The sequence below is a fragment of the Lynx canadensis genome, chromosome A1, assembly GCF_007474595.2.
Source record: "Lynx canadensis isolate LIC74 chromosome A1, mLynCan4.pri.v2, whole genome shotgun sequence".
Classification (NCBI taxonomy): Eukaryota; Metazoa; Chordata; class Mammalia; order Carnivora; family Felidae; genus Lynx; species Lynx canadensis.
Window position 1 is genome coordinate 24,479,608 of NC_044303.2, and position 70,954 is coordinate 24,550,561.

At 46.9% G+C, this 70,954-nt stretch overlaps 1 protein-coding gene across 7 annotated transcripts; it reads left to right on the top strand.

The window, feature by feature from the left end:
- The first annotated feature begins 6,690 nt into the window (after nt 1-6,690).
- Nucleotides 6,691-46,477, top strand: RUBCNL (rubicon like autophagy enhancer). Of its 7 annotated transcripts, XM_030310844.1 has the most exons (15): nt 17,280-17,593; nt 19,248-19,853; nt 22,688-22,770; nt 23,502-23,712; nt 28,209-28,310; nt 28,797-28,857; nt 29,446-29,578; nt 31,270-31,415; nt 33,138-33,202; nt 39,762-40,000; nt 41,006-41,067; nt 43,440-43,593; nt 44,231-44,321; nt 44,808-44,873; nt 45,550-46,477. In XM_030310844.1, the coding sequence occupies exons 2-15, from the start codon at nt 19,340-19,342 to the stop codon at nt 45,660-45,662; spliced, it is 2,040 nt and encodes a 679-aa protein (XP_030166704.1). In that variant the 5' UTR covers nt 17,280-17,593; nt 19,248-19,339; the 3' UTR covers nt 45,663-46,477. The 7 variants fall into 7 exon arrangements, with proteins under 7 accessions (XP_030166685.1, XP_030166674.1, XP_030166695.1 ...); XM_030310825.1 differs by lacking the exons at nt 17,280-17,593; nt 45,550-46,477 and adding an exon at nt 6,691-6,751 and having other exon boundaries at nt 44,808-45,495; XM_030310814.1 differs by lacking the exons at nt 17,280-17,593; nt 45,550-46,477 and adding an exon at nt 7,016-7,561 and having other exon boundaries at nt 44,808-45,495.
- The last annotated feature ends 24,477 nt before the right edge of the window (nt 46,478-70,954 follow it).

Below are 70,954 nucleotides of genomic sequence, written 5' to 3' on the forward strand. Positions count from 1 at the left end.
CAGATCTTTGTCACATTGCATCACTCTGACTCTCCCACCTCCCTCTTTTACTTCGGAGGACCCTTGTGATTACATTGGGACATGTGAATGGTATAGGATAATCTTCTCCTGTCAGAGTCAGTTGCTTGGCAACCTTAATTCTATCTGCAATCTACATTCTCCTTTGCCGTGTAACCTGACATAATTACAGGTTCTGGGGATTAGGATGTGGGCGTCTTTGGGGGACGATTCCTCTCCCTATTACAGGATCTGATTTAATTTGACCAAACTCACTGGAGATTAATAGGCAGGAAGGAATGATAATTTATGACTATTTACTACAAAAAATATAACTTCAGGGTAGTGGAGTCGGTGAGAACGCCCATGGTGGCTGGTCAGCACCTTCTTTCCCTGTAGGCAAATTGACACACAAATCTACTTTTAATTTTTTTTTTTTCAACGTTTATTTATTTTTGGGACAGAGAGAGACAGAGCATGAACGGGGGAGGGGCAAAGAGAGAGGGAGACACAGAATCGGAAGCAGGCTCCAGGCTCTGGGCCATCATCAGCCCAGAGCCCGACGCGGGGCTCGAACTCACGGACCGCGAGATCGTGACCTGGCTGAAGTCGGACGCTTAACCGACTGCGCCACCCAGGCGCCCCCACAAATCTACTTTTAAATAGAAGTTCGTAAGGACAGCACGAAATTAGAGCATCAAGTCAAGCTGAATGACTTAATGGCTAGTGAGATGAATCAAAAAAGAGAGAGAGAAGGGGCCCCTGGGTGGTTCAGTGGGTTAAGCCTCTGACTTGGGCTCAGGTCACGATCTCACAGTGTGTGGGCCGGAGCCCCACATCGTCCGGCTCTGTGCTGACAGCCTGCTTCACATTCGTGTCTCCCTCTCTCTCTGCCCCTCCCCTGATCACGCTCTGTCTCTGTCTCAAAAATAAATAAACATTAAAAATTTTTTTTAAAAAGAGGGAGAGAGAGAGAGAGCGGTGTTGGTTGGATCCATCTCTGCTACAGAGAGCTAGTCTCCCACGGTATTCATTTTACTGGCATATTAAAAGATTGTAACTTAATGTGGCAAAATAATTTATTGAGAAAAGTATTTGTATTTTATTGTTCATGATAACTTATTAAGAAATGCACTTGTTGTATTCTTAGTGCTTTGCAGAAAAATCCAAAGGAATTGAGACCACTTTTCTGTTAATCTCCCTGCCCCTAAGAGGATCAGTAGGGCTTGGAGTACCCCAGGGTGGAGTTAAGGCATTGTGTATTTAACTTAGTTGGATTGTGTGCTATGGTAAGCAGAAAGGCAGGAGTTGCCTGAGTGGAAAGTGGCTTCTTCAAAGAGAAGAGGATTTTTTTTTTTTAGTTTATTTATTTTGAGAGAGAGAGAAAGAGAGAAAGAACGTGAGAGCACGTGCGTGCGTGCCTGTGTGTATATGTCTGTGTTCCTATGCGCATGCGCATGAGGGAGGGCTAGAGAGAGGGGGAGAGAATCCCACAGCGGGAGCCCGTCAGCGCAGAGTCCTATGCAGGGCTCCATCTCGCAATCTGTGAGAACATGACCTGAGCTGAAATCAAGGGTCCGATGCTTAACCAACTGAGCCACCCAGGCACCCCTGCCTTTTTGTTTTTTAATGGGAAGGGCAGAAAGGGTCTGTGAAAGAGGGATAGATTCTCTGAAGGGGCAGCGTTTGAATGCTGAGTGACTGAGTCCCTAAGAGCCTGGTGAAGGACCCTTGTACCCACACTTGGTATAGAGTGATGGCACTGCTCAAATTAGTAAATTTCAAAAATGAGGATCTCTCTAGTGACCATGATGGAAGAGACCAGAAATGTTACGGAGGCACTTGAGCTCTTGAGAAACTTTAGGGAGGAAGCAAGGCTCGCTAACACATGGCACCTTTTTCCTGCTACCTTTTCAAGTGGGGATACCAAGTCAACTTAATTTGATGTAGAAACAATTTTAGAAAAATAAGGTTTTTCTTTTCTCTTTTTTCTTTCTTTCCTTCCTTCTTTCTTTCTTGCTTTCTTTCTTTTCTTTTCTCTTTCTTTTTTCTTTTCTTTTCTTTTCTCTTTCTTTCTTTCATATCCAAGTTCCAGAGAAAGATTCCTACCAGCCACACAGGATTGAATCTAGGCATTTTAGCCTTTCCTTATCAAACAGCCCATGTGGAAATGACATAAGGAATTATCTATACTGGGCCAGAAGGCCACCAGAAAGACTAACAAAATGTCAGGCAAGAAACACTGAGGTACCAGGTCGTCCCTGGGAAGCCGACGTGAAAAATGTAAAATGTGGTTGATGGCTTGAGGCACAAAGGTAGGAAACAGTGAAGTATGTCCTCAGGGCAATTGGTGGGCCATTGAGAGCCTTAGCATAATTGAGACACAAGTGAGAGAAGAGACTGGAAATTGGGCTGAGATCATAGTAAAGAACACTTTAAATGTTGACTAAGAAACTAAGTGTTGGACACTTCAAGTGTTTCCAAACATGGGATAATCTTAGCCTCGTGTCTTTCCCTTTCACGGGATGGCATTCAAATCACACCCCGCAAGCCACGTGAACAGTTAGCAAATACATGGAACACCAGAAACATGTGAAGTACAGGGCCAGGTTTGGGGGGAGGGAGTTGTGGGGGAAGTAACTCAGAACTGAGTAAGGTCCCCCGGGTCAACAATCCAGAGGGCAAGACAGAATACAAACAGCTTACTGTTTCAGTTCTAACAGCAGATTACTGGGTACCCTTGCACTCATGTGGGACCCCACATTTTTACGTATACCACATTTCTTGTGAAAAGAGACCCCAGAACAGGTGCAGCTTCTGGTTCTACTAGTCCCGCTAACTAAGGGCATCTTCAAAGAGGATGGGGAGAGGAGGAGGGGGGCTAAGGACAAGGTTTACTGGTTTTCCGTCAGACCCAGGGCACGTGTCCTTCCTCTTGCCATTTCCACCAAAACAGGCTGACCCTAGGGATCAAGGTTTGCTCGTGACAAAATACTTTTGCTCGTGACGAAAGGGAAAACAGGCTCGAAATGGAGTCATTTGCCCCCACAAGAGTAAACCAAGAGTTCCTTACAGTTTCAGCTACGCCTGTGAACGCGCCCTCCAATCAGTCTGGAATGAACTGATGGCACTAGTGAGGTTAGACTGGGTGAGAAGCCCCGCCCCCTGCCTGTCCCTCAGAGGAAAGTGACCTGGCTGGAAATCATCCTTTCTTTTGTTTATGGCTTCCTTGTCCCACCCCCTTTCTGCCTTTAAAAACCTTCCCTTTTTGTACAGAGCTCCCTTCTGTGAGCCTGATTCATGAATCATTGAATCAAGTCAATTAGATCTTTAAATTTACTCAGTTAAATGTTGTGTTTTTTAAAACATATTTTAGCTTCCTCTGTCTCTGAAAGGTAGAACCTCTTTCAGGGTATGGCATTTCTGAACATGCCCTCACAGACCCCCAGCTACCTGTCACTGGCAGAAGCAAGTAGTAAAGTGGCAGGATTACTCTTCCTTTTGAATGAGGAGCATGACAAACCCAAAGCTAGGCTCTGGCACCCTAAAGGAAAGCAAAATAGGGCAAGACTTAATGAAAATTCAAAGAGTTTCCGGGGCCAGAAGGCATCTCTTATCTTAGCATGTTGCTTTCCCTTGGGCTTTTACTCCAAAGAAGTATTACATCCTGATGATACATCTTAAATATATTTATATATGTTTATAATATTACATATATATAATGTATATAATATATCATATATAACATATATACTATGCATTTTCAATATATATTTATATACATGTATATACATACATACACATATACCTTATTATGGTAAAATATACAGAACATAAAATTTACTACTTTAACCATTTGTATGTATCCAATTCAGTGCCTTTAAGTACATTTGCAATAATGTGCAACCATCACCACTATCCATCTCCAGAACTTTCTTATCATCCCAAGCAGAAACTGTACCCACAAAATGATAATTTCCCATTTCCACTCCTCCCGTCTCTGGTAGCCTCTATTCTCTTTTCTGTCTCAATGAGTTTGCCTATTCTAGGTTCCTCACGTAAGTAGCAGCATCATACAAATTTGTCCTCTGTGGATAATGGAGGTTTCAGACACACAGGAAGGAGGAAAAGAAACTGAGACAAGCCTAATGCAGCCTGGTTCTTTTACCCCTTGTCACATGCTGACTTCCCTCACATGTAGGATCATCCCTTCTTCCCTGAAAGTCATGATGTCAGCAGACTCCTTTTCGTAGCTTACGAGGCAGTTCATCTCATTTCGTTCCTGTTTTGCACGGAGACTGATTTCTCCTTTGCTGACTTCGTTAGCTGAGCTCAACAACAGGGTCGCGTCCCTGCTCATGGCACAAATCACGTCTTGCGAAGTCTGGCTGGGTTTGGAAGGGCAGCTGCCAGGCTTCTGCTCCTCTATGAGGCTGGTCCTGGCCACAATGGAGACTTGTGTGTGACCAATGGGTGCTGGGCAGGAGCCCAGTTAGATGAAGCCATGAGTTGTTCCTGATATGCTCACTGCCCTGGGGCCCCAGGGCATGGAGGGCACTGTGACCTGGAAGATGACCTTCCCCATGAAAAAGAAAACCAACCTCTGCTTTTCCTGAGTGGTTTTTGGCTTGTAATTATCAGTGACTTTCTCAGCATTGAACAATTGATTGGGCAGTCTTGGAAAGCCCACACTCAGCATTTAGGACTTAGGAAATTCTACCTCCAGAACTCTAATCTCAGAGGGGACAGTCGATTTCCAGTATTCCTTATTTGAAACACCTGTCCTTGAGCTTTCTCTCTTAGTTGTAGAGATAAGCTTGCAGAATGTGGCCTCCTTTACTTGTGATTAGATGTTGAATGCGGATGTTCAAGTTTATAGGATGCCCACATAACAGGGCATAGGCCAGCCTATTTACTTTTGATAAAGATGATTCCAAAGTGACTTCAAAGGGGACTGACCAAATCTTACCATCTTGGTCTAAAATCTCCTAGTGTCCCTACAAGAATGCTTTCTTTGCCTTGGATTTGTCCAGTCTACCACCTAGTACAGTTTGGTTTCTGTTGGTTGTTTTTTTTTTTTTTTCCTTTGAATGGTAGACTTACTGGTTTACTTTGCATGACATTTTTTCTGTCCACTTCCTCCTGATTCCTTTCCTCTTTTAATTATTGCTTGAAAATTCTCATGCTTCGCCCCTCGATTTCATTATTTTTCTGTGAGCATGGTGAAAACTGGACATAAGTTTTGGTTGTTAGAGACATCGGTCTTCAGAGCCTAACTGTGCTTTACTAACTGTGTGACCTTGGGCAAGTAACTTAACCTCTTTAATTCACAGAGGAAGAATCTGTGGAAACAAATAATATTCCGGAATATTGATAGGATGGCTCAAAAATAATTTGTAAAAGTACCCGAGCCTACATATACATTTTTTTTTTTAAGTTTAATGTAAGCCCTTCCCAGTCTGTCTTCAGCCGATCCGAATTCCTGAGACAGAACCCCAAAAGTTCAGAGTCCTTTCCGGTCTAAGCGGTTCTAGGCTCCAAACAGGCTGTGCTCAGTGTTAAGTCGGGTGATGGACAGCTAGTGTTACCAGACTCTGACATAGGATCAGAGACTACCTGACGCCGCCCCTTATCCACTCCAGTCTAGGCTGTGCCAGGAAAAGCGTGTTCCAAAGAGACATCCAGCAAATAAAGCCCAACATACCCGTGAGCTGGTTCCACACCTGGAGGTGACCCAGGACAAAGCCAAAGAACCAAGGCGGGGGGGGGGGGTGCGATGCGGTTGGCTTACCCTGCAGAAGGGAGTCTTTTAAGTAATCCTAGATCGGCTCACCCGCTGCCTGTTGCTACCGGGGCAGGTAACTCCGAGATTCTTCCCCCAAGAGAGGTTAGGGCGCTGGCAGAGCGTGTTCAGCCTCCCTAGGGGCGAAGGGACACCGTGCACTCAGCCCTACCAACGGTCAGGGCTTCGGTGTCTGAGCGTGACAACATTCTGTTTTGGTTGGCAGCTTCTCGCCAGCGTCCAGCTAGATCTGGACGCAACCCGCGGCACCCCTCGCTTCCAGAGGACTAGGTGATGAGTAGGTAGGACGGAGGCTGCCAGGGAAGTCGCCGTCGTGGGGCTCCGCGCGGAGCAGCCCGCTGAGGTCACGCTCGGGGGAAGCTTTAGGTCTCGGTCGGGCGCGTAGATCTCTGTGCGGACGAATCCCGAATACTCGGCAGGATCACGCGTTCTCTCAGGCAATTGCACTGAACGCCAAATACCGCTGTCCGGGGGAGGGGGTGGGGTGCTGGGAATTCGCGTCCGCCAGGTCTGCGGGCATCTCGGTATTTCAACCCCAGAAAGCGCGTTTGCAGCTCAGCCCCCCCCCCCTCCGCTCCCTCCAGCGAGGGAACGGCGTGATTTCGGGAGGGAACGCTGGGGGAGGGGAGCACGGCGGCCCCCGGCTGTCCCAGCCCGCGTCACCCGGCTCGGGGGTGGGCGGCCGAGGACACGGCCGCGGCGGTGGGGGCAGCGCGGGGGCCGCAGTTCTTCCGGCTCGCGTCCTCCGCGTCTCCTCGCCGGCTGCAGGCCCGGCCGCGGCGCTTCGCTTCCTCGGGGACCTTCTCGGATTGCTGCGGTGGCCCGGGATTTCGATGGGGGTGGGGTGGCGGCGGCGTGGCAGCGTCAGGGCGCCGCTTCCCCCTCCTCGCTCCCTCTTTCCGCCGCGCCCGGAGCCCAGCGAGCCGGGAGCCGACGCGATGCGCGCACCTGGTGAGCGGGGATGAGCGGGCGTGAGCGGGCCGGGGGCGCGAGGGGCGCCGGAGGTGGGTAACGCCGGCGCGGTGAGGCTGCTGCAGCGGTGAGGGGGGGAGGGGCGAGGGGCTCCGGAGAGGCGTGCGCGAGCTCGGGGGCACGCCGGGGCAGGGGCCGGGCAGTGCCGAGGCCCCTGGGCGAATGGAGGAGGGGTTGCTCTGCAGGGGTGGCGGGTTTTTATGGAATCGACCTGGCAAAAGGGGGCGACCCCGTGCTCGGCTTGGATCCGGAAGGCTCAGGAACGGAACCTCGAAGACACTTCAGCGCCGGGCGACGGTCAGCGAGCCCAAAGCCTGCGCCCTGCGTGGCCCCAGGCACCGCGCTCCGGGCGCGCAGGCTTTTCTCGGTTCCCCAAAAGCGCGCGCACAGATGGCGAAGGCCCGCGGAGGACCCCCTCCGCACACACCCAGCCCTATGTATGGATGGCTGGTGGCCCAAACCCATAAACTTTCTGTTACTTAACCGAGCTGGGTTAGTGAGCGCACGGCCGGTTATGTGGTCCCCAGCGCCCACCGAGAAGTCCACCTGCTGACACTGCGGCGGGGAAAGCGGCGCTGCACCCCCACCCCGCTCCAGCCTGCCGGTGGCCGCGGTGAGGTTCGCCACCCTCCTGCCACATTGATACCGTCAGCCTGGAGAATGTGGAGAACCGCCGGAAGAGGGGTTATGTAGCCCGAATGGGAATCAAGACGATAAGGAAGGGGTATATTCCGGAACCGTGCTTACTGTGTTACTGCAATGGCACTTGGAAGGATCTCTGAACTGACGGTATGTTGGGAAAGCGCAAAGGACTGAGGGTCTGCAGCCTTGGGTTCCGGGGACTCTGTCCTGAAAGGCTGAGTACCAGCAGTGAGGTCTGGGCAAGTCAAGAAACCTTGTTTGTGTGAGAAGCAGCAGGGTGATCCCTGCCCTACCTCACTGGACGGTAACTGGAGGAAGAGTAGGGTTTTGAAAAGCAGAAGTGTGGTTTCTATAAATTAAGGTATCACCACATTGCTGCGCACACCTCCCTCCTGGCCGCCAGCAGAACCTCGTTTGGAGCAGAGGTAAGGCAGCACCTTCAGGGTAGTGCGGGCACTTTCCCGCTTACCTGTCCACGATGTCCGGGTGTGGCTGTTCCTCAGTGTTTCGTTCAGGGCCCTCTTGCGAGCAGTACTGCCTGACGCTGCGCTTCAGTGTGACCTCAGGGTTCAGGAACTGTGCCTTCCTCATCTTCTTTAGGGCCGGAGGGAGATGCTAGGCAAGTTGATGAAAACCGGTCGTGGCCTCTGGGGGTTAGATTTGATTTGAGATGCTCTTCATGACTCTGAAAACATCCTTAGCCTTCTGAAGTTGGAGGTCGTGTTTTCTGATGCAGGGAAGACTGCCAGCACCAAGGATAAACGTGCAAGAATAAGCGTTTTAACTGGAATGGTCTTTAGAGGAGGATAAGCAAAGAGGTCAAGAAAGACTGCGTTGCTCACGAACACATTCTCCCCACCTGTCTGAGGGCACACAAAGAATAGCTTTGCCAAATTTGAATAGTTTCCCTTGTTACTAAATTTAGATTCGTATTTCTCATATGGAAAGGAAAGAGTCACATGGTTGGTTGCATTACTGTTAAAATTGAAGCAGTTCTTTTTAAATAAGCTTGTCAGGGCGCCTGGGTGGCTCAGTCGGTTAAACGTCCTACTTCGGCTCAGGTCACGGACCTCGCGGTCTGTGAGTTCGAGCCCCGCGACGGGCTCTGTGCTGACAGCTCAGAGCCTGGAGCCTGTTTCAGATTCTGTGTCTCCCTCTCTCTCTCTGACCCTCCCCCGTTCATGCTCTGTCTCTCTCTGTCTCAAAAATAAATAAACGTTAAACAAACAAAAAAAATTTAAATAAGCTTGTCAAGCCTTCCAGAGATTATAAACATGAGCAATAGTAATGCCTGTGTGTCATATTGTATCCTTTCTAAAGAGATAAGTACGGTGTGCAAGTCAATATTACCAAGACCTCTGATTGTTTTTGCATTGTCATTTTTTTTTTACCATTTACTTATTTTTGAGAGACAGAGCTGTAGCAGGGAAGGGGCAGAGAGAGAAGGAGACACCGAATCTGAAGCAGGCTCCAGGCTGTGAGCTGTCAGCACAGAGCCCGACGTGGGGCTCGAACCCATGAACTGTGAAATCGTGACGTGAGCCAAAGTCGGAGGCTTAACTGACTGAGCCACCCAGGCGTCCCGAGTTTTCATTTTAATTAAAAAGACTTGAAAGATGACTCATTTGCAAAGTTGGGAACTAAAACTAGGTCTCCTTAATTGTGCTGTCATACATTGAAGTCTAAGTCTGTAAAATTGCACTTATGGTGATGATAAAGCCAACTTTTATGGAATAGTGTCTGTCGGACTGAGATACGCATGTGTTACAATTCGTTAAGTTCTCACAACAATCTGTAAAAAAAAAAAACTGAAGCACAGAGAGGTTAAGTGCCTTGCCCAAGGTCACACAGCTGGTAAGTGAGGAATTTCTCAGATTGGCATAAAAATTATATTTGATTGGGACTCTTTTTCTCCCCCCTTAATTTTTGTGCTGTTGTATCTTACACATACAGAAGCATGAGGGTGAGATTGGGGGGCTCTGGAGCAAGGTTCCAGGCTCCCAGTGCTGAGCTTGCTGCTCAGTTGCTGTGTGTGGTCTTCACTTCCTTTTCCTAGGCCTCAGTGTTCTCATCCACAAGATAGTAATAATAATCCTATATTGAATGATGCTTTATTTCTCACGTGTGAACTGTGAAAGGGAAATACTGCCGCAGGTAAAAGGAAGTCTCAGAGGCAGGTGTTTTTGTCGTCGTTAACAGTAGGCTGGAAAATGACAAAGGAGAAGCAGCTGAAATGATCTACACACTTAAATGTGATCTGCTCAACAACTAATGTTTGAAAATTCCTTAAAAAAATATTTCGGTTCAGGGGCGTCTCGGTGGCTCAGCCGGTCAAGCGTCCAACTTCAGCTCAGGTCATGATCTCATGTCTCATAGGTTCAAGCCCCACATCTGGCTCTGTGTTGACAGCTCAGAGCCTGGAGACTGCTTCAAATTCTGTGTCTCCCTCTCTCTGCCCCTCCCCAACTCAGTTCCTCTCTCCCTCCCTCCCTCCCTCTCTCTCTCTCTCTCTGTCTCTCTCAAAAATAAATAAACACTAAAAGAAAAATTAAAAAAATATTTTAGTTCTGTTCTTGGATCCTTAGTTTTACATTTACTGAAAGAGATAAATGTAAATTGGACCTCAAAGTTTTGGGGGCAGGTGACCTTGAAAAGCACCCATGGCCAACAGGTGCTCTGCTCTAGTTGATTTCAGGTGATGAAGACTGAACGGCGGTGCGGGATTCTTTTTAATCCTTAGGCTCCTCTACATTCTCTTATTTCAACAATCTATAGTGGGTCAGGAAACAAGTGTCCTGGGAACATATGTAAAGTACCTCCCTATTCTTTCTTTGGAAGCTGTTTTTAGAAGACAGCTTTTGGGACGGCTATTTTACATACAGTAGGTCGGGAGACTTGAGCTTTTATTTATGCACATTTTAAGAGTGTTTTAAACCGTCAAATCACTTGAACTGTCCTATGACATCCATAAAACCTGTTCTTTGTTTTGTGTTGTTTTTCCTGCTGGCTCACTCTTCGTTTAAACTCGGTCTCTGTGGAGATTTGGGCCAAGGTCACTGACATTGCCAGCAGCTACTTCGTGCTTGATAAACTTGGATATTCTCCAGAAACGTTTGAATCTCTGAGATTTAAAGGTCTTTCCTTCATCCCTGTGCTGTTGCGGGTAAGAATGTGAACTTGGGAGCAAGACTGCTTGGGTGTGCAACGCTCCCATTTATTGGCTGTGCCTTGGGTCTGCATCTGTAAAATGAAAACAGTGTTATTGTATCTACCTCATAGGTTGTTAGAGGGATCAAGTGCGTGCGTGTGTGTGTGTGTGTGTGTGTGTGTATAGAAAATCTAGAACAGTGCCAGGCACCTACTAAACTGCATGCAAGTGTTAGTTATGAGCCGATGACGATGGCTAAGATAATAGGTGAGTACTCTGGAGGAAAAAAAAATAGAGCAGTAAATGAGGATAGTGTGCACCTTAGGGATGCAGTTTTAAAAAGGGTGATGAGGAAAGTCTCATTCCAAAGGTACTTTTGAATAAAGATGGCGGTGCCGAAGACTATAGAGGAGTGTAGGGGAGGGGTGCAGAACGGTATAGAGGTGTAGGGATGTAGAGGTAATAGATAAGGAGGTCAGAGAGGTAACTCAGGGACACACAGATACTGCAAGTGTTGAAGGGTTTATTTTTGTTTGTTTGTTTGTTTGTTTGTTGGGACCAGCAGAACCTCCCTCATGGTGCTGGTTTAAAGAGAAGGGTGGGTGTCTGACCTCTGGGTGTAGGGTCTGGGAACCGGTGCCCAGTTACTGGTTGCCATCACATTGATGATGTTGTCTTTACCAGTCCTTGGTTTCATTTTTTTTTTTTCTCTTTTCTTTTTCTAGATAGTTCTGCTGTGGCATTTTCACTTCTTCCTCTCTCTTCTCTATACCTACTTTAGGCACACATATTCAGTATGCCTCTTATTTGCTCTCTGTTTCCCCTTTCAGCTTTCAGTACCTTAGTTTGCAGCCTGACTTAGAGCCTGCGCTCCTTCCATCCCTCTGCCCATGCACACCAGCATTCTCCCGGCTTCCTAGACCTTGTTTGAAGAGAGATGGGTACTTCCTCCCATCTCATTTTTTTTTTTTTTTGGACAGCATTATTGAGATTGAGATAGAATTCACATAACCTGCAATTCACCCATTTACAGTGTACAAGTTAGTGGCTTTAATATATTCACAGATATGTGTCCTCACTGTCACGGTTGATTTGAGAACATTTAGAACCTCAAAAAGATACCCTGTACCCGTTAGCTCTCACTGTTTATGTTCTCATTCCCTCCTCCCCACCCCCCCCAAAAAAAAACCCCACTCATCTATGTTTTGTCTGTATGGATTCGCCTATTCTGGACATTTCATAAAAATGCATCTGTAAATATGAAATATCTTTTGTGCCTGGTGATTTCACTTAGTATAATGTTTTCAGGGCTCACCCATGTCGCGGTGTTAGTACCTCGTATTGTGGCTAGATAATACCGCATCGCATGCAGCCCCACACTTGGTTTACCCGTTCATCAGTTGATGGACATTTGGGTTGTTTGCCCCTTTTGGCTTCCGTGACTATTTCTGCCGTTGACATTTGTGTGCAGGGTTCTTGCGTGAGCACATGCTTTCGTTCTCTTCGCTATATCCTCAGGAGTGGAATTGCTAGGCCAAATGGTAACTGTATGCTTGACCATTTGAGGAACTGCCGGACGGTTTTCCAGTACGGCTCCCCATTTTATTTGGCCCAAATGTGGGAACTTTGCCATTGTTCCAATGCAGGTCCCTACGCTTACTTCGGGTAAAGTTTTGAATTAATGTTTTTTGTAAGTCTTATTCAGTTATGTGACGTTCGTGTGTAAGTAATTTTTTGTTTGTTATTGTTTTTTTAAATATTTTTTAATGGTTTGTTTATTTTTGAGACAGAGGGAGAGACAGAGTATGAGCAGGGAAGGGGCAGAGAGAGAGGGAGACACAGAGAGGGAGACACAGAGAGGGAGAAGCAGGCTCCAGGCTCTGAGCTGTCAGCACAGAGCCTGACGCGGGGCTCAAACCCACGACCCTTGGGATCATGACCTGAGCTGAAGTCAGATGTTTAGCCGACTGAGCCACCCAGGTGCCCCTGTTTGTTACTGTTTTTTTATATAAAAGGTTTTAAGTAAAACATTACTTGAGTGGTGGTATGTACCTTTAGGTTACAAGATGATTTATTAGAAAGCAAGAACAAAATGTTATGTTCATGAATTTTTACATTACATATTAGTATACCTGTGCCTCTGTAAGGTTTATAAATAAATATTGGAGCTGTTTGTACAATGACTTTTGTTTTTTACGCAAATAGGTGTAATCATAACGTTCTGGGCACAACTGTTCTAAAGACATGGAATCAAATATAGTGGTGTGGTTCTTAATCCTTGGTTTTGTGACAGATTTAATAGGAACGTTCTTAAATTTACATTGCTAACGAAATTGAAAATATCCCAACTTCAGCCCCAATGATGTACATAAATAGGAGTGGAAGGAGCCTTGGATCAGGTGTCAGACTTTTGTTTTTTTGTTCTCCTGGTAAATTACTGATGGTGAGGCCTTGGGCAAGCCCCCTAACGTTCTTTACGTCCGTTCCCAAATTGGCATAATACCACCTGAAACACTCCGCGACAGTGGTCACTGTGATCTACGCGGTGACCACAGGAAGTTAGTCATTTGTGTGTCTTAGGCAACCTTGCAGTTTTCTCAGGCACATAGCTCGTGTTCCTTGGTCTTTGCCTTCGTGGGGTCTTCCCCGGCGAGCCTTACCCCGCGCATTTGTCATAATTGCTTTCTGTCCTTCCTCCGTGTTCTCCTGACGGCGGACCTTCCAAGTTAAGGGTCACTGCCAAAGTTCAGGCGGGCAGGAAGGAGTCCATGTGATGCCACCAGCCTCATTGCTATATGCCATTGCAATAGAGCACTGCTTCCTTCCTGGTGCTGTTAGTGTTCGAACACAGAGTTCAGCATGTGCCGTGGTGAGGGCGCAGCTGTGTGAAAACGGCAGTTGACTCTGATGGCGGACCGCGTTGTGGAAGCTATGGAGTCGCGTTACTGGGCCTCGAAAACAGTTGCTCTTCTGTTTGATAAGTGATGGTTTGAGTTTCTCAACATCCTTGGGGGTGGGGGTTTGTCCAAACGCAGAGCCTGAAGGGAAGTAGATACGGAAAGATGGGGAGAGGACCGGGGAGCTTTGTGAACGAGACACCGTCCGTGCTCTTTGCTCACCTGCATTTCGTTACTACTGAGCATGCTCAGTAAGCCGCCTTAAAGTGGGCATAAACGAATTTTACCCTTTACCCCAACTCTCGTTTGTGATTTCTGTTCTCTAGCTTCCTTTATCCTAAGGAAACAGTTGAACAGAAATTTTAGGTCGTGATCTCCAGCTTCTTCTAAAGGTTGACATCTATTCTCGATTTTCTTTCCTAGGCGACAGAAATAACCAGCAGAACCATTCTTAGGTACTGTTGGTTTGTTCATTCGTTCATTGTATTCACACTCAATGCGTGTTTGGTTGAACACCTATTATGTGCCCCTGTTCTAGATTCTGGGAACAAAGCAGTGTCCAGAGTACAATTTTTTTTTAAAACTGTTACCCTCAGAGATTTTCCGTTCTAGTGGGTGTTCGTGTTTGAGGCTAAATACAATGGGGATTAATGCCAAGGAGTAAGGAGAAAACCAGAGGTGGGAAGCGGGGCGGGGGGTGGGGGGAGAGGAATTACTGACTGGGGCAGTTGCCGTGACATAGGGTGACCATGGAGGCCTCACTGAGGAGGTAACCTTTAAGATCAGTCTTCAGTGCTCCTAATCATGTATACAGTTGGTAGTTAGTGCTGGGGCAGAGAAAATCCTAAATCTGAAATCTGACATGCTTGTGTCTATTCATGGAGTCACTCTAAGATTGTTAGGGGTATTGGGAGCGAAAACTGCTCATCTGCATCAAAATTCTGGCTGCTTATGGTCTGAAAGATGTTAATGAGGTCACTGTAGAGGTCACGGTGGCTCATGCCCAACCGAGTCGTCCACCCCTTTGGCAAAAGCTGCATCTCTGCAGTCAGTATTGTGGCTCTGAGCTTGTCCTCATTATGCAGTCGTTCGTGATGGAACCACTGACTTTGATGGGCAGAGACCCATCTAGAATGACTTGCCAGGGGGAGTCCAGGAATCTCTCTCTTGTCTAGGACCTTTGCTGCCGTATATATGTTAACTAGTGGTAATCTGGCCTGTGCTCACCCTCAACAGGAAAATCACAGTAGAAATGATGGTAAGCGTCGTAATCTTCCTTTACAACGTTTTGGGAAGGGGGCCTGGGTGGCTCAGTCGGCTAAGCGTCTGACTTCGGCTCAGGTCATGATCTCTCAGTTCGTGAGTTCGAGCCCCATGTCGGGCTCTATGCTGATGGCTCGGAGCCTGGAGCCTGCTTTGGACCCTGTGTGTGTGTCTCTCTCTGTACCTTCCCTGCTCTCATTCTGCCTCTCTCTCTCTCTCTTAAAAAAAATAAACATTAAAAAAATTTTTTAAGTGTTTTTGGAAATAGATTTTAGCTTTGTACCTAAGCCTTGCTAATTCAAAGGACGTCATTTATCACAATGGGACGCATTTTGGGAAGATGTCAACCACTGCTTACACCCATACTACCTGCCGGCCGTCGGCACTGAAATGTATGAATGCATAGGTTCAGTCACTGTCTTCCCTCTGCCGGAATGTAAGCTATTGGAAGAAGAACGGACTTCTTTTGCTCCAGCGCCTCCAAAACAAAAACAGTGCCAGTCATGTAGTAGTTGCTCAATAAATATTTAATTGATTACCAGACGACAAGCAAGGTGACAGCGAGCCAAAACACCCTATGATGGTATTTCATGAATTATCTGTTGCCCCAAAGATCAGGCAATGGCGATGTGGACCCCCGGGGCTAGGGCCAGTGCTTTGTTTCTAACCATGGCTCTCTCCTGTGTCAGTCTCCCTCTCAGAGAGGCTCATGCTCCCGAGTGACTGTCCAACCTGGCTTGCCATCCTCTCTCTGCCGTGTCTTTAGACATGGCTTTGAATCTCTATGGGCCTATCCCAGCTCTAAAATGTGCTCGTTTTATAACCTGGAAAAGCCAACAGCTGCTGGTTGTTTGTGTGAAACAAGAACACCTTTCTAGAAGGAAGTGGAGCAAGCACCGCTTCTGTAAATCACTTTTGAAAAGGAAGTCTGTTTTTGCTCAGTGCCGCTAAGGCAATTCCGTATCTGGGAGGCTCATAAATAACATCATTCTTTGTGAACCGTTGTCTTTAATCTGTTTGTAAAAAACACAGGGATCCCTGCCACTTGTCACTGGTTTGAGCCTGTACATTTTTTTTTATGTGATTTCACGTCTGTAATCATCTTCCCCCCACAAGAACAGCTATGACATGTAAAGAATTGATCATAGAATATGACTCATACAGCTTCATTCTCTCGGAAACAATGACGTTATCATGAGCTATGGACTCAGAACTAAAAGTTTAGCGAAAGAAAACTAATAAAAAGCAACATGAACAAAATTGCTCATCGCTGTATATTTTATAACTGCGAAAAACTAAAAATACGTTCCCGTCCATAGTCTGGCGAAGTAAATTATGATCCTTTTATACTATAGAAAGTGGTAAGATAGTTGAGTGATATACACCCTCAAGAACTTGTTGAGAGAAAAAGAAGTTTCATTATAGATGTTGTCCAGTGTGAGCTCATGTGTATGTATAAAAGAGAAAACAAGGGGCGCCTGGGTGGCGCAGTCGGTTAAGTGTCCGACTTCAGCCAGGTCACGATCTCGCGGTCCGTGAGTTCGAGCCCCGCGTCAGGCTCTGGGCTGATGGCTCAGAGCCTGGAGTCTGTTTCCGATTCTGTGTCTCCCTCTCTCTCTGCCCCTGCCCTGTTCATGCTCTGTCTCTCTCTGTCCCAAAAAAAATAAATAAACATTGAAAAAAAAAATTTAAAAGAGAAAACAGAACACATCTTCTGATCTGCCGTGTGTATGTTAATTCATAGGGAAAAGTCTGGAAGGGATGAAGTGGTTCCCGATGTCATTTCTGGGACTGAGGTAGGATTGGCAGGTTTGGCACAATGTGAGTGCTTCATCCACTCTAGGCTTCTGTGTTTTTGCCGTTTCATAAAAACACAGTCATGGTTCCCATTTGTAATTGTGATACTCGGAATTATTGGAGGGGAAAAGACGTGTGGCAAAGAGAAATTGGGGCACCAGGTGAGATTTGAGGTCTGGAGAAGGAAGACGAAGCACTTCAGATGAATTCTGACAATTGCCACCACATCCCATGGTATTTTGTGAGCAGTGATTTGGAGCTCACGCAGTATCGTGCAGTATTATATGTATACCATATACACACACGCACACATACGTATATATATGCATGTATATATACATCATTTCAAAAGGTTTGACCTAGGATGGAGGGCCCCCACCTCAAGAAAACCCAAAGAATTTAGTACAGTTTTCACATGTACCTTCTTTTGGTCTATTTGTAGATGTTGAGAAAAATGTCATATCTTCAGGAAACATGGATTCACTTCTATCCTTGTACAAACAATTCTGTCACAGTAACAGAGCAGTTGTATCTACCACGGAAGTCTTCTCTCTAGCTCACGATGTTATTTCCACTGTTGAATTTGCTCTTTCAGTCCATAAGTTTATTGAGGTCCCGCGTGCAGCCATCGGACCTGGCAGAGAACAGACAAGGCCCCATGTTCTTGTGGAGCTTATCGGCGGGGGGGGGGGGGGGGGGGGGGGGGGGGGGGGGAGGGGAGTGACAGTGAGGAGTGGGAAAAAAATGAGGAAGTGAGACTACTAGGGTGAAAATTAAGCAAGGTGACGTGATAGAGAGTAACTGGGGAACTACTTTAAGAGAGGTGGTTAAGAAAGACTTCTTTGAGGAAGTAATTGATAAACCAAAGCATATGCAACAGGACAGGAAGGAGCCAGATGTATGATCAGTTGGGGGAAGAACGTTCCAGGCAGGGGGGACTAGAACAGCAGCAGTAGTGTGGGCGAGAGCTTGTAGCACGTAAGAGTTTAGTGAGTGGTTGGGACTTAGGGAGGGTGGACAGAGATAAGTGAGAGAGGTCTGCAGGATGGGATCATGTCATGCCTTAAGGACAAGGTAAGGATTTTGGATTTTATTTCCAGAGTTGATGGGAAGCTGGTGGGGGGGGGTGGATGGTGATTAGGGGAATGACATCTGATTTACGCCTATTTTTTAAAATATTTTATTTTTGGGAGCGCACAAGCCAGGGAGGGGCGGAGAGAGGGGGACAGAGGATCCAAAGCAACCTCGGCTCTGACAGGCTTACAGCAGCGAGCACCGTGTGGGGCTCGAACTCATAAACTGCGAGATCATAACCTGAGCTGAAGCTACCGACCGAGCCACCCAGGTGCCCGGTGACTTACACTTAAAAAGATCTCTCTCTGCGTACCTCTTGATTGTAAGTTGGCCAGAGATGAAGCAGCAAAACCCACTGGAAAGATGGGAGGAGGCCCGGGTGGGAGAAGATGGTGACTTAGATTAGGGCAGTAGCTATAGAGCTGAACTTGCTAATGGATTAAAGATGGAGAGCTAAGGAAAGGTATGATCAGAGAGGACTTCCAGAGTTCGGGCTTTAGCACCTGGGAGGTGTGGTTCCTGAGATGGGAAAACTAGGGAGGAGCAGACTTGGGCGAAATCAGGGTCTGTTTTGGATGTGTCAGGTTGTGGTGCCCCCTGGATGAATGTCAAATAGGCAGTAAAATATCGTAGCCCATAGTTTGGTGGGGCGGGGGGGGGGGGGGGGGCGTCAGGAGTAGGGATCCAGGAGCAAGCCATCTGGATACATAACGGTGGTATTTAAAGCCCTGGAACTGGGGTGCCGGGGTGGCTCAGTCAGTTAAGCATCTGATTTTGGCCAGGTCATGATCTCATGGTTTGTGAGTTCAAGTCCTGCATCTGGTGAGCATGAGCCCTGCTTCTCTCTCTCTCCCTCTCTCTCGGGCCCGCTCTCACTTATACCCTGTCTCTCTGTCTCTCTCTCTCTCTCAATAAATAATAAATAACTAAAGCAAGCCAGCCTTGGAACTGACTCCCAAGCCTCAGCTCACCACCTTGTAGCCCTGTTCTCCACTCTCCCCTTACGCTAAGCTCACCGAAGCAGACCACTTTCACTTCTTCCTCTTGCTGACCTTGCTTGTGCTTCCAGGGCTGCTTGGAGCCTCCCAGGGTGAAGGACAGTGGGAGCAGTAGAAAGTCGCGGGCTGGGCCAGTGACTACGGGGGCCAGGGTGCTTCTCTCTTATCATAAACTAAGTCCCATAAAGCAAAGTTTTTAGTGCTGCGAATTGCCCTCAGTTTCACATGCCGCTTGTCTGCTTTGTTGAAATACAAGCACAGACTAAACAAAAATAAGGAACTGTGAAAATGTGTCTTTACTTCCGAATGGTATTCCCATTTCGGGTTTGACATTGAATTTCGTTGGAAGAATGCACGGCTGTCTTTCACTTTTATCTGTCGTATCAGCAGTTTGCTTATATGACTGTGTCCTTGTATAAAAGCAGTCCTCGTTTATGCCCTGAAAACCCTTTCCTGTCCTGATGTCACGCCTCGTGTGTTTGCGGCCAGTTTTATTGCTGATTTGTTTGTTTATTTCTTGTCAATCCAAGTGGAATTTACTGTATGGTACAGAGCGAAGTACAAACTTATTTTTTGTTTCTTCTCCTCAAAAGATTTTGGAGTTTACAACTAGGACTGAGTTCTTATTTACCTCGAATGATTTTTGCTCGTTGCAGGTAAGCTCTCTGGACCCCAGCTGGCCTCATGGTGAGTTCAAGGCCCTAATCCAGTAGTCCAACGGAGTTCACGCCACCCTGAGCCTGGAAAGATGGTGTCACAGTCTATGGGCCGGCAGGATTCTCCTGTGCACCCTTGGGAAGGGGTCAGCAGTGACCCTGGTGACGTTGAGGATTCGCCCAATCTCCTGGACACTGACCAGCCTCCTTGCAAATCAGACGTCAGGTTCATGAGGCACAGAGCTGCCTGGATTAACCCCCAGTGTGCGCAGCAGCAGCTACAGGATTTGCCCCCTCAGGTGCCGACAGCGGGGAACGGTGGGAACCACTTTGGAAGGGATACCGCCTGTTCCCTGGACCCTTCACCGTCGTCCCTTGGGGACTCCATGGTGGAGACATCACTGTCCAAGGATACTGCAGACTCTGCCTGGGGCTCTGGTGACAAGAGCAGCGACTTCTCTTTTACCTCCAAGGGAGGGCAGGCAGTACTCCCAGGAAAGTCTCCTCAGATGTCTGTGTTCACAAGCTCCAAGGCTGCCTCCTCATGTCCGGAAGCTGACAGCGCTTTTTTGAAGCCTTCCCATCTGACAGCTTCTGCTGATGAAGGTAACTTCAGTCGGGACTTGCCGCATTCTTGTCTGTTCACACACAGGCTTTGCCTTGGCCTAAAGCCTGTCTTACCGTCTTTCTCATGAGGACAAAAGTCCTGGCTTTCCACTCTGATTGGAGGCCAGTGCATTAGCTCATTTAATATTCTTCAGCCCAGCTACCTGGATGCCTGGATGGTCACAAAGGGTAAAAACAAATACTTCCACTCTCCTTCCATAGCAAGATGTCATCTTTGCTCAGCTCAAGTGGTAATCCATGCCAGCTGCCATCTTTGAATGGTGTGTGCCTTTGGTCCAGCTCATGAAGTTGCTGGCAAGGGAGAGTATTAGAAGTGCTCTCAATCCAGTGTGGTGGGAGAATGTGTTTCCAGACAGACTGGGCTCCATTTCACACTAGTGCTTTCGTAGGAGATGAACTCACCTCACCTACATTGACCTGGACAGGGTGTGACTAGAAACTAGGCAGATTTAAAAACACTAATCACAATTTCCCCAAAGACTATACAAAACCTTTTTTTTTTTTTTTTAACTAAAATAAGGGCTTGCATTGGTATGAAGTAATGCACATATTCCTAAATAAGATAATGCATGCAAATGCCACTCAAGAGTCAGTAACTTCTCTTATTGCTGTTACAATTTGTGGCATTCTGGTTTTTTAATGTTTATTTTTGAGAGAGAGAGAGAGAGAGAGAGAGAGAGAGAGAGAGAGAATGAGCGGGGGAGGGGCAGAGAGAGAGACACACAGAATCTGAAGCAGGCTCCAGGCTCTGACCTGTCAGCACAGAGACCGACGTGGGCCTCGAACTCATGGACTTTGAGATCATAACCTGAGTCAAAGTCGGATGCTTAACCGACTGAGCCACCCAGGCCCCCCATTGGCAATCTAAATTTTTAAAAATATATTCGTCATGTTGTGTTTGTGTTAATTTATATTCTTGTTAGAGCCCTAGTTCAAAGAGTCAATGAAATTTCTTTCTTTCCTAGCAGTCTGAACACTGCTGGCCTGCCTGTGTGTGTGTCTGTATGTAGCCATTTATTTATTTCTTACTAGCAAGAACCACCCCTCCACCTTTCCTAAAATATGGGGTTTCTTTGTTGTACTGGAAACACTTTTGAAAAGCTGAAGATGATGACAGTCTTTTAACATATTATACATCGCTTAAGAACAGCAGATTTTGGACGGTCTTAAAATGGGGTCATTTTGAAAGAAGAACCAGATTTGAGCAAAATGACACGTTCTACCGGAATTGGTTCCGCAATTTAAAGTTATCCTGGAGTTTGTCTTTCTCCCATAAAGAAAACAGGTACCCTGGCCCCTTTGTCCACAGACAATAGCCCCCAGCAATTTCTCTAAGTACCTTTAAAAACCATCTTCACCTTGGTAGGGGGATTCATCCCATGGGAGTTAAAAAAAAAAAAAAGGAAGTCCTGAGTGATCTGGTCTTTCTTTGCTGTGGGACAGCATTGCAGAAAACAGGCATTTACTACTAAGACACAAGAGTTTTCCTATGACTGCTGCATCACAAATGATAGCAGCACACTTTTCCTTTTCTAGATAATGTGGTAGAGAAAGGCCCTCCCCCACCCCAGCCTATAAGAATTTCTTGAGGCTGGAAGAAACAATCCCACAGTTCCTTTTTTCCTTGCGTAGGATTTACACATTTGTAGAGCACATTCACATGCCTTATCTGCTTTAATCTCCTAAGAGGTAATTATCCAGTTTAAGGCATGAGGACATTTCAAGGCAGAGGCACAGCCAGCTGGTAGAGAGAGAACTGGAACTAGAATCCTCACTGTTTGATTCTTCTCTGTCCTTTTTCTTCTATACTCGGGGTCCTAACACTATGACCCGCAGGCCAGATCCAGCTGGCCTCCTGGTTTTACAAATAAAGTTTTGTTGATGTTGCTGATGGCTGCTTCCTCACTCCGGTAGCAGAACGACATAGTGCAACAGGTGGCCCTCAGATCCTGCAATATTCACTCCCTGGTCCTTTGCAGACAATGCTCACCCACCCCAGATGGATCCTGAAGCTAAGAGATTCAGCGTCCTTCATGGACCAGTCCCTTTCTTGGAGAAGAGACAGGGGATTGGGTGATTGCGGGCATCTCTGTCTGTCCCCCCGAGAGCTGTCTGATCATCAAGACATCTATAACATTTTGTTCTAATTTAGCAGGTTGGGATAACCGAGCTCTTGAGGCTCTCACAGAAAGACTTTGCCTTAAATGCTCCAGGAAGAAATCACATGACAGGAATCATTTTGTTCTGATGGTGTTCCTGCCGGTAATGGAGTGGCTTCAGGGTGCAGAATGGATGAATCAGCGGAATATACCCTCTGTGGTTTCTTCTTGTTATTGGTCTGGAGGAAGACCATTTTAGAGAAGCAATGCTGGCCTTTCCAAACAGATTATCTCTCTAAACAAGAAGTTTGGGGTCAGTTGCAGTGCATGGGAGAAGTGATCCTATAATTCTTAGGACCCTGCTTCTAGACTGTTCCTTCTGGCCCTTCTCCATCTCTTTTAGGTAGTTTCCATGATCCCCTCCTCTTTCTACCCTCTCCTCCTCACTGGTCTCCTCCATTCCAGTGGTTCTCCCATCCCTCCTCTGAGGATCCCTCCCAGTTTGCTCCAATGGGCTCCTGTAGAAACGATCACCATAAAGGCAATATCTGCAAAGCCTACCACCGGGAGGATCTGTCTTCTTCTGGCACCCTAGTGTATTCTAGAATTCCATTAATTTTTAAAAAAACAGGTTTTAAAGGCCACTGCCTAGAATTGTTTTTGTTTTCCTTGAACGTCTTTTTCTCCATTTTTAATAAGTTGCTGCCTTGGCAGGTGCTGTTCCAGTCGGTAGAAGAACCACTTCTTTGAATTCCTTCTCCCCAGAAGCATTCTTGCTCCCTGTCGATGTAGAAAAGGTGAACACATTTTTTTTTCTTTAAAACACACACACACACACACACACACACACACACACAGAGTGTAAATCCCTTAGATAGTGTTGTTCTGATTTAAATCTGGAAACTTCACTTGATGAAGGATGGCAAATAGGTTTCGTTTCAGCCTTTGGCTAGCACAGGCCACCAGGAGCTAAGGAGGGCTCTGAGGCAGCCCCTGTGCCCAGATGGGAAGTTTTCCATGATTGATGCATGGGTCTACCATTGGGCCATGCACCGTGTGGGGTGTATATCACAGTAAATTCAACTTAGCTTGATTTGGGTCTCAGTGGGCTAAATTTGATGTGTCTGGAAGATATGGGCTGTACCTCATGTGATAACTCAGTTAAATGAACATTTAAATTTTTTTTTAATGTTTATTCATTTTTAAGAGAGAGAGAGAGAGAGAGAGACAGGGTGTGAGCTGGGGAGGGGCAAAGAGAGAGAGACACAGACTCCAAAGCAGGCTCCAGGCTCTGAGCTGTCAGCACAGAGCCCGACACGGGGCCTGAACTGAAGGACCGTGAGATCATGACCTGAGCCGAAGTCGGACGCTCAACCGATTGAGCCACCCAGGTGCCCCTTAAATGAACATTTATATTCCTATACGTTAACTCTGCTTAAATACGGCGTCTTGATTTTCAATTTAATACACCTTCAATAAAGAACAGTTGGTTATGCTTGCAATTTAACTGATAGTTACTTTTCTGCAGGAAAATGCCCACTTTTACGTAGCGGATATGATGATAGCAGCCATGGAGGAAATAAAGTGTACCATCCTCGGTCAACAGCACACACAGAACTGGAGCGTAGAAGAAGCCAGTGCGTCGCTCGGGAATGATCAGGCGGACCCCGAAATGGCCTTTTATACGAGCATAAAGCAGGAATCTGGGTCTTCTGATTCTTCTGACAGTGGCTACGAAGGCAAGTGGGGCAAATCAGAGAGACTTTGCGCTGTGTTCTTGACGTACATCTCTTTTCCTGTCACACCCCGAAGTATGTCTTCAAGTCTTTTGTCTAAAACGTGCTGAATAACCATCATCCTCACCATCTCTGCCGTTTGGGCTCGGCATCCATTATCCTGCTCCCCTCTGTCATTACATCGATGCGTTACTCTGATTTGGACTCCATCCTACTTTGTGTTTGGCAGTGGCTGCTGGCTTCCCTCTTTCCCTGGTTTCTGCCACGTGGCCTTCCGCCAGCTCTTCTCACCCGTTGCTTCTTTTTCCAAGTAGACCTCTTTTCATTCATTCCACAAACCAGGACTCTGAGGTCCTGGACGCTGGGAATCAACAGGCAACAAGATACATTATTACATCCCTCAAGAAACATCCGTGCGGGAGCTGGATAGACACCGAGGACTGTTGTGTGGGGTCAGCCTGGTAGCGGAGGCACGGGCCCCATGCAGCGGGCCCCAGAGCAGGAGGAGCGGGCCTTGCTGTGGCAACCAGGGAATCCTTCCTGGAGAGGAGGGTACCTCAGCTGAGAACTGAAGTTAGGGCGTGTCATTTTCCTACCACTTCCTAAATGGGAGTCCTGCTTCAGTCCTAGATTCTTTCTCTATATTCACGTCCTGGGAGATGTTGTCTACTGCGGTATCTTTCCATGATTCTCCCCTGATATCTCCCAAATCTGGGTTTCCCCTCCCGTCCCTCTCGGACAAGTGTTTGTTCCAATCTGTGGGGACCTGTTTAGCTGGTTGGCAGGTAACTAAACTAACTTAACGTGTCTACACTAGTTATCTATTCCTCACAACCCCCTTCCTTTCAAAAAAAAAAAAAAAAAAGATGCCTTTCATCTTGATTTCCTTGACTTGAGCGTCTTAATCAGGAGCCTTACCGTAATGAGGGGAGAACTCACTCCAGGCAATACCGTGTAGCACAATGCCTGGCACAAAATCTATGTACCATCAACGGCTGTTGAATGCAGTACCTGGCTCAAATTGAGGATACAGAGCATCCTCAGTGAACCCAGTGGTGGGAACCACAGAATGACCAGTGCGGAGGATCTGGCCTTTCTGGGGCCCCGTGGTCTCTTATCACGTTGTGCAATTACTTTGTTCTCCTTTCCTGCAGCCTGACTTCTCCTCCTCGTGCAGTATCTGGTTTCTGCTCTGCAGCTCTGTGGTCTTCCTGACTGCCGGCCGGGACCTCACAGCTCAACCCGGTCTTGCAAGGACCCCAGGTCCACGTTCGCAGGGAAGGGCGCGTGCGGGGGCGGGCTCTGATTGGGCGCCCCCAACTGGCCGGCCGGCCGTGGCCAGGGGAGCGAGGGAATGTGATTTGGACCATCATCCCCACTGAGGCCACTCCTGGGGAGAAAAGAAACGATTCCTGTGTCAGTAACTCTCGTACTTTATCTTTGACTCTTTCTTCTTCTTTGTGCCTGTGTCCCTGCCCTGCTTCTAGTGAACAGATCGGCCCTGACTTTTCGGTAATCGTGACATCCCCTCCAGTCGTTCCCTATTCCTGCCTTTGACCTGGACCACCTCAGCCACTGCTGGCCAGTCATTCGATGAGAAGTGCCGTTAGGTGCTCAGTGCACATTTGCTGCCTTTGATTGTCTCTTTACTCACAGCCTCTTTCCTTTCCTCGAATCCTGCACACATCTGACTTCCTAGGACGACTTGTGCTCCTCTAAGATGGCCTGCTGACTTTGTGTCACATTTTATCCTGGACTTTTTAGCCTCGTGGGATGCAGCTTCTCCGTGCCTTTCCAGCAGGCATCTCCCGCCATTTCCCACGGGCTTCAGTAATCCTGGCCTGTCAGAGTTGACAGTGGACATGTCTCCCAAGCTCTTGCCTTCCTCCCTTAGCTTGGTCTAGGCTCCCCTGGAATGCTGGTTCCCCAGGAACTTCCCGTTAGTCCTTTCATCCCTCCCCTCCTTTGAAAGCAGTCTCCTGCCGCCAGCACTGTGACAAGGCTCCCAGATTTGCATCACGGGGCAGGGGCACCATTCATACAGAGTTAAGCATAAATTGTGCTCCAGAACTTTCTGTAATTGTCCACGTGCGTGCCTCAGTCCCTCCCGGAGTTGCATGGTGTGGAGCCCCGCCTTCTTGTGTTTTCTTAGAGTTATGTGTGTCCGTGTCTCAGCTCCTTATGAGGTTTTAGTCTCATTGTTGGGTAAGTATTTGTCTTATTTGAATTTGCCTTCAGCTTGGTGCCTTCCTCAAAATCGATATTTTATAGATATTTGTTGAATGGTTGAGTGGAAGCTTGTGTCTAGCTCAGTTTTTTTTAATGTGAATGTAAATATGTGAAATGAAACCGTAAAACATTTCTACCACCCCGATAAAAATACGCATCCTTTATAAAGTGTCTCTCCTGTGACATTTATGGTGAGAGATGCCACTCGGTCGAGGTAGGTCAGTATTCTTCAAGTTAACAGGTGGGTCTTGAGAGCATTTAAACACAAACCAAAGAATAGAAAGTATCCGCGTTCCCCTCACCTAGAGTGAGCAATGCTTCCTGGAACTTTTATGATTATTATTTTGTATCAGTGGTATAGATTTTTGTGTTTGTACCAAGTGTGAATGTATGTTATTGTGGATCATGGTCAAAAGGGTGCCAGGAAGCACGGAGAGCTAGGGGAAGTTGCCCCTATTTTGCCCAGAAGGAAACCAAAGCCGAGAAGTTGATTATCCATAGTCACATAGCTAGGATCGGACAGTGTGGTTTTAAACCCTGGCCAGTTCACTGCAAAGCCCACGCACATAACCTCTGTGTAACCTGAGGGCTAGAATTTTTCCCTAAGCAATAGAAACCCAAACATTTCTCTGTGTTTTTCTCTCACATTTATTCAAGTGAGTACAGTTTTGTAGTGATTATATACTCCTATTAATGTAATTGTATTCATAATATGATTGCATTAACAGTATTTCATATACAACTTTCCATGTTGTTACAGTTTTCATATTTTTCCAGGATGCTATTTCTTGAGTCAATAACATAATTTGTGAAATCAGTGCACTAATATTTGTCATTTAGGTAGCCTTCAATATTTTAATATCTTAAATGGACTGCAAATAGCTCCTTTATGATCAAAGTCTGCATTTTTCACTTAAAAAATTTTTTTAATGTTTATTTTTGAGAGAGAGAGGGAAAGATAGAGCTCGAGCGGGGGGAGGGGCAGAGAGAGAGGGAGACACAGAATGCAAAGCAGGCTCCAGGCTCCCAACTTGTCAGCACAGAGCCTGACGCGGGGCTAGAACTCACAAACCATGAGATCATGACCTGAGCCAAAGTCGGATGCTTAACCGACTGAGCCACCCAGGTGCCCCCCATTTTTTTTTTTTTTTTTTTTTTTTTTTGCTTTTCAATGACACTCTAAGGATAATACCCCACACTAGCATTCGGGAAAGAAAAGCATGGACATATTTGTAGTAGTTTCCTATAGTTGCTTTAACAAAATACCACAAAAAGCGCGGGGAGCTTAAAACAACGGAAGATGTATCATCTCTCGGTTTTGGAGGCCAGAAGTCAGCAATGAAGTTGTTGAAAGGCTTGGTTCCTCGTGGAGGCTCTGAGGGAGAGCCCGTTCCTTGCCTCTTCCAGCCTCCGGTGGTTACTGGTGCTCCTAGCCTGTCCTTGGTTTATGTATGAGACACCTCACTCAAGTCTCCACCTCCACCGGGCCTCCTCCTGGTTTAGCAATGTCTGGATGCAAATTTCCCTCATTATGTTAATACCAGTCACATTGGATTTAGAGCTCACCCTAATCCGGTAGGACCTCCCCTTAACTTGATCACGTCCGAAAAGACCCTGATTCCAAATAAGGTCACATTCGTTGGGTGGATATGTATTTTGGGGGGACACTCTTCTACCCAGCACAACATTTATGTCGCTTATGCTCTTTGCATCACCCTTAAGCTGATTTTTGCCCTCTTCCATTTTTTAAAAAAATTGTGTATTATGGAAAATTTCAAACACACATAAAAGTAGGCAGCTTACTCTTAGGGACCCCCTCATCATATATACTCATCAGTCTGCTTTCCTGAGTCACAGTGAATGCTAGAACAACACAAAAATAGCTCTCTGCATTTTTTAATTCTTTTTTTTTAATGTTTATTCATTTTTGAGAGAGAGAGAGAGAGCACAAGCAGGGGAGGAGCAGAGGCAGAGAGGGAGACACAGAATCCAAAGCAGGCTCCAGGCTCCGAGCTGTCAGCACAGAGCCCGATGCGGGGCTCGAACTCATGAACCGCAAGGTCATGACCTGCGGTGAAGTCAGATGCTTCACCAGCTGAGCCACCCAGGCGCCCCTGCATTTTTTAATTCTTAAAGCTGGATTTTTAAACTCTTTTAAAGTAAACTCTCGGCCCATTTTGTTCCCCAGTTTCTAGTTCATTGGATATGACAGGTTGTGCAGTTTTTCCTTTTCTCCTTGTTGGTGAAACTCCCTTCATTTCTTTTTCTAGGCTGTGCTGTGTTACAGGGCAGCCCCGTGGCTGGGACCCCCACTTACTGTGATGTGCTCAAAGAAGCCTGTAAATGTGACTTTGATGACTTTGTTGTCGTAGGTAAGATTTGGAAACTCACCAGCTAAGACTCGGTACTTAGCTCCCTCCCTCCCCTGCACACACATATTGACATGCATCACAGGTGACATTGCATGGTAGTGGCTTTCAGAGAGACTTCTCTCAGGATCAGACTGTGTCCCTGATTAAAAAAAATAATAAGATGTCCTTCTTATTTCGGATGTCTTGATAACCAGTCTGTCATCCGACTTGTAGAATTGAACGCAAAAGCAGATACTCATTATGGTCTGGTATCTGGCCCCTCCATCATATTCTCGTGGAGTCCCAGGTGAGTATATTTTGAAACCCCATCTCTGGTCCTTAGCTGTAGTCTCATGGTAGAAACCCAGAGAACCTGAAGTATTAAGATGCTGAATACCGAGTTCTTTCTGAGATGCAGGCATTTATTTTTGTGTTCTTATAAAATTGGGTATGAGCGAGCCAAACAGACCGAAAGACTTTAATACCCTTTCTTTTATTTGCTTGCAGAAGTTGGTGAGTTTAACAATATCACAGAAACCTGTGGATGCCCCTGCAACTCCTCTAAGAGGTATCTGTCTTCCGTGTCCCCCTGCACCTAGACCCCTGGGCCATTACCTCTGAGGCAGTATGAACACCAAGCCTCTGACATCTTGGACCAAGTTCAGCCAGTTCCAATGATAGGGATTAGTAATTAGCAATGAAACAATCACCGCTAAAGTTTCTATAGAGCTTTCTATAGTTTTTATTTAATAGCGTTTAAAAGACTTTGGTATACAGTCTCATTGAATCAGGCTGGGCAGAGTTTTTAACCCCATTTTATAGGTGGGAAACTGAGGCTCAGACCCAGTGTGCCTCAGGACATAATGCTGTTAAATAGCGGAGGTAGGACTTGAACTCAGGTCTTCAGACTCCAAATCCAGTGCTCTTTAACCACGTTTCCTCGTCTTGGTACCCTCAATAAATAAAAGCTGCTCTGTTGAGCACGGAGGAACTGCATTGAATAAGACATCCAACGGGTATAGGGTATAGATGCATGGCCTCCTGCGTGACACATCTTCTGAGTTTTTGGAGTGGGAAGGATAGTTGAAAACACAAAGACACTTAACATACTGCTCATGAGTATAGTTTTCCCCTTTTTGCATCTTGTACCTTTCAGTGTCACTTACGAGCCAAACTTCAATTCTGCTGAGCGAATAGCCAAAGAGTTGTACCGAGTATTCCGGAAGTGCTGGGTGTTGTCAGAAGTTAATCATCAGCTGGCAGGTTCTCCGAATGCAGCTGGCTCGATCGTAAGTACCAAAATTAGTTGGCCTTGAATTGGAAGTTCCTTAATTCTCATTTTGGCTGCCATTCACTTCAGACATTTATGCGTTTCCTTGTATGGTGGCCGGGTGTTGCCAGGACACTTGAAACAAAGGATGAATCTGACATTTATTGAGTGTTTATTATGCACCAGGGGATTCAGCATTTCACATTTTTCATCCTTCTAAGTATCCTATTAGGTAGATGCTGCTATTATGTTTATTTTATTTTATTTTATTTTAATTTTTTTTAATGTTCTATTTATTTTTGAGACAGAGAGAGACAGAGCATAAGCAGGGGAGGGGCAGAGAGTGAGGGAGACACAGAATCTGAAGCAGGCTCCCGGCTCTGAGCTGTCAGCACAGAGCCTGACATGGGGCTCAAACCCACGGACCGTGAGATCATGACCTGAGCCGAAGTCGGCCGCTTAACCGACTGAGCCACCCGGGCGCCCCTGTTATGTTTATTTTAAAGTGTTCGTTCCAGCCGCTCAACAGGGCTGGTCATTGGAAGAGCAGGAGTCATGCCAGCCTGGTCCCCTGTGGAACACATTGCCCTCTGACAGCATGCGGTGCACCTGAGAACTGGGCACTGAGAACAGGGAAGAGAACTCTGGCAAAGCTAAAATAGGGGGAGGAAAAAAAGCACTCTGGGCACGCAGAGGAAGAGGCAGTGTTTACTTGTATCAGGGGGCTTGGGAAGGCCAGTTGGAGAGCTCAGAACTTGAGAAGGGTGGCAGGTAGAAACGCATGGAAAGGCATTCTTGGTATAGTGCAGCTGGAGCAAAGGTGACGGGAGTGCATGGTGTGTTAGTTGAGCAGGGTGGCTTGGTGTGGTTGGATAGCTTGTGTTTGTATGTATCTGTGTGTGTGCTGGGACGGGGATGTCGATCTTCCTGGAAAATTAGTTTTGAAGGATGCGATCAAATTTGGGGGGAACACAGAATGCTAAGTTAACCAGTTTGCATTTTATTTCTTATTTTTTAAATAATTTTTAAAAAATTTATCGATTTATTTTGAGAGAGAGTGTGTGCATGTGCGCGTGCAAGCCAGGGAGGGACAGACAGAGAGGGAGACACAGAATCCAAAGCGGGCTCCAGGCTCTGAGCTGGAGAGCCTGGAGAGTCCAGCGCGGGGCTCGAACTCACGAACTGTGAGATCATGATCTGAGCCGAAGTCTGACGCTTAACCGACTGATACACCCAGGCGCCCCAACAAGTTTGAATTTTAAATGCTAGTAAGAAACTTGAGTGGTTCAGAGGGGAGCCACTGGACATTTTTAAGCAGGGAAATTGCCTTAAAAGAGCTGTTTCTGGGGAAGTCTGACAACAGCTGGGGGTTCTGGTTGGAATTGGTCTCAGCCTCTTGACTAAGAGGGGTAAGGCTTCTGCTGTGCATAAAAGCATTCCAGGTCGCAATGACCTACTTCCAGTAATTTGAAGTCTGGAAACAGATGAACTACTGAAAACACGAGGAAAAGTGATCTCAGCTGGGTGGTGTTTCAAGCATGTCTGCAGATGGCTTTAGATACAGGGAGGGCTCCTTTAGTTCAGTTGAAAGCAGTTTCAATTTTTCGTGGCAAATTTTAATGCCGGAAACACACGCGAACGTTCTTTTTATTTCAGTTCCTGGAATGTGCTTGTTCAAGTTGCTCTGAAAGTCTCTTCTGTATTGTGCAGGTTGTGAATGAAGAGCGTGTCCGAAAAGACTTTGAATCCAGCGTGGATGTAGTTCAGGAAATTAAACTTAAGTCGAGGATCAGAGGGGCTGAAGACTGGACGCCCCCTAGATTTCAAATCATATTCAGTGTTCACCCACCACTCAAGTAAGTCCAGCTTGTTGCTTGGGCCTCCAATCCGGGTAGCACAAGCCGAGATGGCTCCCACTCGTGGAACCATGGCTTCCTCTTCGTGGAAGTCGAGGAAGGGGAAAAAATAACACACCAGGGGACAAAGGAAGTTTTGTTTTAGGAATAGGAAAAGTTGGGCATATTTTTCTGAATTAGCTTCTTAGCACCCTGTTTGTTTATCATGGGTTTTGGGGGGCTTGGGGGTAAGTTTGACAAGTTGAGAGTTTAACTATGTCCTTAGTTATGTACATTATATAGCAATTAAAAATCAAGTAGGTTTAAAGGGGATATTCTTTAAGTAGCTAATATTGAACCTTAAAAACCATGTACAACAAATTTATTTATTTATTTATTTATTTATTTATTTATTTATTTATAAAGTTTATTTATTTTATTTTAAGAGAGAGAGAGTGTGTGAGCAGGAGAGGGACGGGGGGGGGGGGGAGAGAATCCCAAGCAGGCTCCACGCTGTCAGCATGGAGCTCGATGCAGGGCTGGAACCCACAGACCCGTGGGATCATGACCTGAGCTGAAGCCAAGAGTTGGACGCTTAACCAACTGAGGCACCCAGGCACCCTGACAGGGGGACATTTTTTAACCAGTTACAGTCTTTCCATTCCTCTTGGCTTGTATTTAATGTGGCACCCAAACTACAGTGTAAAGAAGGGATGGTGAAGGTTATTGCCCGTGTCCCATGGAAGTGCCTTCTAGGCTCTGTGTTACGTTTTCTTTTAAGAGAATGCCAGGAAGGTCTCTGGGGCGGCTTGGGCAGAAGAGCTCCTTCTCCAGGACTTGCAAGGGGTCACTTTCCTTAGCAAAGGGTGACTCTTCTCTAGCATTTCCCTATGTCCTCTCTAAGGGACATGGGTAGGGTTCTGTACATTTTTACCTCGATCTTTTTTGCCGACCCCAAACTGTAATAAAATTTTATAACTTTCTTCGTATTTCCAAATCACATGTGAAGTTGTGAAATCAATAGTTCAATGGAAAACCCTCCAGTAGACGGTCTCTCACCAGAAACGTCCGATACTTCTGTCTTCTATTACCTCTTACTCATCTGAATTTCTTTGGATCCATTTGTCAACTTCCCAAGTGCATTACTTTTTTTTTTTTTTTTTAATTTTTTTTTTTTTAAACGTTTATTTATTTTTGAGACAGAGAGAGACAGAGCATGAACGGGGGAGGGGCAGAGAGAGAGGGAGACACAGAATCTGAAACAGGCTCCAGGCTCTGAGCCATCAGCACAGAGCCCGATGCGGGGCTCGAACTCACGGACCGCGAGATCGTGACCTGAGCCGAAGTCGGCCACTTAACCGACTGAGCCACCCAGGCGCCCCCCAAGTGCATTACTTCTTGGTGTTTCGTCTCCCTGAACTTTCTCCAATGCATTATGTGTCTTAAGTTCTGTCTGATAAGGAACCTGTGCCCTCACAGCGAGAAGTCTCTAAAGATCCCATTGCGGAAGAGTTATTCATGAGACTGACTTCTGCTTTGGTGGTAGCTGGGGCTTTTAGAAGACCCACCGATCTCAACTCTAGAATAAAAAACTCTATCAAATAATCCTATTTTTTCCAGATGAAAAGTGACAAAATTAAGGCTCCAAGCCAAGTACCATGATGTCAATTTCTTTTCTAATCAGTTGAGAAATGCACCGTCAGCCATTTCTGAAATGTAACCGTCATCATTTTCTGTACTCAGGAGGGATCTCGTGGTAGCAGCCCAGAATTTTTTATGTGCTGGCTGTGGAACTCCAATAGAACCTAGTAAGTATGGACAATGCATTACCTGCTTAGTGTTCGGTCACGGGGCAAAGGGGAGCAAAGTTGGAGAGCGCATTGTTTTTATGAGAGATGCCTTTGATGAGGAGTTGTTCTAGGAACTTCATAATTCTTATCTAACTCAAGAGAGTTGCCATCTCTTCTGCCAAGAAGCCATCGTAACTTACAAGGCTATAAGTGGGCCTTATAAGGCTATTGGTGGGCCTGTTACCTCTCGGCCTCATCCCCTAGGGCACTCAGCTCCACCCACATGGCCTCCCGGCTTTTCCTTAAAGGAGGCAGGCTCACTGCTGACTTAGGGAGTTTCATCTGTGGTTTTCTCCCCTTAGAATGGCATCCGCATGGCTGGTTCCCTTACTTCCCTCACATCTTCATTCAAAAATTAATGAGGTTTTCTCTGGCTGCCCTTTTGAAACTGTCTGCCTTGCTACACTCCTGGCCACCAACATCCATGTGTACTCTACATTACCCTTCCTTTCGATTTTTATTCCAGTACTTATCTTGCTAAAATATTCTTTTAGATTTTACTGGTTTTTCTTATCATTTTCTGTGTCCCTGTCTAGATTCTAAGTTCCCTGAGGACAGACGTGTTGTCTGTTTCATTCACTGCTTTATCCCCTGCTCCTACAAGAGCACCTGGTGCATGGTTGTTCCTTAAAAGAAACTTGTTGAATGATTGAACGGCCTATCAAGGAGCTAGCCAAACTCCTCTGAGAGGGTTTGAGGAGGTGGCCTGAGGGTGAGCCGAAGCCTAGAAGATCAGGCTTCTTCCAGGCAGAAATGCAAATTGCCCACTCCAGACTAGGAATCTCTTGTTCTGCTTCTGAGGGTAGCCATAGGCCTGACCTGTGGAAGGCAGGGAAGAGAAGCTTTGCTGGAAAGGGTCCCTTGGCCTTTGATGGAAAGTGTTGGAAAGAAAAAGACTTTGGGGACCTCCCCCTCAAGAAATAAAAATAGAAAACAGAAATCTGTCTGGGATTCTGGGCCCGCTATTCTTCACAGTTAAAACTAGTTTTCTTTAAGTGACTCAGCCTCCCGGCTAGTTTAGTAGGGACCACGTCTATTTGGTTAACCACTATATCCTGGTGCCTCGGTATCTGCATGATTGAGAGCCTGAGTCAGAAACTATGAACATGTGACTGTGATTCCACCAACTTTTTAAGTATTTCCCTAAGCTTGTTCAACTGTGGAGATGTATGCCTGCCCTGGTGACATGATCGTGGGCCTTCCCCCATGGAGCCTGCTTACAGGAAGGCGTAGACATCAGCAACGTTTGCAACAAAATAGAAAGTCAAGAGTGTTGTGGGATTTACAGCACAGGAACTGAATCTGGGCTCGTGGGGCTGGGAGTGAGAAGTTCTGCAGGGAAGTGATGGGCCCCAGAAGCGTGTGTGTGTGTGTGTGTGTTGGGAAGGGTTAGGGGTCACCATGAGCAAAGAGCACAATGCAGCAATGGCAGAGAAGTCCTGTGTGACTGGAGAGTAATGAGGACAGGAGAACACATGCTGAAGAGGTACCCAGGGCACAGAGAGTAGATACATTATCAGCCAATGTAGGCAATTTCGGACTTTTCCTACGAGCTTCCTATATAGTTCTTAGGATATATTTTGAGTCTTTATTTTAAGATATATTTAGATTAGATGAGGAGTTGTTCTAGGAACTTCACAATTCTTATCTAACTCAATGGTACAGGGGCATTCCGTATTTCCTTCACCCAGCTTTTCCTAACGTTAACATCTTCTAAAAATGAGAATATGATCATTAAAACTAAGAACTTAACATTGGTACACTTCTATGAACTCAACCACAGACTTCATTCAGATTTCACCAATGACCTAGACTTGCACATGGCATTTAGTTGTCAGGTCTCCTTCGTCTCCTCCAATCTCACACGCACTGAACCATTTGAAAAGTGAACGGACAACATGACATTTTACCCTTTAATGCTTCAGCATGTTTTAAAAGTAAGGATGATGAACAGTTAGCACACCAAGGAAACTTAATAACAACTCTCTAATATTCTCTCATACCAATCCATATTCACCTGCTGTTCTCAAGATGTCATTATAGCTAATTTTTCCATCCAGACTCTAACCATGTTTAATACATTGTGTTTAGCTGTCATTTCTCTTTAGCCACTTTATTCTAGAACTGCACTATCCAACATGGTAGTCACTAGCTCAGGTGGCTATTTAAAACTTAATTTAAATTAATTAAATGGTTTTTTTTGGAAGTTTATTTATTTTGAGAGAGAGACAGGGAGAGAGAGAGAGAGAGAGAGAGAGAGAGAGAGAGAGAGAGAATCCCAAGCAGGCTCCACACTGTCAGCACGGAGCCCAGTGTGGAGCTCGAACTCACAAACCACAAGATCAAGAACTGAGCTGAAATCAAGAGTCAGTCGCTCAACTGATTAATTAAAGTTAAAAATCCAGGGACACCTGGGTGGCTCAGTTGGTTAAGCATCTGATTTTGGCTCAGGCCATGATGTCGCCGTTCATGGGTTCGAGTCCCACGTCAGGCTCTGTGCTGACAGCTCAGAGCCTGGAGCCTGCTTCAGATTCTGTGTCTCCCTCCCTCTCTCTCTCTCTGCCCCTCCCCAGGCTCGTGCTCTGTCTCTTTTTCTCTCTCAAAAATAAACATCAAAAAGAAAATAAAAATAAATAAATATATTTTTAAAATTTATAAATGAGTGAATAAATAAAGTTAAAAATCCAGTTCCTCAAGCACGCTAGCTACATTGCAAGTGCTCAGTAGCCTCATGGGGCTAGTAACTGGTCTGTTGGAGGGCACGGGCTTAGAACATTTCCATCCTCACAGAAACTTCTGTGGGACAACACTATTCTGGAATTTTTCCTTCCTATTTATTTTTCTGTGACCTTGCCTTTTCCTCAGCTGAGAGCAGTTCTGGTTTAGAGCAGGATTTCTCAACCTCAGGACCACTGACTTTGTCATCCAGGGCCGTCCTGTGCATTGTAGGGCATCCAGTAGCATCACTAGAGGTCGCCAGTGGCTCCGTGAAACTGTCCCCAGATATCTCTGAATGTTCTTAGGGAGAAAAAAATTACTCCTGGCCTGGAACCAATGGTTTAGGATACGTTGTTTTGCTCTGTTTGAATGAATTGAATGAATGGACTGAAGAAACCAAGAGAGGTAGACATAATTGATTCTGTATGGATAGAGTAGTGCTTAGTATATATTCAATGAAATTTGATGAGTGAGCGACTAGGTATTGAAATGTTGGGAAAGTAGATGTTAGGGGAAGATGAATTACATCAGGAACATGTACTGTCTCCTTCTGCCCCCCTCCTCTTCCCATTTTGCTAAGTTTGATCAGAAATGGTGAGTGGAAGGGTCAGAGTATACCTCATTTTGCCCATTTTATATAAAATGTGTCAAGGCCCCGTCACAAGCAAAGTAATACTCATTATCTGCCAAATCAGAAATCTTAATCCAGGGCGGGAAGTAGACACAATGCAAAAGACTTCTCCAGATTTCAAATTTGAGAAGTCAGACATAAACATAAGCTCTTAAGTTCTTAATGATAATTCATCAACCCCAGAGAGATGTCTGTACACACATATTTATAGTTGAACCTGAGTATTTGTGATTCCATATTTGCAAAATCATCTACTCGATAAAATTTATTTGTGACCACAAAATCATGACTCATGGTGTTTTCATAGTCAAGCACGGATACGCACAAAACACCAAAACTTTGAGTCGCCCGAAATTTGAGTTGCCCCGAAGCACACGTTTGCAGCCGAAGCTGAAGAAGGTGATGCTCTGCCTTCTTTTTTATCTCTCGTACCGTAAACAAGGTCTTCTTGTGGTTTATTTATCACCCCCCCCGTTTCTTTTTTCACACTTTTGCTTTTTTTGTTGGTGACTTAGCTGTTTTAAACACCCCCCACGTGTAGTGCTAAAGTGCTGTGTAGTGTTACTAAGCCCAAGAAGGTTGTGATTTACTTTATGGAAAATGTACATGCATCAGATAAGCTTCATTCAGGCATGAGTTACAGTGCTGTTGGCCGTGAATTCAATGATATAAATAAAAATATATATACCTATATTTTTTAAGTTTATTTATTTAAGAGAGACAGCACACGTGCACATGAGTGGGAAAAGGGCAAAGAGAGAGGGGGAGAGAATCCCAAGCAGGCTTCATGCTGTCAGCACAGAGCCTGATGCGGGGGCTCGATTTCATGAACCGTGAGATCATGACTTCAGCTGAAATCAGGAGTCAGACGCTTAATCGACTGAGCCACCCAGGTGCCCTAACAAAATACATTAAATAAGGTATCATTAATCAGAAAACACACAAAAAACAAGATTATATATTGATAGGTTGGCAAAAATATTGTTACTAGAGGCTCACAGGAATCTAGCCCTGTATTTTACTCCAGCACGCCCTTCAGTACTCACCAATTCGGTATTCAAGGCAACTTTGTAGAACATAAACTATTGTAAATAAAAAGAATCATTAAGAATCACACTGGGTGTGACCTGGGTCGGAGGAATAATTTGGGCAGGCGCAAAGGCATTATTAGCTCTTCGCCTTTGCGCTCATCCAATGCAGCAGAGGAAGAGTGGGATATAACGGCCAAAAGCTAGAGCGTCAGGCCAGATGTGAGGGGGAATTCCACTCGCCTGCTTACTGTTTGTGTGTCTCTGGCACGTGGCTTAACTTCACCGGCTGTGCTCTCATCAGCGAAATAGGGAGAGTAATAGTCCCTGCCTCTTAAAGTTTTGAGCAGAGAATGACACAGTGTATGTAAGACATTTAACCAGCGTAAGACACGGAGTAAGCGTTCGATAAACATTTGCTCCTGCAGTCACTCGGGCCTTACTTATTTTTCGTTCTTTCTTTATTTTTTGGAAATACACGTGCAGAAGCAAATAGGAATAACCATGTACCTAACTCATGGAAAGCACATGGTGTATAAAGTATCCTTCAGGCAACATTTCATGAAGACATAAGTGGCCTTGTTTGTTTTTGAAGCTGGTATTTAAGGAAGCTGGATGTAGAATCTGCAGTGTGCCAGGTTCTGTGGTGGCTGCTTTCCCATCCACAGTTTCACTTAATCTTCACAAGATGTATCATCTAATATGTCTACGATGCCTTATGGCATTTAAATGACAAAGAAACCCATGAGTTAAATGGCGCATGTAAATATCAGCCTTGCTCATCTTAGACTCGATATCGAGGGAGGGACACACAGGAGACTTAACTGAATTGTTGCCTTCTTTAACTGGGTGGTAGGCACCCAAGCATGTATTGCATTTGTCTCTGTGCTTTTTGCTTGTCAGTGTATTTTGCTAGCTATATTTCTGAAAGCCACATGTGTTCATTTTACCAAATTCAAAAAATGTGAAGAACAAAAACCCTTCTCCCCCACCGCCCCCAGAAGTAGTCACTATCGGCTTTTTGGTGGGGATCCTCTTGGACGGTGCCTGTGTATTTTTCAAAACAAAATCAAGATCACATTATACATATTTGTAACTGGGCGCTCACTGCCCATGGGCTAAAATGTATTTCGTAGGCTCTCTGGCATTTCACTGTGGAGTGCATCATACTTCCTTAACTAGTTGCTTCTTAATGTGTATTCAGATTGCTACCCCCTCCACTATAAATGTGCTGTAATGAACACTTTTCTATGTCTCCACGCGTGCACGTTAGCATTTCTGTCTGGTGTCACAGAAGTAGGATTCCTGCCGCATGTTGAAGAATTAAAGTGTATCATGGAACTTTCCTCCTAAACAGTAGCCTCCTGTCAGCCCTGTGAGTGCCCGCCCCGGCACCTCACTGCTCTGGATGCTCTAAATTTGTGACAGTCTGATGCAAAACCAAGGAGTTCGCTCTGCTAACACACATGTGTTTGTTACCGAGGTCGTTTCTCAACGTTATTACTGGCTATTTGCATTCCGTGTTTCCCTGTATCGCCTATTCCCATCCTTTGTGCATTTTTGTGTTTTGTTTTGTTTTTTTTCTCACTGACTTATCCAGGAAGTTTTTTTGGGTGTCACTCCCTAACTGTGTACACATTGTGCTTTACAATTTACAAAGCACTTTTCGTTACGTGAGATATCCTGGCATCTGGTTCTGAGTTGGCTTCTTACGGCCTCAGGACAGTTAGCTTGAAGGGATTCCGGCCAGCCCTCAGTCCGCCTGCCAGAGGGAGACAGAGTCTGGACTCCCACCAGATTTCCGCACTCCGAATCTCATGTTCTTTTGGCTCCACTGCAGTTTACAGTGCCCATCTTCCAAGTTCAGGAGTGTTCGGGGAGGTTTCTGTTTTTCTGACAACTGTTTCCACAAAGCAAAGCTCATGAGCGGCCGTAATGCGTGGCCTCCAGTCCCCACGGCCTTTCAGTCCCCACCGGATCTTTCCCAGGCGCTGTGAGGTGGAGTATGGTGCTCGCGGCACAAACCCAGCAGTCTTGAACGTGGGGTGGGAAGGGGAAGTAGGGGTGGAGGAGGGTACGTTGCCAGCCCAGGCGAGCTGCGCTCACGTCCCGTGTGCTCACCCTCCCGTGTGCCCTGCAGAGTTTGTGAAGCGGCTGCGGTACTGCGAATACCTGGGGAAGTACTTCTGTGACTGCTGTCACTCCTACGCGGAGACCTGCATCCCTGCCCGGATCCTCACCTTGTGGGACTTCAGGAAGTACTACGTCAGCAATTTCTCCAAACGGCTGCTGGACGGCCTGTGGCACCAGCCGGTTTTCAATTTGCTGAGTGTTGGCCACAGCCTGTATGCCAAGGCCAAGGAGCTAGACAGAGTGAGGGTGAGCGGCTGCCTCTGCGGGGGAGGCCGGGCCAGAGGCTCGGAGGGCCCTGCGATGGCAGATGCCACCGTCTCAGGGGACCCAGACAGATCCTCCAAGGGGCGGGTTTACCACCAGCGGATGGAGCGTCAGCTTCAGGGCCTTTTCCAAGACCCCGTACCACATTTTATATTTATGCATAGTTCTGCACGTACACGTAGCTTTTAAAATTTGTTTATTATTATTTTCAAAATAAAATTGTTTATATTTCAGGTATACAGCATGATAATTTGATATACAAATACAAGGGAAATAATCACCACTCAAGCTAATTAACCTATCCATCTCCTTGCAGCCACCTTTTGTGTGTGTGTGTGTGTGTGTGTGTGTGTGTGTGTGTGTGTGTGTATGGTGGGAGCACCTGAAATTTACTCTCTCAGGAAGTTTCCAGTATTCAATACACTTATGATTAACTATAGTCATCATACCATCTATTAGATCTCTAGACTTACTCATCCGACAGAACCCCAACTTTGTTCCCTTTGACCGATGTCTTCCCATTTGCCCCACCTCCCCACCCCCCACCCCGCCCCGGTAGCTTCTGTTCAACAACTCTCTGTTTCTGTGTATTTGACTTTTTAAGATTCCACATAGAAGTGAGGCCCATGCAGCTTTTTCCTTTCTGTGTCTGCCTTATTTCACTTAACATAATGCCCCCCAGGTTCACCCATGTTGTCAAAAATGGCAGGATCTCCGTCTTTTGTGCATAGTTTTGTGTTCTCCTCAAAGAGGGCCCCCAACGGTTATGTAAGCTTCAGGCCCCACAATAGTTGGGTCCATCCTGGACCCTCTGCGGATCTCTGGACTCAGTCACGAACCCCTGCTATATTGACTGTTTACTTCAAAGACTTATTTTATAGAGTTGTAGCCTTTCAAAGTGAGAAATAACAGTTAGACTTAACTTCTACATTTTCTGTGTCGTTTATCACATTAACTTTTCCCCCCCCGTTTGGTGTCTTCCTTTAGGAAACCCGGGAGCAACTTTTTCATATCAAGAAGCTGTTGAGGACCTGCAGGTTTGCTGAAAGGTACTAGTGTTTGGCTGGGACAGGCCAGGCCTGGGTCCAGGAGGGCTGGGCGCCCCCACATACCTGCCAGTCCCCTGTGTGCCAACTGGTCCCAGCTCCCCCAGTCCACAGGGCCCCTTAGCATAGCACCTACTTTGGTCTCCCCTTGGTGATGCAGACCGTATTGTTAAAGTCACTAAACCTTCTGGCTCACTAGTAGTGAATGTAACGTGTTAGAAGAATTGGCCAGTACAGGGATGAAACAACTCTAGTTTTCAATTGTGATAAAATACACGTAACCAAATACACCGTCTTAACCATTTTAAGGGCACAATTCCGTGCCCTCAAGTACATGCACATTCTTCGGCAACCGTCACCGCCATCCGTGCACGGAACTTTTTGTATCTTGCGAAACTGAAATTCTACATCCATTGAGCAGTAACCCTCTCTTCCCCCCTCCCACCCCGCCCCTGTAGCGCCTGGCAACCACCATCCTACTTACTGTCTCTATGAAGTTGATGACCACGGGTACCTCATAATAGGACGGTCACACAGTATCTTTCCTTTTGTGACTGGCTTATCGCACCCAGCAGAATGCCCTTGAGGTAGCACCTGTGTTGCAGCATGTGTCAGGACTCCCTTCCTTTTTTAGGGCTGAAAAAGATTCCATTGTATGTATCTGCCACATTTTGTGTACGCATTCATCACCAGAAACGTTGCTTCCATCCACCTTCTAGCTGATGTGAATAGTGTTGCTATGAGCATGGGTGTTATCAACGGCCTTTTAAAACCCCCGATAGAGGAGCATGTCGAACTGTCATTGGTTGTATAGTATTCTATACTAGGACGTGGTATTGATTTAAGTATTATTCTCTTATTCATAGATTTTTTTATCTAATAGATTTTAATATCTTAATGTTAAAATAAATTTTTAATATCCTTATAGATATTAAACCCAGTAGATTTTAATACCTAATAGATATTTAGATAGGTTTTTTAATGTCTTGTGTTATTAAAAATCTAGGTTTTAGCTGAATCTCTGTGCACGTCCATAAATATGTCCTTAGGATTAATTTCTAGAGCTGGAATTTCTGGAAGCCATGGCCATAGAGGTATGGGCATGAATTCATTGACAGAGATAGAATTTTTTAAGTGGAAAAAGAGGTTGTTATTCAAGGGGTTAAGATTATTTGTTATAGTAGGTGGGATCATAGTCTCTAAAATACTGTTTTGTTTTAAAGCTTCGTTCAGTTTCTGATCTTTATTTAATGATAACGTATTGCTTTTGAATTAAATTTCTTGGGGAGGAGCATGTCTCTGGTAGTCATTGGGCCTAACCTGTACCTACCTCATGGCCTTGGTGTGACAGGTTAATTACTTCTCAGGCTCTCAGTTTTCTTGTCTGTAACATATTGTTATATGTAACAATACTCACAATTATTACTGTCTACAAAAATTTCTTGAAATTTTCTTTTCTCTGCTTCAGATAAGGTCTCATGCTAAGACCAGGGAAAAAGCACAAACAGATCTTGTGTGTTAAACACATACGCAGGGTGCCCTGAGGATGCAGAAAAGGTGTCTGAAGGGGTGGGGTGGGGAAGAGGACCACGAGGCTTCCTAAGCCTGAGCTTGAAGAGCGAGTGGGACTGAAGAAGGGTCAGGGATCCCCCGGGGAGAGGAAGCCGTGGGGGCCAGCACCCCCGGCTGCATGGAGAATTCAACACAGCCTGGCGTTACTGGAATGTCAAATCCAGGGTAGGCAGCGGCTGGCCTGGGAATGCAGTGCATGGTGATGCCACTGACTGATTTAGGAAATTCAGAAGGAGATGAGTAGGAGTCGGAGAAAGTTACGTTCAGTTCTGAATGTCCTTGGGACACACAGGAGGCTGTGATCGGCTCACAGTTGGATGCTCGAGCCTTAGGCTGTGTGCTGGACTCGTGGATGAGGGGAGTCCCACACCTGCCTGTGAGCGGTGATTCTCCTGCTGGCTGGGACAAGGGTCCACCTGCTGATGGTTGAAATTGAGCTGAAATGAACAAGGTAGCGCTTGTTATCTCAGTACACGTTTTTACCTCTCGAAAAATAGATTTGCAGTTGTCTTTCGCTCAGCGAAACCCTGCCCATGGGCAGGCTGCGAGAGGCGTGTTTTTCTGCTGGTTCAGCTTTCTGAAATGCGCTTTTGTAGAATTTTAAGTTCCTGGCTTCCAAACAGACTTGCAAAATGTAAGGTGGTGAGTAAGGCTAACTTGCTCTTGGGCTTTTTTTTTTTTAATTGAGCTCAAAAAAATGAAGTGTGAGTGCCAGAAACAACAACTGCCTGCCCCCCACGCTCTTGTGTCCCCACTGCTGTGTGGGTGGGTGCCTGAATTACTCTTTGTTTCCTCTCTGGCAGCACGTTAAAGGAGTTTGAGCAGGTGCCGAGGCACTTGACTAATGAGCTCCACCTGTTCTCCCTGGACGATCTGGTCAGGGTCAAGAAAAAGCTGCTGGTGCCCTTGCTCAAGGACATTCTAAAAGCTTCCCTCGCACATGTGGCCGGCTGTGAGGTAAGGGTTCACCTGGAACTGGTGTGTCCCCAAGCTGTCCCTTCCACATCAGGGCCTGTAGCAGGTGTTCTACACGTCACCCCCTTTAACCCCACAAATCCTGCGGAAAGTGCTGGGAGCGCCCTTCCCAGATGAGAGATGAGGTTCAGAGCGATTCGGTGACAGCCCTGGCAGGTGGCAGGGCTGGGATGCAGGCCTGAGCCAAGTGCCTTCCTAGGGAACCAAGCCCTGCTTGGGGCCTTCCTTGACTCCCGTCTGCCCTGACGTGCCAAGTACAGCCATGTGGACTCGGGATCCAGTGCAACAAGAGCTCTGTGTCCACATGAATTCAAGAATTGTAGTGCAGCCCTCAGAAACAAAAGCAGATCATTTAAAAGCACACATGTAAAATCATGACCTTTCCCGGTGCCTCAAACTACCTCGATGCGAAATTTCTCCGTGCAACACACACGTGTGCATGTTCCGTTCGAATCCATTTACTATAGCGTGAGATAGCATCCTGTTCCTTCTAGAGGCTGCAATTACAGACATTTAAAAACTGACATGTATAAAATTCTGCAAAAGTAGGAACCTGGCTTCTCCATCAAAAGAAACATTGCCAATGAGGATGGTAACTCTCCGGCTCCTTCTCTTACAGCTGTGTCAAGGAAAGGGCTTCATTTGTGAATTTTGTCAGAGTGCCGCGGTCATCTTCCCATTTCAGACCGAAACGTGTAGAAGATGTTCAGGTATCTTCATAGCTTCATAATGTAAGCTTACTAACAGCTTAATAACCGAAACAGAAAATTAACTTAAGGGCAACTTAATAATTTAAGCCCAGTGTTGTTTGAAGTATATGGTGCTGGTGTGTGCTTGTATGTTGGATGGGAGCTAATGGAATTTGGGGTGCATGGGGAGGAGTGTGTGGGTGGGGCAGGGATGAAGGGTGAGGCCTTCCTGTACAGCGTTTGGAGAGAAGAGTGGTTCCCCTTTGGCCCGTGCCCCACTTCTTTGACACCCGGGCAAGCACTCCACAGCCACTGCCCCAGTTACGGGATTGGATCACAATCATGCCCAAGGCTGAGGTGCTGTCTCTGGCTTCTTTTGCGCTGCACTGGCAGATTGTGGAGTTGTTGTGGAGACCGTGTAGCCCAAAAGACCTAATGCATTTGCTATCTGGCTCTTCACAGAAGAGATTTTCAGACCTTGTTTTACTGTATGTGTTAACCCTCCAGGAAGTCCCGTGATCTCTAAACCGTTTCATGGGAGCAATCTGGCAATGCATTCTGCCTTTACCCTTGGTAAGAGCTGCTCCTCCTCTTTGACCCCCTCCAGCGCTGTCTCCGCTAACCTGTTAGGGAGAATCATTAGGCTGTATCGCAGGAGAGGCTCCCCAGCAGACAAACTCCAAGCCACAGGTTTGCAAGCAGAAGGCTCACTGGGGCGTGTCAGGCTCAGCACCCGTGGGAGTGTGAAGTCCACAGGGCTTGGCAGAGGGACAAGTTGAGCTGGATATGGTGGTCTTGAAGGCTTAGCACATCTCAGGGCACTCTGGAGCAGGGTGGCCTTCACTGTTGTCACATAGTCGGTCAGGGACCAGCCGAGCCTTTAAACCCAGGGTTGACCAGTCACCCACCGGATGCGAGCCAGTGTCCGCATGCAGAGATGACCTTGAGGGAGGCAGCTCTCTCCAGTTAGGGCCATTTCCAGTGAGGGCCACCTCCTCAGCTGTCAGCAGCTGAGGGAACAGTCCTTGGGCAGATCTGGGGGCACTATAGCATCAGGCTCTCTCAGCCTCAGGTCCATGACTTAGTGGGGACTTCATAATCGCTTAGTTTCAACCTGCCTCATTTCTTGTCGGATGACTCTGGTTTCTGGGTTCAGACCACCTCTCTCCCCGGGATGGGGATGACCATCTGTACATATGTGAGCGAGCAAGACAGCCCCTTTGCTGATAGCTGTCCCCTATGCTCATAGGGTGTAGAGCCTGCTTTCACAAGCGGTGTTTCCAGTCGTCTGGGTGCCCCCGGTGTGCGAGGATCACAGCTAGGAGAAGACTTTTGGAAAGTTTACCCTCTGCGGCATCATGATGCCCCAAGCATTGTGGAAAAGACTCTTCAATATGCCTCGTAACACCAATTTGTGTCTATTATCGATAACGTTGTTTTAGATTTTGAGTATTGTATATTAAGAAGGGCCGATATTACATATATTTAATGTTTTCAAAAGAATGCAGATTGTTTGTTATTAAGCATTAACTTGTTACTGGTGGTTTTGTTTACACACGTTCAATGTTTTTGCTGCTACTGTTTTTTTTAAAGAGTTTTTTGGATTCTTCCTAAATTGTACTTGAGGGGTTGTGTATACCTAATATCGGATCCTATTTTTTTTTTATGAATTATCACTGACAAGACAGATGACTCCGTTCCTCTTCCTGTAAAGCTTGTCTTGTGAAATGGATTGGTACTTCCAATGAACAAAAGTGCGACCCACAATCTATTTGCTCAGAAGTTTTTTCCGCCTTAAATGCCATTTTGTAATTGTATCAGTGTTACAGACTTGGCTCGTTCCAGGGTTCGTATGGAGAGTGTACGTTGTTTCTGCAGTTACATCTATTTCGAGATGAGCTTGAGTTGCTTAGCCGTGCCCGGAGGCCCTGCTTGACACAGTCACCTCTACGTGGCGCTCTCAGAAGTGCACACCTTTGTTATCTCTCTTCCCCACACCAAGTCAAGGGAGGCATGGATGAATAGAACTTCACACCTGCCCTTTAGGATGTAGTCTCATACATATAACACTGAACATAAAGTGTTTGCAGAAAATACTGTAATAACATTAAAATACTAGTAATTACTAGTAAAATACTAGTAATAGCATTAAAATCACAGACATCACCTTAAGAGGTTAAAGGAATCACTGTGCTTTCTTGAGACATGGGAGTCTGTTTTTTTGTTTTACCTGCTACATTCTTTCTCCTACTTGAGAAGGACCCTGGGCCTGGATTCCTTCCTGGAACATCTTCAGCCTGGAGCACAAGTGTCATATCCCCTGGGGTTCATGTGCCCTAACTAAACGTATTCAGATGAACTTCTCAAATAGTACAGGCAGGCAGTAGAGTGGTACTGGTCCTCCCCTAATCCCATCCAGTGCGTGCGTGCGTGCATGCGTGCGTGCGTGTGTGTGTGTGTGTGTGTGTGGTATTCAGTGGGATAATATCGAGCACATGAAAGAAATGAGTGTCTCCCACCAATCTGGTATCTTCTCCTTCTGTCACTTGTTTTCCCATCCCAGATGCATCCAGAGCTGTGCGCCCACTCATTATTTAAGCTAGGTCTCTTTTAAATAGAAACTTAGGTCCATGGGATGAGATAAACAAGGTCAAATTTAAAGCAGTGTTTTATTCCTGCCCAGAGTTTATATTCCCTCTTGGGAGTCAAGGATCGGATTGGTATGTTAATATCACCTGTCTGTGAGATTCATGTCAGTATCTTCATTTCACAAGTAAGAAAACAGGCTGAGAGAAGAGGAGGAACAACCCACAGGTAGTGCACGGGACAGCTGGAGTTGGCTCTCGAGTCTGCCTGCCTCCAAAGCCCGTGATCCTAGCCCCTACCTATGTGGTATCTTTTGGAGACAATACAAGCGAAAGAAACCAATTTCTAACTGGTAAGTGCGGTCCAAGCCTCAGTTCGTGGCCTGGGGCTGAGTGCCTTCTCAGTCTCTTGCGTTGATCTGAGGAAGTTTCTGTGGCTTATGCATTGCTTGAAGGGCTCTGTGTGCGGGCTGCTGTGTTTGTAAGGCACTGGTATGTGTATGTGTGGGAGACACATCTTTGATGTTGAGGAAGAGGGCACGGCAGCTGCCAGGAAGTGATGCTTTTGACTTTTTATTTTGAGGCATATCGAGGCAATATAAATAACCATTCTATGGGCTTGGCTGAGACGTGGTTCCTCCCCACGTGGTATTAGACGGGTTTTCCCCGCAAGGTGCCTGTTAGAACAAAGAAGCCACCTCCGCGCACGGGCAGCAGTCTGCAGGGAAGTGATTCACTGTGAAATATGTTGCTTTTTAATAGGATTTACTCATTGTCCTAGTTTTTCCACGTAACTCTTCCCTGGCCGCCAGAAGGAAGATGAGGACTTGGTCTTTCTCGTCAGGATATCATCCGCCGTGAGGCCTCGAGTGGCAGTGCTGGGATCCCAGTGATTACTTTGGCCTTTACGCCGTTGCTCGAAGAATTCCAGTAACGTGTCGCTTACAGTCGTGGCTCTCAGCTGTAGGCAGGGAGTTATACCAGGGGACGCGGAGCGAGGAGGGATGAGTCATCTCAAAGATGTCCTAGTGGGTTGGCTTGGGTGAGAATTATTGGATCGATTCCCAGGTCTGCCGCTTTGTATTCGTGTGGCTTTGGGAGAGATACTTCGACGATCTGTGCCTCTGTTTGAAAATGGGGGATGATAAATCTATACAGTTGATAGGAGGATTAGAAATGAAAATGAAGCACCCAGCAGAGGGCCTGGTACAAGCAATTATTAAGTGGTAATAATTAGATCTAGACAGATTAAATACTGAGTTATACCACCTATTTTCTGTGTACCTTTGTGGAAGTTACTCTGTATCTCAGTTTAGTCTGAGGATTAGAGCAATACCCACCCACCCCCCCCCCCACCCTGCAAAAAGCCACGTTGAAGTTCTAAGTCCAGGTACCTACGATGTGACCTTCTTTGGAAATGGGTGTTTGACGATGTAGTTAAGATGAGGTCCTCCTGGGTTAGGGGACCCTAATCTAATGATGGGTGTTCTTATGAGAAAAGGGAAGTTTGGACAGAGATAGACACACAGAAATCACAGGGAGAACGTCACGTGAAGGAGACATGGGGCTACGTGTCTGTAAGTCAAGGAACCCTGAGCACTGCCGGCAGCCGGCAGACCCCTAGCAGGGAGGTGTGAAGCCGGTCCTCCCTCGCGGCCTCACAAAGGAACCAGCCCTACCCACACCTTGACTCTGAACGTCTAGCATCCAGAACCGCGAGAAAATGAACGTCCGTTGTTTTAACCCACTTGGTTTGTGGTCATTTGTCGGCGCAGCCCTAGGAAACCGACGCACCAACGTTCGGCGTTGTTAGGAGGGCTAGATGGTGATTAAGTGGCACGCTTCCTGGTGCCAGAGAGGCGTCATCCAGTCTGGACCTCTGACCTTCAGGCATCAAGACACAGAGAATGGACTCTGAAAGATAACGATGGCATGGAAACCGCACCATCTGTAGGTCGGTGGGCGTCTGGACAGACAGAGATCCCCAAACAGCGATGACGACCGAGCACTGCCTCCACCTTTCCTACTTCTGCTCTGGAGCTTTGGAGAGAACGGCCACCCTTAGGTGCCACGAGTTTGGAAGGTGCTAGTCTGAATCATGGTGGGGTGGGTGAGGGAAGTGGCTGATACCTAAGGTTAAAAAGCAAATGAATCCGTCTTGATTTTCAGATTTAACATATGTTGGAATATACCTTCAGACAGATCTTGAGTGAGGCTTTGATTACGAGCCCCTCCTCTCCCCCTTGTCTGCCCGGGGCTAGAGGCGGATTGGGGCTCATTGCTGGCCACACTCATGGGCATCTGTGTCTAACAGGGGACAGACAGGTTCTAGTGGCCCTGTCCCATCCCAGTCCCCTGTGGGAGACCTCAGAGGGTGAGAGGGACTTGTGACATAAAAGGTCGTTGTGGTGTCCTAGGGAATAACTTTGGCTGTGGCCAAAACAGGTCACTTTTGTAGCCCTTTGCTGAAGATGCTAAGAGTGTCCGTCTAGAACAGGGCTCCAACTTCAGCTCGAGTCTGAGGCATCTCTGGGGTAACCATCAGGCAGAGGAGATCCATGCCGCTGTGGAGAAAGATCCATTGCAAAGGCCGCGAAGGAGATAAGCAGAGTATTTGTCACACTATGAACTGAAGCTAGAGGCTGAGTGCCCGCTGAAGAGGAAGTTGGCAGCACGGTCCGCAGCCCTGGGGGTGGGGAACACAGCGCAGACTCAGCGGTCAAGGTGCCCACAGTCGCCCCTAGGGAGGCCAGCAGGGGCAGGGAGACAGGTAAATCGCAGTCAGAGAGCAGGTGTAGTCAAAACACTGCAGGAGTGGCAGGATCCACTTGGGACACCACGAGCGCTCGTGGAGACTGATCCGGAAGGCTCAGGCAGACTCCACAGTGAACGGGAGGGTGGGAAGAGGCCCCAGGAGAGGAAGAGCAGCCCAGAGACTTCTCTGAGGAAGGGCGAGTACACGAACACCAAACTGAGGGATTTACCTAAGGATGAAGCCAGAAAGGCTAGCAGGACCCAGAACGTGGAGCCTAGAGAACGTGAGACCAGGGGGCATGATGGGCTTTGGATTCTACAGGAGGCAGGGAAGCTTTGAAAGAATTTTTGAAACATTCATTCATTTTGGGGAGGCAGAGCACGAGTGGGGAAGGGGCAGAGAAAGAGGGAGACACAGAATCTGAAGCAGGCTCCAGGCTCTGAGCTGTCAGCACAGAGCCCGACGCGGGGCTCGAACTCACGGGCCGCGAGATTGTGACCAGAGCCGAAGTCAGACGCTGACCCGACAGAGTGACCTAGGCACCCCCCCCTTTTTTAAAAAAGTTTATGTATTTATTTTGAGAGACAGCATGTGTGTGCAAGTGGGGGGGGGGGGCGCAGAGAGAGAGAGAGAGGGAGAGAGAGAGAATCCCAAGCAGGCTTCACACTGTCAGCACAGAGCGTAATGTGGGGCTTGAACTCATGAACCGTGAGATCACGACCTGAGCTGAGGTCAGATGCTTAATCGACTGAGCCCCTCGGGCGCCCCTGAAGGATTTTGAGAGAGAGAGGCTCACCACTGAACCTCCACATAGGAAGATAATGCTGGGTCCGGGTTGAGGATGGATGGGAGCCCAGGAATTGTCCGCCGACCAGCTGTCGTGATGACGTTCTGAACAAGGGCTTCCATGGAAGAAATGGGAAAGGGAAGATACTTGAAGACGTGGGGAGGAACTGGGGTGAGGAGAACAAGGAATTCATCTCAGGCATAAAATTCGAAGGAACCCGAAAACTCAAGACTCGAGAAAGATCATCAATAGTTTAGAAACTTAATGTGAAAAAATTCACGATGAACGAAATTCAACATTTCAGATAAAGATGGGATCCTGCCCTGCCCTGGCCCAAATGGGCCTCACGCATCTCCCTCGAACCCCAGCCGTGGGAAGAACACAGGAGACACTGAGGCCGCGGGCAATGTGTTGGAAACTGAGGAGTCTGGGCGGGAGGTACGAGAGGAAGGCCTCTGCTAACATTTACAGAGCCCGTGCCAGAAAGCAAACCTCAGGCCCACATACCAGATCGCGAACTACGTAAAAATTACGCAAGATTCATTTTATCCTCCTACTGTGATGAATATGCCTTCATCAGGACCCAGGAAGGCAGGGTTGGATTCAAACTTGAGACTCCATGGGGCGCCTGGGTGGCACAGTCCGTTGAGCGTTTGACTCTTGGTTTCAGCTCAGGTCATGATCTCACCGTTGGCGAGTTCGAGCCCTGCATCAGGCTCTGAGCTGTCAGTGCAGAGCCTGCTTGGGATTCTCTCTCTCTCCCTCTCTCTCTGCCACTCCCCTGCTCATACTCTATAAATAAAACAAACAAACAAGCCTGAGACTCTTGGTGCTCTGGAGCATGATGGCTCAGAGCTAGCTGCGACCTGCCCTTTTTCTCATCCTGTCTCTGGCTTCATCCCGCAAGCTGCTGCTCCGAGCTCCTGGTGGGGACAGCATAGTTCACCTTCAGGAGACTGGTCCAAGGGAAAGGTCCTGACTGTCCTCTGTAGGTGGTCTGGGGCCACAAGGCAGGAAATTCTGGGGTGCCCAGAGCACCATCTGAAAGGAGGGGCGGGCCTTGGAAGGACATGTCCCCTGGGTCTTTGTTCCATCACCTGTGGGGAGGGACAGAGCCAGAGGAAGGCCACAGCGGGGCCTCGGGCTCCCAGATCTAAGGGCCCAGTGACCCCAGGCAGGGGGGTGTGGGAAGGGCAGCAGCGTGGAGGCAGGAACACAGCAAGCCGAGGGTGAGGGGCGGCCCCGGCACGAGAGGTGAAGTGCAGAGGAAGGTACAGAATTTGTCTAAGCTCTATGGTCAATCTCTGGGATTCTTAGTCCTCTTGACGAGGAGAGCTGCCCCTCGTCGAGAGGATGTGGAAGAGGCGGTTTTTCTGTTTTGTGCTGAGGTTTTCCAATTGTGTGCGCATTCTACCCGCCGCAGCCTCACTCATGAAAGCACTGTTTTAGTTTCCAGTGAAGTGGAAGGGAAACCCCCATTCCCCTTTTCACACCAGTTGGGGAATTGTTTATTCAGAGCTAGAGATCCTTCAATGTTCGTTTTGAGGAAGCGTGCTCCTAAAGGATGTTGACAAATGAAACAGTTTAATTCTCGACTTCATCCCTTTTTGGAGACAACCGAGAAGGTTCGTGACCGAGGCTTTCCGTGCGTGGTGTTTGCTGATGTGAAACCAGCTGAGACCTGGTGCAGGACTGAAGGCCCAGCTCCTCCCCGACATGTCTGCAAGGTTCTTTCAGTAAGAAGAGGAACCTGGGGTGTGGAGGTGCTGCGTGGAGGCATTAGATCAGCAGACCTGGTGTCCAGAGTCAGGGGCCCGTGCACTGTCTTTCCACTCACGGAGCTGTCCCATCACCTCCCCAGGCAAAGGTAGAGAAGCTTCTAATTGCCCACTTGGGACACGTCCCCTTCTGCCACCTCCCTACCCCTCTGACATTGATCTCCTCCTCTGTCCCATCCACTTGAGCACACGTCAACCTTAAAAAACAAACGAATGAAGACCTTCCATAGGTCATTTATTGAGCAAGTACTATTGCCAGACACATAAAGATGCCTTTGGCGAAGGGCTTCACTATAGATCGGAACCCTTTCCCCTGTCCTCTGCTTACTATGGATTCCACAAGTGTCCAACAAGAGCACACTGCCTTCCCACTGAAGGCGGAAGGCCCTGCAGGACAGCTTCTTTGTCACCATCCAACAGGAAATGGCTTATTAGTAGCTGGTAGACAGTCTTTATTACATCAAGTTAACAGATAATGGTCTCCATCCACCATGGGGCTGCAAGAAAACAAGAAGGAAGGTGTGTCTACGGCTTGTGGCGTATCCACCAACATCTGGCTTTCCTCTTCACGGGCACGCAGTTAAACTACGTGTCACCTGGGTGAGCCAATGTGGATTGAAGTACAAGTGGAGGCGATGTACAGTACTTCCAGTCTAGCCCTAAACGTCCTCCTTGGCTTTTCCCTCCCACGTTCCTCTCTGGCTGTCTGGAAGCAAAGGACTGCATGACGGAAGAGCCACACAATGGAAAAAGCCTAGCCCCCTGAGTGGTTGTTTGAAGGAGATCTACTCATAAGCATGGCATCTGCATTAGACTTGGCATGATTGAAACTGAACTTTTATTTTATTCAGTTACTGAGATGTGGTGATGCTTGTTACGGCAGCATAACCCAGTCTTCCCTGACTAATACAAGAAACCCTGATGCCTGTTGCCAAGTGGATCAGCAGGTGGGGGACAGTTTCATCACACAGATGGCAAAAGCTATTCTACTACCTCTGAGTCACCCACTAGCCTCTAGTATCCCTTATATCAGAAAATAAATGAATAAACAGAAGGGAAAAATTTTTTGAGCTCACATTCATCTCCATTTTCACTTCCGTGTTCTTTTTCACAGCCCCATTTTTGAAAGAAGAGTCTTTAATTTTTTTCTTTATTTCCACACCTCCTGTTTTCTCCTCTACTTAATCAATAGAGTTTCTATTTCAACAATTCCACCCAAACTGTCAAGGTCACTAGTAATATCTTTGTTACCAAATTCAATAATCATCTCGTTGTTTTCATCTTAGTCTGTCCCTCAGGAGCATCCCTGTGTATATTTTTTTACAACTTTATTTTAACAATATGTAAAAATGGAAAATCACTAGACTAGAATTAAATTCACCACATTTATTTAATGGTGAATATCTCTGTAGAGTGAGATTAGAAAAAATTTCTTTTGTAAACTTTACCATATAGAATATGTATCATTTGGCAAATCACGTCTAGGGGCGCCTAAGTCAGTTAAGCATCTGACTTTGGCTCAGGTCATGATCTCATGGCTTGTGAGTTTGAGCCCCGCATCGGGCTCTGTGCTGACGGCTCGGAGCCTGGAGCCTGCTTCGGATTGTGTGTCTCTCTCTGACCCTCCTCTACTTGTGCCCCTCTCTCTCTCTCTCTCTCAAAAATAAACATTAAAAAACATCACATCTGCACTACAACCATGTTTCTGCCCCCCACCACCCCCTAAGAATTTCCTTTACATCGGACAACTTGTCTTTGGAATGTGAGGGTGATTGGCCCATGGGCATGATGAGAATGCAAAGCGGAGGATTAAGGTGGGAAACCTACATCTGAAGGCTGGCTCAGATGCTTTCAAGTTGTGCGACATTGACCAGGGCCTTTCACTTCTCTGAGTCTTTTCTTCTCTATCTAGAAAGTGAGGTAGCACATCCACCTTGTGGGGTTGGTTTGGGCATCAAGAGAATGTAAGTGAAAGCTGCTATAACGTAAAGCTCTATAGAGACGTAACCTAGAACGCTACTCTCTTCTGACGCCAAAGCTTGTAAGAAACTGACACTTGTGGCTTCTACTCTCAAAGCCCATGGAAATGACTATTGGCTTTCTGTGAGCTAACGTGACACTTTGACTACGCCCCGGCCAGCCTTCCGGGGTACACACCACCTTCTTGACCAGTCATTCTATCCAGGGGGCCACTCTTGGTGGCCATGGTCAACACGGAGAGTCACTTCCCAGCCAACCTTCCTTCACTGTCAAAGCCGGGACTGGCCAACGTTCAAAGTGTTGGATGTCTGTTTTTTGAACACCTGGCTCCCGGTAAGAGGGTACCTACAAATATGTCACTTTTCTCCACCTAGACTTCAAGTCAGCAAGTCACTGAGAAGATATGTTGTTATGGAAGAGGTCATTAAGTAGCCTCGGAGGCAAACGGAAGGTCAGTGTGCATACCTCGTCCTGGGAAACAGGTGTGTTTTAGTACCTAACAGAAGTGGATTAGTAATCACATTCCGGACTCTAAATGTGGACACTCTCCTCATATACAGTTTAGTCTCCAACAAATTTTCACTCAGAGCACCCTCTTCCCGGGAGCCAGATGTACAAAAAATAAATGCTTCTCCTGCCTTGGGAATATAATTCAGGTTTTGTTGCTTGCTAGACCTGTGCGCCTTTCGTCAATCTCCCCTGGAGAGGTTGTGGTGAAGTACGATTGAGACCCTGTATGTGAAATCATTTGAAGCCTGTGAAGTGCCACTCAAATGTCATCTCTCAAGACACCCCACACGTGTTTAGGGGCGTTCAGCAGGAAGGTGATTTACAATTGACAAAGTGCCATATTTCTGTGGCTTTTATGCCCGAGTCCCCTCTCTGACTTTTAGCCAGAGAAGAGAAAGCAGAGGAAATCTGGTTTTAGCTGTGAGGGACCCAGGGAGTGGGTAACTGGAAAGAGGAACGTGTGTATGGGCGTGTGGGGGAGACACAAGCCAAACTCACTCGCTTCTAACTATTCCCTCGGCCTTCCCGGCTGAACGAACCCATGCTGACCAGTAATGTGTTCTCTCCCTTGTCCTGCGCCAATTTCAGCGCTGGAGGCACGCGAGGACTTCAAACCGTAATTCTTTACGCTCATGGCTTTGTTTCTGTCAGCAGCATCGGAGCCTGTGCTGTCTGGTAAAAAGAAGGAAATTAATATTTATCACATATCTATTATGTAGTAGAGACTGAGGTTTTATATTTTAAAATGAGTGGCCAGAAAATGGCGTTGATTCTCAGTTTTCAGCAACGCGGAGGAGACAGACTGCAAAGATTTGGGGCCACAGCATTCTTCTGGCAGAAAGAACGCCAAATACGAAAGACGCAAGGTGCAAAGGAGGCTTCTATGTGCCAAAACCAGATGGAAGGTCATGGCTGGAGGAACTCAGGGAGGGAGCCGAGAGCAGTCAGGAGCTTGATCATGTAGGGCTGCCCAAGCCATGGTGAGACTCTGCATTTTACTGTGTGCCACAGGAATCCGCTGGGGGGTTGCGCGAAGGGGAGTCTGTGCTCTGCGTTGAAAGTTATCACCTGGAGAAGGACGTGTGTAGGGCAGGAGACCGTGGCCGGTGATCAGCTGGAGGTGGTTCCAGATCCTGGTGAGAGATAATGGTGCCCGGAATGGCCATGGTGGCAGTGGAGTCGGAGAAGAGCTGACGGTCTGTCGTTCAGCCATCAACAGCGTGATTAAGAGCTCGGAATGCACTTCTGCTCTGATGCGCGGTGAACCAAAATTATGTCTTTGGCCATGATGACCACGAGGCGCCGACACAGCACACGGGGAGATGGGCTGAGATCGAAATCTCCCCCCTCTCTCTCCTTGATTTCTACAACTGTTCGCATCGTTTAGGAAAGAGGGGGAAAGTCATCCATTTCTACAGCAGGTGGCAGCATCGCTTTGAGTTCCACACATCCCAGGCCTGAAGCGAAGATGCATGCCCATCGGGGCTACCAAGACCCAGTGTTTCCAGCTCACCCGGGCGTCCCCACTGGAAGAGAAGCAGCTAATCAGTCTTTATTGTTGTCCAGGGAATCACCCGTTAGGAAGGTGGTTCATCAGATTCTGTTTCAAATGTGTCATTTTCCCATAAGGGCAACACATCGCCCTTTTAAAAGGAAGAGTTGTGGGGCACCTGGGTGGCTCAGTCGGTTGAGCGTCCGACTTCGGCTCAGGTCATGATCTCCCGGTCTGTGAGTTCGAGCCCCGCGTCGGGCTCCGTGCTGACAGCTCGGAGCCTGGAGCCTGTTTCAGATTCTGTGTCTCCCTCTCTCTCTGACCCTCCCCCGTTCATGCTCTGTCTCTCTCTGTCTCAAAAATAAATAAAAACGTTAAAAAAAAAAAAAAAATAAAAGGAAGAGTTGCTTTTTGCCGCCTTTGTAGTCATTACAAAGCGCGTACGGTGCCCTGGGCTGTTTCCTGACAAGTCCACAGTGTCTTTAGCAGTTTAACGAGGTGGGGATCCCAGAGCTGTGTTTTCAGGCCTGGTGGGGGGGGGGAGGGGGGGGGGGGGGGGGGGGGGGCGGGGGGGGGGGGGGGGGGCAGGGGCTGGGTGGCACAGAGTTTGAGAGCCTCTGGATGCAGACCACTTGGATTTCAAAGCCGGCTCGTATACTTAACTAGTTCTGTGACGTTGTGCGAGTTACTTAACTCCTGCGTCTCGCCGTCCTCATCTGTAAACGGGCACAATGACAGTGCCTGCCCTGTGAGGTGGTTGTAGAAACGAAACGAGTTATAAGTGTAAAGCATACAGAGCGGTGCCAGCCCCGGGGCAAGCACAGGAGGGGCGACAGCTAACGATGCCGACACACCTTGTGCCCTCCTTGGGTGAGAACGGCTCTGCAGGGCACCAGGCACTCACTGCCCCAGACCAGAAACGACTGGCCACAGACTATCTCCTTAGTCTTCCAAGGTTAGCATCTAGGTGGTTGAAACCCAAAGTCGCAGGGACGGAGAAAGGCTTAAGGTGTGTCCCTGCTTCTAGAATGATCTATATGCAAGCCCATATAGAGGTAGGGTAGGTCCTAAATTTGTACCTAGTCCTACGTCTTCTGCTTGTGGGTCCCCACTCCAGGATTTGGCCTCTGCTTGAACACTCTAGAAAGCACAGCATTTGCTAAGATTCCACCTGACCCCCCCCGTCATTTACACCCCTGATGCTAACTGCACGTTCACATCAGCCTCAGTAAATGGAAATCTGCCCCCATTCCAAAGGTTCTTCAGGGAAAAGAGATACAAGATGTCAACTTTGACCCCCGATGTTACCGTCGTTGGGAAATCCTTAAGGAAAGGGGACTGTTGGCAAATTCATTAGGGAAAAGGGACTCTTTCTGAACTTAGCCTCCCCTTGCTTTTGGTGAGAAAACAGAAATTCATTACAGTAGGACCTTGACTGCAGGGTCAGCCAGGAGCTGGTCTTTCTTTTCACAAGTGTCTAAGGGTCCTGGGTCCAGGGGCTGCATCAATAGCAGGAAGAAACACGGCTAGAGAATTGGAAGGTCTGTGAAGCAGCAGCAGTGACCAAGGTAGGGTTTCACTGAGCCGAGCGAGGCTTGCCTCTGGATCCCACCCCTGGCCCACGTTGTCAGAGTCACGCGAAAGATGCTAGGATAGGGTTGAAGCCCAAAGGCTGGGGCTTATTTGGAAACATAGTTCTTCCCTGCATCACTCAGGTTACATAACTGATGTAACCAAGTCACCTCACCTCCCTGGGTCTTCATTTCCTTGCCTGCAAGGTGAGCATAAAGGAATTAACACAGTGTTTCCAGAAGTGAGTTCCCTGCCACGTTAATCCTTAGAGCTGCTCCATGAAGAAACAAATTCTGTGGTCTAAACCATGTTCCAACAGGCGCATTTTTGCCCCTCAGTGACATTTGGCGACGTCTGGAGCCGTTTTCGATTGTCACAGTGTTGGGGGGGAAGGGTTGGGGGGCTACGGGCATCTAGCGGGCAGAGGCCGGGGTGCTGCTAAATAAGCACCTGCAATGCACAGGAGAGTTCCCACAGCAAAGAACCGCCTGGCCCAAAGTGACACAAGGTGGAGGAACTAAGGAGAAACGAGTGAGTTGGGGGATATACGCGGCATGTTCTATCGCTTTCTTTTTCAGTATTCTATCTCATTCTTTCTTTCACATTGGCATAACGAAGGCAGGGAGATGTATCTCTGTACGTTCCCTTCAACCCAGTGTTTGTCATACTTGTTTGATCTTGGAACAGTCTGTCTCCCCACCCCCTCCACGATTACACCCACCACCTTATTGTCCTCATGCAAAACCGCCTCCAGATAGGGGGCCATTTGGGGGGGAATGCTGGCTAGATGATGCCTAAAGTTGTTTTCCATCTTAAAAGACATTTAAAGAAATTTCCCTCCGATGAGGCAGCATAATGTTGGGTCCTGTATAAAGCTTGGAATCCCCCTGGTTGAGTTCAGTGCTGGGGTCTGGGAGCTCTGTGACTTTGGACAGGTGACTTCTTTTCTTTTTACAGTAAATATAATTTATTGCCAAATTGGTTTCCATACAACACCCAGTGCTCATCCCAACAGGTGCCCTCCTAAGTGACTTCTGAAGTGGTAGAAATAGCACTACTCACTCCCTAAGGGCGCCTTAAGGGTGGTGGGAGGTAATACTCTTGCAGTTTTCAGGTCAATATCGCAGTCAGTCAGATGTCAATCATTGTTATTTAAGTGTTCTGTTGTTACTTTGATTTTGTGATTTCCCGAAGACCCAGTTTCCTGGCCGTGTTCGGTATCAGATCTGCCCACAAGAGGGCACTGGCGACACAGCCTCGACTGAGAATGTTTTCCAATCTCCCGGGAAGGCCCGGCAGCTTTGTTGGATCCCCGGTCTGATTTCTCAGGAGCTGCCGAACCACAGATTGTAGAGCTGGAAGAGACCCTGCCAATGATATAATCCAACCATCAGATTTTGCAAGTTTAAGGCACAGGAGGTTAAAGGTGGGGCTGGCGAGTGTGACTTCTGAAAGCAACTTAGCAGTAGGAAAAACAATTCCAAGTATGTTCTCCGTGGAGTTGGATGGTAGGACAGAAACTCCTCCCATCGTTCTGGGAGGAAGAAAGACATCAAATGGGTTAATGGCAATGCCAGGCTGTGAGGGAAGTTAGCCGCTGGTAAGTCCGTAGGCGGAGAAGACACCATGTCCCCTTGGAGCACCTGAAGGAAATGCGTACAGGACTGCTGGTGCAGAACCTCCTTTTTTTTTTCTTTTTTTTGAAGCAATTTGTTTGGGTCTCTAGTTTTTTGCAACAAAATTGCTTAATGAAGATAAAGAGAAAGTTTTGAGGGCACTATCAGACTGGAGACCTCCTGTTTTGCAGAGTAGAATCTCATTGTAAGGGAGCCTGCAGGGGTGAGGAGGTGTTTTGAGGGAACAGAGCAGAAGAATGCTTCTCCTTCTCCTCCTCCTCCTCCCCCTCCTTCTCCTCCCCCTCCCCCTCTCCTTTTCCTCTTTCTCTTTCTTCCCTTTCTCTTCCTCCTTCTTAGCTCTAACAGTAAAACCCTTCTTATTTGGCAAGTTTCAGAATTACAGAAAGTTGCAAAGATAGTACAGAGAATTCCCATTCTCCTTTGCCTAGATTCCCCAGATATTGGCATTTTACCAACACTCCTCCCCGTGTGTGTAGATGCGTGCTTCTGAGACATCTGTGAGTAATTGCCGAAATGATGCCCTTTTACCTCCAAACATTTCTAGTGGGGACTTTCAGAAAAATATAAGGACGTTCTCTTGCATAATCAAAGGTCAGTGATGAAAATCAGAAAATGAGTACCGAGGGGCGCCTGGGTGGCTCAGTCCGTTAAGCGTCCAACTTCAGCTCAGGTCATGATCTCGCAGTTCATGAGTTTGAGCCCCGCGTCGGGCTCTGTGCTGACAGCTCAGAGCCTGGAGCCTGCTTTGGATTCTGTGTGCCTCTTTCTGCCTGTCTGCCCTCCCCCCACTCGCAATCTCTCTCTCTCTCAAAATAAATAAACATCGAAAAATTTTAAAAGAAAATGAATATTGATGTAATGGTGTTGTCTTATCAAAAATCTCTGAACCTTATTCCAAATTTGCCACTGGTATTCTAATGCAGACTCATACATGGCATTTATTTGTCTTGTCCCTTAATTTCCTTTCATTTGGATCAGTTCCTCAGTTCTTTGTCTTTTCTGACCTTGACAGTCCACTCATTTTGCAGAATGTTCCCCGATCTGGGCTTGTCTTCTCACGATTGCCGGGATGTTATGTGTTCTGTGCAGGAATATCACAGAAGTGAGGAGGTGTCCTTCTCAGGCAGGGAGACACGTTGTGTACTCTCCTTTCTCTGCTGCAGGGAACATGCAGCCTGGCCCTCTGCTGGAGCGTGAGGAGCTTCCAGACAGTGCCCCGCCCTTTGAGAAAAGGTGGGCTTCCTGGAAGAATGGGCCCTTGAAATGAGTTTTGAAGAATAAGAAAAAGCTTTGAGATAAACATTGAGGGAGAGTAACTCTGGAGGAGGAAACAGTGCGTTTGGCTGAAGGTGAGAAAGCCTGTCGCACTAGGGACCTGCTGGTAATTCCGTGTGGCCTCTGCGGAAGCCTATGCGCATCACCGTCTCTCTCCTCCTGGCTCCGCTCACCCCATGCTCTCCTCCACCTGTTACCCCTTCCCCACCTCTTTCCTTCTCCTCTCTTGCCTGGAAAATTCCCACTCAGCCTTCAGAACCCAGTGGAGGTACTTCCCTTCTCCGGCTGCCGGAGAGCCGTAAAGAGCATAGCTTTGGAGTCCGGTGGGCCTGGGTTCAAATCCTGCCTCTGTCACTTGAGCAAGTGAACAATCCTGAGCAAATATTTAACCTCTCTGAGACCCGGTTTCCTTCTTGGACAGATGAAAGGTTGTGGCTGATGCCCCACTGCCTGTCACAGGCCTGGCTACTCCGGACAAGTGCCTCACTTCCGGGAGCTACAGCCTGTCAAGTCCCATGATTTCTGAAAGTTTCGGGGCCTTCATTCTCATGCTTTTCTCTTGTAGATTTCCACACCTGTGTGTGCCACCATTTGGCCTTGAACTGAGTGCAGACATGAGGCTCAAGGCCTTCACCATTCTCGAAAAGATATTCAACATACTCGTCACTTTTGAGTTTAGTAAGCTCACTGCAGATTGGGGGGGGGGGGCTGTGGGAAGACAGCATGTGTCCCATTGGGGGCCTTCTGCCCCCTTGGGGCCAGTGTCCCGGCCCCCTTGACCTCTGCCCCCTCCCGAAGCCCAGGCATGCTGCCACTTTGGCTTACTCATCTAACCAAACTTCCATCTTCCCATGGAAACTGAAGATTAGGAGGAAGGGCTGGATCTCAAGGTGGCCCTGTGGAGATGGCAGGACAGGTGGCCCCATGGCGGCCCACATGGCTGCTGGGCGAGCAGGTTGTAAGATTTGTCCAGGCCCTGTGTCACCGTGGATGACCCACCCCCCACCTTGCCTTCTACTTTCTCAACCCCCTTGACTACCCACTCTTCAAATCCCATGACGTTGTCATCACTAATAATAGTGTCACCTCCAAAATCTTGACTTCAAGCTGCCCGCTGTCAGAGTGCCATCCTTTGACCACTTATTCCATTGTGATGCTTAATTTTGTGTGTGGATCTAGGGATGCCCAGCTCTCTGGTTAAACGTCATTTTCGGGGATGTCTGTGAGGGTGTTTCCAGATAAGATTAGCATTTGAATTGGTTGACTCAGTAAAGTAAATTGCCTTCCTCATTGTGGGTGGGCATCATTCCATCAGTTGAATGCTGAATAGAACAAAAAGACGGAGGAAGGAAGAATTCACACACCTCTCTTTTCTTTTCTGCCTGGATGTTTGAACTGGGACATCTCATCCCATCTCCTGCCCTTGGACTGGAATTTACATCGCGGGCGCCCCTGGTTCTCAGGTCTTTGGACTTGGACTGAATCGTACCACTGGTTTTCTTGGTTTCCAGCTTGTAGATGGCAGACCGTGGGGTTTCTCAGCCTCCATAATCGTGTGAACCACTTTTTCATGATAAATTCCTTTTACATCCTATTGTTTCTCTCTGGAGAACGTTGACTAATGCTTCTATTATTCTCACTCCAGCACGTCTTCAACGTTATTGAGTCCCTCACTATCTTAGCCCTCATACTTTCTCGTCATCAATCACCCCACGTAGTCTAATCTTGACCTCATCTTTCTCTATCTTGTCCCCATTGGCTGTGCTTCAGCCACATTGACCTCCTCTCATATCCTGGAAAACATCTAGCTTTCTCCACTTTAAAACCTTTGTGGGGCGCCTGGGTGACTCAGTCAGTTAAACATCCGACTTCGACTCAGGTCATGTTCTCGAGGTCTGTGAATTCAAGCCCCGCATCGGGCTCTGTGCTGACAGCTCAGAGCCTGGAGCCTGCTTCACATTCTGTGTCTGCCTCTCTCTCTGACCCTCCCCCATTCATGCTCTGTCTCTCTCTGTCTCAAAGATAAATAAATGTTAAAAAATTTTTTTAAAGATTCTGTGCCTGCTATTTCCTTTGTCTGCAATATTCTCTCTGCTTTTGTTTGTTTTTTGGTTTTGATTCAAAGCAATTTTGTTGGATACATGCAATATTTGTAAAATGCGTAGCATGTTTAAAGAAAAAAAACATACCTTATATTCATGTACCCATCTATCATTAGCCATTTACCGTCAACTCTGTGAGCTCCTCTGATTCCAGCCCTTCTTGTCCCCACCCCAAGATAAAATGGCTGAATTTTGTATTGAGCATTCTCTTGCTTTTCTTTATGGTTTGCTTGCTTGTATCTTTAAACAACACAGTGTTTACATTGCATTTCCATGAAACCTGCTGTTTCACTCTGCTTTATGTTCCTGAGGTTCATCATGATACTGAGTGAGGCTGTAATGCATTCCTTTTCCCTGCTATATAGTATTTTATTGCATTAAAACATCAAGATGCAATTATCTGTTTTATATCCTACCATTGGTGGACATTTGAGCCTACCCCACTCTTTGCTATTACAACAAAACTGTAGACTTTTGCAGACATATCTCCTAATATGCACGTACAAGTTTCTCCAGGGTATATGCCTAGGTGTGGACTAGTGATTTCTAGGATGGAAGTATGTCAGCACTTTCTAGGTAACACAAAATTGTTTTCAAAGTGGCTGTACCAACTTGTACTCTCTTCAGCAGTGACTAAGAATTCCCGTTGCTCTAGATTCTTGCTACTATCTGGTGGCTTTAAAATTGTTGCCAGTCTGGTAGAAAGGGATAGCTCATTATGCTTCTAATTTTCATTTTGCCGATCACTTGCCTTGATCTCTGCGGGCTGGTTCCCACTTATGATTCAAATTTGAGATCAAATAATCACCACCTTGAAATGCCTTGGCCACTCAACTCCGTCGCCCTATCTTCATTCTTACTATCTGATATTTTCTTTTCTCTCTTCTTAAAAAAATGTTTGTTGGTCTCTTGTATTCCTTCTTATCCAGGGTGTGTGCCCTGTAGCTGCTTAATAGATTTCTTGAATGTTTGTTAAGTGAATGAATGGGCTAGCTTCAATTCTGTTCAGATCAGTATTTGCTGGCTAATGGCGCCAGCTTCCTTCTTGTTTGGCTCGTGCCTCTCTTTCATATTGCTTTCAGTTTCTTTTCGTACATTCTCCATGGTCTTCCCTTCCATTTCTGTCCACTTCTCTCTTTGTTCTCCTTGTTGCTAAATTCTTTCTTCTTGGCAAGCTCTCCCTCTTGCTTCCACACTTGTTGCCACAAGTGCTTCCACACTCATATCTTTCAAAACCAACTTCTCCTCTACCCAGCTCTCTTCCACCCTGCCTGGCATCCACTGGGGCAATGGTCAGTCAAAAGCCATCTGGATTCTAGAAGACAAGGCAAGAGCAAACAAAACCGTCATGCATTCAAGTCATCCGCAAAGAACCCAGAGAAAGATCTCTGTGGGTCCACGTCTTTTGTTAGAGGTGAGTAACTCTAGAGGCAAAAGCTACATACTGTCCGGAGCTCATTTCGACTTCAGCCTTCCTTCGCGTATACTGTCGAATTTCGCAAATTGGTATTGCCACAGCAGGAAATGAGGGTTGATATACGTGGAATATAGAGCCATATGTCATCCAAAAAAGTTTTAAAGACAAATGAGGAAAAAAAACATTCCTTGTCTTCTGATTGTTGGAAGTAATTTTAATTTTTTGTGTGTGTGATACTTTTCTGGAATACACTACCATGTTACTACTTTTTTCTCCTTTTAAAGTTTACTAAGTTTTGAGAGAGAGAGAGAGAGAGTGGAAGTAGGGGAGTGGCAGAGAGAGAGGGAGACAGAGGATGCAAAGTGGGTTCTGCCCTGACAGCAAGAGAGCCCTATGCAGGGCTCAGAGTCAGGAACCGTGAGATCATGACCTGAGCCAAAGTCGGATGCTTCACTAACCGAGCCACTCAGGCACCCCTGCCGTGTTACTGAAAATTCACCAAGACACAAATTCAGCTTTCATCATATATTTCAAATATTGTTCTCAAAAATGATTATTGAATGCTGCATAAGCATGGCAGGTTACCTACATGCTCCTTTCCCCCTCCCTCCTAGAATCCTATTAAAATGACTTTAGGGTCACCTGGCTGGCTCAGTCGGTTAAGCGTCCGACTTTGACTCAGGTCAAGATCTCACGGTTCATGAGTTCCAGCCCCGCATCAGGCTGTATGCTGACTGCTTTGGATTCTGTGTCTCCCTCTTTCTCTGCTCCTCCCCTGTTCTCACTCTCTCTCTCTCTCCCTCAAAAATAAATAAACATTAAAAATTTTTTTAAAAATACTATAAAGGAAGTAAGAAAATACAAAAGTCCACGAAGGCAAAGTAAATCGGATAGGAAACAGCATCAGATGAAAGAGATTTCAACAGAGTTTTGGGTGCTGGAGCATTTACATCATTTACAGATGATGGGGGAAGTCAGGGATTCCTTTTTAGAGCCACAGAAAGGCTCTGCACAGGTGTGAGGGGCCGTGAGGCCAAGGGCTGAGAACAAGGAATTTCCTGGAAGTCTGTCTGTGGAGCAGACGACTGCAGTTGCCCTGTGCATGTGATGCTTTTCTGAAATATACCACTCCGTCCTCTGCACTTAGGCAACTGCCCTCCCCCTGGAGAAACCGAAGACTTATCCTCAGAAGTTGGAGGCTTATTCTCTAAAGAAATTGAACATAAGAAACTTGGGAGCATCACAGGGAAGAGGAGTGGGGAGAGATGGGATACAATTAAGTGAAAATCTGCCCTTTAAATAGGAGGCTCTCCGCCCCCTCCCCACACTCTAGTTGGCAGCCAGGCTTGCAGTCTTCCCCACCCCTGAGGACAGGATCGGAGGGTTCTATGGTGGACCCTGTGAATGAACCTAGAGAAAGGATCCCAGGCCAGGTACTGTTATTGGTGGGTCTTCCAATGAAAAAGTGAACTTGGGGCACCTGGGTGGCTCAGTCGGTTAAGCGTCGACTCTTGGTTTCGGCTCAGGTCACGATCTCGCAGTTCGTGGGTTCTAGCCCTGCGTTGGGCTCTGTGCTGTCTCCCCGGTAGGAGCATAGTGTGGAGGATGGGTGCGAGCTTCCAAAACAGACCTGGGTCATGTTCCAGCTGTATCTGCCACTAGCAGAATACCTTTGGAAAAAGTAACAAAGTACTTCGATTCTCAAAGCCTCAGTTTCTTGGTAAACGTTCCACCTCCAAGGTTGCTCTGAAGATTAGAGATGCAGACTGAACTCTGGTGTTCCCTCTTGGGGTAGGCAGAATAAGGACCCTGCACCCCCCACCCCCGCCCAAAGATGTCTCCATTCTAACTCCTGGAGCCTTATGTGGTATTTCCTGGCAGTGGGGAAATTAAGGTTTCAGGTGGAATTAAGCCTGCTACCAGCTGATCTCGAGGAGCTTATCCCGGATTCGCCGGATGAGCAGTGTAATCACAAAGGTCCTTAGAAGGAGGTAGAAGAGAAAGAATCAGAGAGACTGTGGGATTATTGAGCCCGCCACTCTTGGTTTCCAAGATGTAGGAGTGGGGCCACGAGCCAAGGACTATAGGCAGCCTTTAGAGCTGGAAAAGGCAAGAAAATGGACTTATCCCTAGACCATCCAGAAGGAACACACCTTTGCCTACACCTTGACGTCAACCCAGTAAAACCCATTCCATTTTAGACTTCAGAACTCCAGAACGATAAAGGTAATACAAGCATGTTGTTTTAAGCCACTGGTCCGTGGTAATTTGTCCCAGCAGCTATAGGAAATGAATCGACCTTTCGCCTGAACGTTGTTCCTGTTCCCCCAGAGCGGCCTTTGCATCGTCGTTTGGTTAGATGCAGCTTTTTGGAGGACACTCGTAGTGGTATTCTTGGGCAGAACCCCTGCTCTAACATGAGACAACCAAAGCATAAAGGCTGCTTCTTCGCGGGGTGTCGCTTCTCTCTTGGTGCTTCTCAAGTCCTTTTAGCTAGTTTGGCTACAGCTGAACTGAAAGCAATGGTTTGCATTTGGAACGCCTCGCGCTGGTGAATGCAAATGGACTTGAAAATAGCTGGTAACCGGATATGTTTTTCGCCTGCTCGGTCATACATTTTTTTAGTTAGAGCTGCAGTCTTTCCAGAAGGTGCTGCCCTCTTGCAAGGTGTCAGATGCTAGTCACCAGGAAATGGTTGAGAGAGAGGCAACGGCGAGGTTCTGCTCTGACTGGCAGCGGTGGCAGACGGTTTGTGGTCTCTGCCCCTTGCGACAGCCACCATCCTGTTTGACACAACGCTTGGACTCAGCGTGAAAGCCGCTGCAGCAGGAGTGAGGGTGTCTGTTTGACCTACTTTTTTATACTCAAGGGCAGGTATCGGGATTGGCGCCTTGGGTAACCACGTACCTATTAAGTTCCATACAATCCGACCACGTGCCCGTTTAGTTCCATACAATCCGACCACGTGCCCCTTAAGTTCCATACAATCCGACCACGTGCCCCTTAAGTTCCATACAATTCTCTGCCTGCAGAGACACTATAACATGATCATTGCCAGTGATGAGTGTATATAAGAAATGGAGAAAACGCAGTGTGAAGCTCCACCTGGTTTTGGTACATCCGTGCCCACACGCTTCCAGTCACGTGGGTCGGCCGCTCTCAGCCTCTCTGGTGGTGCTGATGTTGGCGCTGATGTGGGCTGTTGAGAAGGGGAGCGGAGCAAACTTCTTTCTGGTTCCTCGAAGGAGACAAGCTGTTCCTACTTCTGGAGCAAGCTGTGGAAGTGTGGGTTACTTTTAGCTTCTCCCTTTTCTAAATTTTTCTTTGCCTTTTAAAAATAAAATAGCCAGGGGCACCCGGGTGGCTCAGTCGGCTAAGGGTCCGCCTCGTGATTTCGGCTAAGGTCATGATCTCACAGTTCATGAGATCCAGTGCTGCATGGGGTTCCGTGCTGACCATGCAGAGTCTGCTTGAGATTCTCTGTCTCCCTCTCTCTTGGCCCCTCCCCCACTCATCTTCTCTGTCTCTCCCAAAAGAAATAAACTAAAAAATGAAATGAAAAAGGGGCGCCTGGGTGGCTCAGTTGGTTGAGCGTCCGACTTTGGCTGGGGTCATGATCTCATGGTTCCTGGGTTCGAGCCCCGTGTCGGGCTCTGTGCTGACAGCTCAGAGCCTGGAGCCTGCTTCGGGTTCTGTGTCTCCCTCTCTCTGCCCCTCCCCTGCTCATGCTCAGTCTGTCTCTCAAAAATAAATAAACATTAAAAAAATTTTTTTAATGAAATGAAATAAAATAAAATAAAATAAATAAAATAAAATAAAATAAAATAAAATAAAATAAAATAAAATAAAATTGTAAAGGCTGGCTGCCAGTAGAATAGTGAAGCATTTCATCCATTTCTTTAGGATTTCTGTCATGTTTGCTCCCTACAAAATTCAGAAGAAAATAGGACCTTTAAGATAAACACAATTGAAATAACCACAGTAAAGTATGGTTTTCCTCCATCAAATGATTAAATATTTCAAAAGATAATCCTCAATGTGTTGGTGAATGTGTGGTATGTACCACAAGCGGGAGGTACAGATTTTCCAGAAAGCAAATTGGCTTCCTCTACCAGGAACCCTAAACATGTTAATGTTTGTGACCCTGAAATTTTACTGTTCAGATCCTTCCTTTTAAAACTCACCCAACTCTTGGGGCGCCTGGGTGACTCGGTTAAGCGTCTGACTTTGGCTCAGGCCATGATCTTGTGGTTCACGAGTTCAAGCCCCGAGTCAGGCTCTGTGCTGACAGCTCAGAGCCTGAAGCCTGCTTCAGGTTCTGCCCTCCCCCACTCACGCTGGCTCTCTCTCTGTCTCAAAAATACATAAAAACATTATAAAAAATGTAAAACTCGTCCAGCTCTTGATTTCAGCTCAGGTCACGGTCTCACAGTTTGGGAGATGAAGCCACCCCCCACCCTGCCGGGCGAGGAGCCCGCTTGGGATTGTCTCTCTCCCCTTCTCTCTGCCCCTTCCCTGCTTGTTCTCCCCGCTTGTTCTCTCTCACTCTCTCAAAATAAATAAATACATAAAAGTAAACTAAAAAAAAAATAAATCAAACTCATCCCTTCGGTTTCATCACCTGTAAAATCAAGCTATTAATAGAAACTGTCAGTGATGTAAGAATAGCGGACATCTGGCCCACAGTGTGTGCTTAGCAATCGTTAGGCGTCGTTATTGATGGAAAAGGAAGAGCCCTTCCAGATAAAAATTATTGCAGCATCATGGCATAGAGATTTCAGGCATGGATAGCACCATGTGCCTGAGCGCACCTGAAAACCATTCTAGGAAGAGAGCTTTGGCTCACCCACTTGCCATTCAGCTCCTGAAATAGATCTCTTCAGATGTCTCAAAGTTATGTAAATTGGAGATCTTGATTTAATTCAGACATATGGTCATAAAAAAGGGTGAGGACTTCCTTGACATAAGAAAACTGCACATGTTATTTTTAATGGGATACTTCTGGGCCAACTTAATGTTCTCTTGAGGGAACATTCTGGTGAGCGCCCTGTTCCTGGAGTTGCGTGTTAAGTGTGGGCTTACCAACCTTTCTCAGCAGGCACTGCTGTAGAGCTACGATATGGGGCTCTTTGAAGGTTTCCGAAGAGCTTTGAAGATGGCACTTTCTGGGCCCCTGCGGAAAGGGGATCCAGATTGGCTTTGGCTGGGAAGGAGTGGGCTGTGGTTTAGGTAAGGAAATCAACTTCTGTTGTGAAATAAAAGGAGAATACTGCTGTGTAGGAAGGCAGTAAAAATGGTGCATGGCAGCAAGTCACAGAAAATAGGGAAGACAGAGCTCTAGTGCTTATGGGATAGAGGCTCAGTGACCTGGGCCCTGAGTAAGAGAGAGTGGTCAGAATGGGAGGGGAGACTGTTGGGGGCTGGGGGGGGGGTGAGAGGAAGGGCTGGGGGAGAAGACCTCTAGGCCTATGCTGGGTCCCTCTCGTGCATCCAGGAACATCCTTGAATGGTGTCTTTATCACTGACCACCCAGCCTTCACCCATGTGGAAACCACTAAGTCCAGCTCTGAGCTGCACACAGAAGAAACGGGGCTCCACCTGCTCCTGTACCTTTCCAGCCGCCAGACTAGCAGGGGCGACCCCCCCAGCAATGCCATAGGCCGGCTTCTGTCCAACTGCCCTGTGCAGACACTTTCCCCACAACCTCCCAGGATACCTAAAACCCAAGAGGGGCGCTGGGGAAGCTCCGGTCTTCAGTTGGGCACAGGTCCTGCCAAACTGAGCAACATCTAGACCCTCAGGCTGGGATAGTGCTTAAGGACATCCCCGTTACCCTTATAACGTGAGATTATCTTCCTACTTCTTTTAAAGCTATTTGCCTTTTACACAGGAAACACTTTCCACTGTGCCCACCGAGAACTCGGAAGAGCTGTGATTCCATTTGCTCAAAGGAGCGCAGGCAAGGAGCGAGATCTAATGGTCATGAGAACAAACGCTCTCTATTATCGTAATGGAATGAATGCGGTTGGAATCCAAATACGGGGACATCTGAGGGCTCCTTGAGCTTTGCCGAAAGGAACACTGTAGATCACTTTGGGTCTCTTTTGTGGCGTATTGCCAAATAGAAGGGGAAATAAAATGGGAAAGTTCCAGTTAAGGCAATTCTTTCTGTGATGTACGATGTTACAAAGAACTGCCCTTGTCTGAATGCTGTTTTAAGGTCTGTTTATTACCGTGCTTTTGGGCCAAGAGAATCCTCAGTTAAGTTCAATTGGAAATCTGGTGCCCGAGCAAGTATCTCCCAATTAAATAATGACTTATTTCTAACTGTCTCTGTATCTGTCCTCGGCCTTACTGGAGACTATTGATTTGGTTGTTGAGCCAAGTTTTGCATTACTCTAAATTACTCGGGTAATTCTTACTTTTTAGTGCCTCACTTTTCAAATTAGAAGCATATGACAGAAGCGAGAGTGACTCAGGGAGCAAAAAAAATGCCATTAGCGTGCCTTTCTTCTTAGTACAAAAAACTGATACAACCCGTAAGCTATGTGAAATTGAGCTAGAGAAAAGTAAAAGAAGAAAATCGAGCCATTATTTCTACAGTTTTAAGTAACCCCATGGCTTTCACCGAACTTTAAAATGTTATGGTAAGTGGCTTGGCTGAGTTCCTGAGGAAAACGCCCCTTTCCCGCATGAAGTAGCAACTCAAGACAAATCTAGTCATAATACTATTCTGGGCATATCCCTGGCTTCTGCTGAATTTC

Bases quoted from the DNA above. Each gene is read 5' to 3' on its own strand.
- RUBCNL (XM_030310825.1), top strand. From the start codon at position 19,340: ATGGTGTCACAGTCTATGGGCCGGCAGGATTCTCCTGTGCACCCTTGG. The intron at 19,854-22,687 runs GTAACTTCAGTC...CTGCCTTGGCAG, and splicing joins GACAGCTTCTGCTGATGAAG to GTGCTGTTCCAGTCGGTAGA. The intron at 28,311-28,796 runs GTAAGATTTGGA...ATTTGCTTGCAG, and splicing joins TGATGACTTTGTTGTCGTAG to AAGTTGGTGAGTTTAACAAT.